This window comes from Telopea speciosissima, chromosome 8 (assembly GCF_018873765.1).
Source record: "Telopea speciosissima isolate NSW1024214 ecotype Mountain lineage chromosome 8, Tspe_v1, whole genome shotgun sequence".
Taxonomy (NCBI): domain Eukaryota; kingdom Viridiplantae; phylum Streptophyta; class Magnoliopsida; order Proteales; family Proteaceae; genus Telopea; species Telopea speciosissima.
The window spans coordinates 35,109,931-35,182,019 of record NC_057923.1 but is presented as its reverse complement, the minus strand read 5'-3'; the positions used below and the strand labels follow the sequence as shown (position 1 = coordinate 35,182,019).

General features: G+C 41.0%; 1 protein-coding gene across 1 annotated transcript; it reads left to right on the top strand.

Moving 5' to 3' along the window:
- Positions 1 to 19,479: 19,479 nt before the first annotated feature.
- On the top strand, positions 19,480 to 39,183 carry LOC122671659 (methyl-CpG-binding domain-containing protein 11-like). Its single transcript, XM_043869015.1, has 2 exons — positions 19,480 to 19,629; positions 37,903 to 39,183. The coding sequence occupies exons 1-2, from the start codon at positions 19,537 to 19,539 to the stop codon at positions 38,890 to 38,892; spliced, it is 1,083 nt and encodes a 360-aa protein (XP_043724950.1). The 5' UTR covers positions 19,480 to 19,536; the 3' UTR covers positions 38,893 to 39,183.
- The last annotated feature ends 32,906 nt before the right edge of the window (positions 39,184 to 72,089 follow it).

The following is a 72,089-nucleotide window of genomic DNA, read 5'->3' as shown; positions in this document are numbered from 1 at the left end:
TAAGCCGTGATCCATGACTCAGGAATGAGTTTGAGCAGGGCTGCTCTGTCGATTTGGCGAGGGACATAAGTGATAGTAGGGATTCGGTCCTCTCCAATCTGAACGAACAGGGCTGCATCATTACTGGAGAATCCAGTATTAAGGTTCATGGCATGATTTTGGAGTCTGTAGCAGACCTGGTAGTGAAGAGTGGCTGCTATAGCTGTCTCTTTCTGAGGCGCTCCTGTCAACTGTATCAGAAACTGCCAAGCATCAGGCAGGTTCGGATCTTGCAGAGAGATGTTGTAGTTGGGATACACCGTGTAGAAAACAGTGCCATCGTTCAGGGTGGTCTGAACGTCCGTGATAGTTGCATGCGGGAAATTCTTGAACCTGGTGTCCAGAAGATTTAGGCGCATGGCTACTGGGAGACCCTTACGGCCGTGGAAGGTAACGGCTATTTTGACTGCACCAAGATGGAGATGGGTGTACCCTAACTGGATCCATTGCCGGATCAGCTCAGAACTGATGTTCACAGGGAAATACTGCTCTTTTCCACTAGCAGTGATCTGGTTCTGGGAAAAAGGAGGAGCCTGGACATATTCCTTTAGACCCTGAGTCTTTTTAGGAGATATGATTGTCCGGATCTTCCTGGTAACCGAGGTAGAAGTTTGGAGGAAAACATCATAAGGGTTTATGATGGGGAAGTTGGTTGGGTGAATTTGCTGTTCAGCCGGGGTATAATTAAGTTCATAGAGGTAGTCTACCTTAGAGGCATGGGAAGATTTAAGTGTCACCGGAGCAGAAGGGGGTTGTAAACTCATGATAGGAGGTAAGAGGGACGTCTTCCGTTCTTCAAAGATGCACCTGACTCTTATCTGTCATGGGATGAGAATAGTAAGCATAGTGTATAGTGTATAGTGTCCTTTTCTGACCAGACCGGAGGTAACCCGAGTGTGCCAGGATTTAGAGCGATCTCTGTCTGCAGACCCACACCTTACTCAAGGGACGTTACCAACCTGGTCGGAGAAGACCACCGTACACCACACACACCTATTTCTGATGCAGAGGATCCGTCAAAGACGGCAACTGCAGAGCATACTTAGGCTGCATAAAGAGATATCATCATCATCTCAGATAAGGGGCAAGGAGCAGAGCTCCATCGAACAGAAGGCAAAGGGATTACTCACAAGGCTCTGATACCATATTCAGAGTATTCATTAATATTGCGGAACTTGTTTACAAACAGAGCAGACGAGCTGCTTAAATAGAAAAACTTCTAAATACAAACAAACTAAACCAAGGTTACTTAACCAAGGTTAATTAAAGACTTTTCAACAGACCATAGTTACATGAAGACTTTAAGACAAACCACGGTTACATGAAGACTTTAAAGACAAACCACGGTTACATGAAGACTTTAAGACAAACCACGGTTACATGAAGACTTTAAGACAAACCACGGTTACATGAAGACTTTAATACAAACCACTTCTGTTGACTATTATAATACGGGACAAACTAGAAAAAGACAAACACTAGTCTGTGTCGAAGTCGGTGTCACTGGTGTAAGGGATGAACATGTCCAATGCATTATCCACTTCGAACTCCAGGTGTTCACTCATAATTCGCTGAATGACTGGGTGCTGTAATTCGTTGTTGACGTCCCAAGCTGTACGGGTGCTGCGGAGAAGGCAAGCTGGCAGGGTTGTAGGATCAACATGGTTGTAGGAGCACATGGTGGTCATGAAGGTGTACCATCGTTCTTTGTGAGTAATCCCTTTGCCTTCTGTTCGACGGAGCTCTGCTCCTTGCCCCTTATCTGAGATGATGATGATATCTCTTTATGCAGCCTAAGTATGCTCTGCAGTTGCCGTCTTTGACGGATCCTCTGCATCAGAAATAGGTGTGTGTGGTGTACGGTGGTCTTCTCCGACCAGGTTGGTAACGTCCCTTGAGTAAGGTGTGGGTCTGCAGACAGAGATCGCTCTAAATCCCGGCACACTCGGGTTACCTCCGGTCTGGTCAGAAAAGGACACTATACACTATACACTATGCTTACTATTCTCATCCCATGACAGATAAGAGTCAGGTGCATCTTTGAAGAACGGAAGACGTCCCTCTTACCTCCTATCATGAGTTTACAACCCCCTTCTGCTCCGGTGACACTTAAATCTTCCCATGCCTCTAAGGTAGACTACCTCTATGAACTTAATTATACCCCGGCTGAACAGCAAATTCACCCAACCAACTTCCCCATCATAAACCCTTATGATGTTTTCCCCCAAACTTCTACCTCGGTCACCAGGAAGATCCGGACAATCATATCTCCTAAAAAGACTCAGGGTCTAAAGGAATATGTCCAGGCTCCTCCTTTTTCCCAGAACCAGATCACTGCTAGTGGAAAAGAGCAGTATTTCCCTGTGAACATCAGTTCTGAGCTGATCCGGCAATGGATCCAGTTAGGGTACACCCATCTCCATCTTGGTGCAGTCAAAATAGCCGTTACCTTCCACGGCCGTAAGGGTCTCCCAGTAGCCATGCGCCTAAATCTTCTGGACACCAGGTTCAAGAATTTCCCGCATGCAACTATCACGGACGTTCAGACCACCCTGAACGATGGCACTGTTTTCTACACGGTGTATCCCAACTACAACATCTCTCTGCAAGATCCAAACCTCGCCCGATGCTTGGCGCTTCGACATACAGCTTGACAGAGCGCCTCGTAAAGAGACAATATAGCGGCCACTTTTCACTACCAGGTCTGCTACAGACTCCAAAATCATGCCATGAACCTTAATACTGGATTCTCCAGTAATGATGCAGCCCTGTTCGTTCAGATTGGAGAGGACCGAATCCCTACTATCACTTATGTCCCTCGCCAAATCGACAGAGCAGCCCTGCTCAAACTCATTCCTGAGTCATGGATCACGGCTTACGAGTCTACTCATAACATCCCAGATGCTATTCCACCTCTAACGGCTACAAATCCTGTCTACAAGCCTCTTGAAGATGGCCGCACACTTGTCACATATCCAAAGCCTGCGGACATGTGCTCTATGATTCCTACGGTGTTCCCAGCCTGGATGGACGACGTCGATGATCTTGAAGAAGATCCTCCACCTCCTCCACCTTCGATGCCAAAGAAGAAAAAGCGCCAGCCAGATTCTCTATGGCTCCGCTACCAAGCCGGCTGTCCTAATGTCGGACCACTTGGAGAAGATCGTGGCAGATACCAATTTATAGTGGACTATGGCAACAACAAACCCTGTTCTTTGGGTTGCTGTTCTCCGCCACCAGCTCAATCTCCTCCACCAGTCACGCCCTACTATAAACCAGCGTTACCTCCGGCTCCGCCTTCCCCTCCAACGAATCCCCCGTTGATGTTGTGGCAGACTCAAGTTCAGCAGCCTATTCCCTGTTTTATGGCTTCTAGTTCAGAAGGAATCAGCAGGAATTTCCCTCCCACTGCTGACTATGAAGATGCTGATCGTCGCCGCCACAAATGGAAAGCCACTCCCCCTAATGTCCTTGACAACATGGGCCAGATGGCTGCCAATTCCACAGTTGAAGCACAGCTTAACTGGCAGGCAGAAAATGCTTTGGTCCAGAACCAGTATTTGAACAAGCTTCTTTCCTACCAAGAGCACCATACTCTTGCACTCCGGCAGAATGAATCTGACATCCGTTATCTCAAAACACGGATTGAATCTCTCCACCAGGAGCTGATGACTATAGCTATGACGGTGAAAGATTCCTCTTATGCCTCCTTTCTCATCTCTGGCCGAGAAAAGGAAAAGAAATTGTTGGAAGAACAGCTCAGGATGGCTCAAACTCAACCATTCCCATCCAGCCCTTCTCTCTTCCCTGATTCTTTCACAACCCCATCCTACCATGAGTATGCCGCTCCACATAGTTTTCCCACTGCTATATTTAAGGAGTTACAGGACCAACAGAGACATCTAGCTTCTCTCAAAGCCAGATCCCCGAAACCGAAGAGATCCCATACATCTTACCCTGTCCCTTCTCAACCTGTTTTCCAACCTACTCCTATTTCTTTGCAAAAACCTATGGTTCAACCTACTTTCCAGCCTTTACCTGACCAACATTCAGGACCCCCTGGTTTTGTTCCTTGGGTTCCTCCCAGATCAAAACCCGATATCCCTGATTCAGCTTGTCCTGTTATTCCTCTCCCAGAGAGTAACACCCTCAGTACATTTCTCACTCAGTTGACCTTGACTCCACCCAAGACCATACCGGTTTTATCCATCGCCAAAGTTGCCTCTGTCACCTCCTTTTTGGACACAGACTCGTCCACTACCCAGAGTCCTCTACCTGCTTACCAAACCCATCCCCCGGCGCCAGATGCCTCCCAGGCTCCCACTGAACCCATTATCTATAGCACTGACAGTGAAGTTGATACTGCCCCACAGCAGCACCAGCCCAGAGCCGCCCCTGCAGCTCCTCATATTCCCCCTCCGACATCACATCCCAGTCCCTTTACCAATCAGGACCCGAAGCAGCTATTCACCTTTGATGGTCTCCCTTTTCATAAATGGCCTGAGCGGATTTCGGAGTTTCATGCTTGGCTCACTGCTGAAATGTTAGTTGCTGGAGCCACAGACGGTACTGTTATCACCAAGTTCTTGGCCCGTACCCATGGAACCCTCAGAGAATGGTTTATGGCCCTTGGTGGTTATCGCCAGCTCCAGTGGACTCAGATTCCTATTGATGTCTTCATCGCACAATTATACAATGAGATGATTGGACCCATTGAGAACAACAGACTCAAAGCCCGAGAAGAGTACTTCCAGATGAAGTGTTGCTCTTTTCAGAAGAATGATCTTGCTAAGCACTATACACGGATGTTGGACCGATTTTACATCCTTGGAGGATTGGATGACCCAAATATGAAGCAAGTGTTCCTCAATTCTTTCCTCGAACCCTTGGGCAAAGAAGCCCTCAAATCATTGCACCATTTTGGTCTCCAAATTGATCAAGCTCCTATCGGTCGTCTCTACCAAGAAATCCTTAGTGCTCTGCGAAGTTGTGTGATCGCAAGTCTTCTTCAAGCAATGGGAAAAGACCACTCATAGACTCACTGATGCGTGTGACACATCTCATCTTAAGATCAAGTGCAAAGACAAAGACTGTTCTTGTCCATCCAAGAAGAAGTCCCACTTCAAGATCAATTCTCGCCCAGAAAGGTTTTCCAAGAAAAATGAAATGCACAGATCTCATCGGTTCAAACGTAAGCATCAGCATCAGCATAGGCAGCAGCCCTATAAGTTCTTCAAACGAAAGAAATTTCGGCAGAAGACCTCCACCAAATGTTTTGCGTGTGGAAAAATTGGCCACTTTGCTCGAAATTGCCCTGACAAAACTAAGCAGGCCAAACTCATGCATATGCTTGCCCCCTTTTCCATCAATGATGATCCAGATGCAGATGTTGAATCCCTCTACTCTGTAGATGATGACTTCTCCCCGGACCTACTATTTGTCCTTCAAAATGAAGAAGAAGAAGTCTTGGATACCTCTTCCTCACCCGACTCCGAGTCCGATGGATTTGACCCCATCTACCCGATAGCCTCTCCTTTGTCCCCTCCTAACCCTTCTAAGTCACCAGCTTTTGCTATCACCAAGACCCCACTTCCTCAAGCTAGCCTCTCCATATCTCCTACCACATGGGACCGTCCTATCAAAGTTATTGGTTACTTTGATATAGGTTGTTCCACAACCATATTAGCTCCCCATATCCTTCCTTCTGACTGTTGGAAACCTCATAGGCAGTTCTTCACTGCAGCCGATGGTCAAACCTTTTCGGTCAACCTCATCTCCAAACACCCTATCCGTTTCCAAATATTTCCCTCTCTTACCTTATGTCATACAGTCCTAGGATCCTCTCTTCCCGGTCGTGATGCTCTTATTGGTTTTGACATCCTTTGTCAGTTACCCCACCTCCGATGGAGTATACATAGTCTCAGCCACAAGAAGCATTTCATCCCATGGACAACTGTTCCTAATTTGCTACTAATCACTCCTATTGCAGATATTAAAGCACAATTGTTTCTCCGATGTGGTGCTGAGAATCATACAGATTTCCTTACCAAGTGTGATCATCCCTCTCGGCGAACCGAAATTCTTCATCCGGCTCCCTTTTAAAAAGAATGAGGATGCAAATCCTACCAAAGCCGTCCACTGATGAAGCTCGAACATCTCACCAAGGCACGACAGAAGTTGCCCTGCTAGAAGCACAAGGTCTTATTGAGAAGACATCTTCCCCTTGGGGTTGTGAAGCCTTCTATGTGAACAAAAGAGCTGAACAGAAGCGTGGCAAACTTAGGCTTGTGATCAACTATCAGCCCCTCAATGCATTTTTGGCTGACGACAAATTCCCGTTACCTACAAGGCCTGCCCTTCTACTTCAACTCTCTAAGGCGAAGATATTCAGCAAGTTTGATCTCAAAGCAGGATTTTGGCAGCTCGGAATTCATCCAGATGACAGGTCCAAAACCGGATTCTGTATTCCCGGTGGACACTTCCAGTGGACAGTTCTTCCCTTTGGTCTTAAGGTGGCTCCTTCCCTGTTCCAACAAGCTATGCTACAGGTCTATGCTCCCATTCAAGAACATGCTTTGATCTATATAGACGACATACTCCTCTTCTCCAGTACAGAAGAAGATCATGCTCTTCTACTTCAGCAGTTCTTAGACATCACCATGGCCCATGGTATAATGCTCTCACCCACAAAGATGGAAGTTGCAGTCGACACTATTGACTTTCTCGGTGTTACTATATCCAAAGGTCAATTTCAGTTACAGCCACATATTGGCCTCTCCCTCCTCGACTTCTCAGATGGCCCCTTCACTCGGCAAGAGTTGCAGCAGTTCCTCGGCATCATCAATTATATGACCGAGTTCTTACCACACCAGGTCCGATTCACGCATCATCTTCACCGACTCCTCAGAAAGGATGCACCACCCTGGTCCTCTGTTCATACCCAGGCAGTCAAAGATTTGAAAGCCCTGGCCCAGTCATTACCAACTCTACAGATCCCATCCATAGGACTTCGTATTCTACAATCCGATGCCAGTGATACCCAATGGGGTGCAGTTCTACTTGAAGAATCTCCAGACAACAAGTTACGATGTGTATGCGGATACCGTAGTGGCATGTTCAAACCATCTGAACAACACTACCACTCCACATTCAAAGAAATACTTGCAGTTCGTCGTGGAATCGAGAAATTCCAGTTCTTCCTTATTGGCCATGCGTTCCAGATCGAGATGGACATGACCGCTTTCCCAAAGATGTTGCAGTTCAAGCAGAAACAGCTCCCTGAATCTCAGCTACTTCGATGGGCACAGTGGTTCTCACAGTGGTCTTTCACGGTTCGTCACATCAAAGGCAAAGATAATGTCCTTGCTGATTTCCTCTCTAGGACTAAGAAGAAGTTACCATTATCTTCTTCCATCCCTGCACTTTGCATGCCCCTTACCCCTGGAGCTTCCCCATCTTCTTCAGCTCCACCACAACCTGACCCACCTGACCCACTCCTTGACCTCTTACCAGATCTACCAGCATCCCTCTTCAGTAATATTTCCCTTCGTACCCTCAGGGCCAATAGCATCTCTACCTACCAGTCCGTTCTTATCTCTATAGTCCATAATAGTGGTCTTCAGTTTGATTGGGTAGTCTGTCACCCAGATTTCCCTTTCCTTACTCCTTTCACCATCAACCCGGCCCTCTTCGATAAAGAATGTGTCGTATTCTTCTGGCACCTTCTTGCTGTTCACACAGTTGCTCTCACCTTCAATCGTCATACTCTCTATCACTATCTGAGTACAGTCTCCACCATCTTCTCCAATCCCATTGGCTCTGTGTACTTTCGTCTCCAACGACCTCAGTGCCTAGCCCGTTTTCTCCGTCTCTTTGCTCCCATACCTCAATGGCTTCTGTCACTCTCTGCTCTTGATGATGACCCCTTCGTCACTTATATTTTCCATCGACCACCTGATTTCATCCATCATCACCTGGTCACACCTCCCATCCTGGATCACAATCTTATTGCCTATGATCCGACTTTCTCTCTCCATGGTACCAGTACCGAAGATCTCTTTGTTCACCATGATGATTCCGAAGCTCACAAAGAACGATGGTACACCTTCATGACCACCATGTGCTCCTACAACCATGTTGATCCTACAACCCTGCCAGCTTGCCTTCTCCGTAGCACCCGTACAGCCTTGGGACGTCAACAACGAATTACAAGACCTACCATTCAATAATTATGAGTGAACACCGAGTTCGAAGTGGATAATGCATTGGACATGTTCATCCCTTACACCATGACACCGACTTCGACACAGACTAGTGTTTGTCTTTTTCTAGTTTGTCCCGTATTGTAATAGTCAACAGAAGTGGTTTGTATTAAAGTCTTCATGTAACCGTGGTTTGTCTTAAAGTCTTCATGTAACCGTGGTTTGTCTTAAAGTCTTCATGTAACCGTGGTTTGTCTTTAAAGTCTTCATGTAACCATGGTTTGTCTTAAAGTCTTCATGTAACTATGGTCTGTTGAAAAGTCTTTAATTAACCTTGGTTAAGTAACCTTGGTTTAGTTTGTTTGTATTTAGAAGTTTTTCTATTTAAGCAGCTCGTCTGCTCTGTTTGTAAACAAGTTCCGTAATATTAATGAATACTCTGAATATGGTATCAGAGCCCAGAGCCGCCCCTGCAGCTCCTCATATTCCCCCTCCGACGTCACATCCCAGTCCCTTTACCAATCAGGACCCGAAGCAGCTATTCACCTTTGATGGTCTCCCTTTTCATAAATGGCCTGAGCGGATTTCGGAGTTTCATGCTTGGCTCACTGCTGAAATGTTAGTTGTTGGAGCCACAGACGGATCATTATCACCAAGTTCTTGGCCCGTACCCATGGAACCCTCGAGAATGGTTTATGGCCCTTGGTGGTTATCACCAGCTCCAGTGGACTCAGATTCCTATTAATGTCTTCATCGCACAATTATACAATGAGATGATTGGACCCATTGAGAACAACAGACTCAAAGCCCGAGAAGAGTACTTCCAGATGAAGTGTTGCTCTTTTCAGAAGAATGATCTTGCTAAGCACTATACACGGATGTTGGACTGATTTTACATCCTTGGAGGATTGGATGACCCAAATATGAAGCAAGTGTTCCTCAATTCTTTCCCTGAACCCTTGGGCAAAGAAGCCCTCAAATCATTGCACCATTTTGGTCTCCAAATTGATCAAGCTCCTATCGGTCGTCTCTACCAAGAAATCCTTAGTGCTCTGCAGAAGTTGTGTGATCAGCAAGTCTTCTTCAAGCAATGGGAAAAGACCACTCATAGACTCACTGATGCGTGTGACACATCTCATCTTAAGATCAAGTGCAAAGACAAAGACTGTTCTTGTCCATCCAAGAAGAAGTCCCACTTCAAGATCAATTCTCGCCCAGAAAGGTTTTCCATGAAAAATAAAATGCACAGATCTCATCGGTTCAAATGTAAGCATCAGCATCAGCATAGGCAGCAGCCCTTTAAGTTCTTCAAACAAAAGAAATTTCGGCAGAAGACCTCCACCAAATGTTTTGCGTGTGGAAAAATTGGCCACTTTGCTCGAAATTGCCCTGACAAAACTAAGCAGGCCAAACTCATGCATATGCTTGCCCCCTTTTCCATCAATGATGATCCAGATGCAGATGTTGAATCCCTCTACTCTGTAGATGATGACTTCTCCCCGGACCTACTATTTATCCTTCAAAATGAAGAAGAAGAAGTCTTGGATACCTCTTCCTCACCCGACTCCGAGTCCGATGGATTTGACCCCATCTACCCGATAGCCTCTCCTTTGTCCCCTTCTAACCCTTCTAAGTCACCAGCTTTTGCTATCACCAAGACCCCACTTCCTCAAGCTAGCCTCTCCATATCTCCTACCACATGGGACCGTCCTATCAAAGTTATTGGTTACTTTGATACAGGTTGTTCCACAACCATATTAGCTCCCCATATCCTTCCTTCTGACTGTTGGAAACCTCATAGGCAGTTCTTCACTGCAGCCAATGGTCAAACCTTTTCGGTCAACCTCATCTCTTAACACCCTATCCGTTTCCAAATATTTCCCTCTCTTACCTTATGTCATACAGTCCTAGGATCCTCTCTTCCCAGTCGTGATGCTCTTATTGGTTTTGACATCCTTTGTCAGTTACCCCACCTCCGATGGAGTATACATGGTCTCAGCCACAAGAAGCATTTCATCCCATGGACAACTGTTCCTAATTTGCTACTAATCACTCCTATTGCAGATATTAAAGCACAATTGTTTCTCCGATGCGGTGCTGAGAATCATGCAGATTTCCTTGCCAAGTGTGATCATCCCCTCTGGCAGAACCAGAAGTTCTTCATCCGCCTCCCTTTTAAAAAGAATGAGGATGCAAATCCTACCAAAGCCAGTCACTCTGGTATGAAGCCTGAACATCTCACCAGTGCATGACAAGAAGTTGCCCTGCTAGAAGCACAAGGTCTTATTGAGAAGACATCTTCCCCTTGGGCTTGTGAAGCCTTCTATGTGAACAAAAGAGCTGAACAGAAGCGTGGCAAACTTAGGCTTGTGATCAACTATCAGCCCCTCAATGCATTTTTGGCTGACGACAAATTCCCGTTACCTACAAGGCCTGCCCTTCTACTTCAACTCTCTAAGGCGAAGATATTCAGCAAGTTTGATCTCAAAGCAGGATTTTGGCGCTGAATTCATCCAGGATGACAGTCCAAAACCGGATTCTCGTATTCCCGTGGACACTTCCAAAGGGGCAGTTCTTCCCTTTGGTCTTAAGGTGGCTCCTTCCCTGTTCCAACAAGCTATGCTACAGGTCTATGCTCCCATTCAAGAACATGCTTTGATCTATATAGACGACATACTCCTCTTCTCCAGTACAAAAGAAGATCATGCTCTTCTACTTCAGCAGTTCTTAGACATCACCATGGCCCATGGTATAATGCTCTCACCCACAAAGATGGAAGTTGCAGTCGACACTATTGACTTTCTCGGTGTTACTATATCCAAAGGTCAATTTCCGTTCCACCACATATTGGCCTCTCCCTCCTCGACTTCTCAGATGGCCCCTTCACTCGGCAAGAGTTGCAGCAGTTCCTCGGCATCATCAATTATATGACCGAGTTCTTACCACACCAGGTCCGATTCACGCATCATCTTCACCGACTCCTCAGAAAGGATGCACCACCCTGGTCCTCTGTTCATACCCAGGCAGTCAAAGATTTGAAAGCCCTGGCCCAGTCATTACCAACTCTACAGATCCCATCCACAGGACTTCGTATTCTACAATCCGATGCCAGTGATACCCAATGGGGTGCAGTTCTACTTGAAGAATCTCCAGACAACAAGTTACGACGTGTATGCGGATACCGTAGTGGCATGTTCAAACCATCTGAACAACACTACCACTCCACATTCAAAGAAATACTTGCAGTTCGTCGTGGAATCGAGAAATTCCAGTTCTTCCTTATTGGCCATGCGTTCGGATCGAGATGGACATGGCCGCTTTCCCAAAGATGTTGCAGTTCAAGCGAGCAGCTCACTGAATCTCGGCTACTTCGATGGGCACAGTGGTTCTCACAGTGGTCTTTCACGGTTCGTCACATCAAAGGCAAAGATAATGTCCTTGCTGATTTCCTCTCTAGGACTAAGAAGAAGTTACCATTATCTTCTTCCATCCCTGCACTTTGCATGCCCCTTACCCCTGGAGCTTCCCCATCTTCTTCAGCTCCACCACAACCTGACCCACCTGACCCACTCCTTGACCTCTTACCAGATCTACCAGCATCCCTCTTCAGTAATATTTCCCTTCGTACCCTCAGGGCCAATAGCATCTCTACCTACCAGTCCGTTCTTATCTCTATAGTCCATAATAGTGGTCTTCAGTTTGATTGGGTAGTCTGTCACCCAGATTTCCCTTTCCTTACTCCTTTCACCATCAACCCGGCCCTCTTCGATAAAGAATGTGTCGTATTCTTCTGGCACCTTCTTGCTGTTCACACAGTTGCTCTCACCTTCAATCGTCATACTCTCTGATACCAAGTACAGAGTCGCGCCTACGCACCTGAGAAAACTAAGCAGGCCAAACTCATACATCTGCATCTGGATCATCATTGATGGAAAAGGGGGCAAGCATATGCATGAGTTTGGCCTGCTTAGTTTTCTCAGGTGCGTAGGCGCGACTCTGTACTTGGTATCAGAGAGTATGACGATTGAAGGTGAGAGCAACTGTGTGAACAGCAAGAAGGTGCCAGAAGAATACGACACATTCTTTATCGAAGAGGGCCGGGTTGATGGTGAAAGGAGTAAGGAAAGGGAAATCTGGGTGACAGACTACCCAATCAAACTGAAGACCACTATTATGAACTATAGAGATAAGAACGGACTGGTAGGTAGAGATGCTATTGGCCCTGAGGGTACGAAGGAAAATATTACTGAAGAGGGATGCTGGTAGATCTGGTAAGAGGTCAAGGAGTGGGTCAGGTGGGTCAGGTTGTGGTGGAGCTGAAGAAGATGGGGAAGCTCCAGGGGTAAGGGGCATGCAAAGTGCAGGGATGGAAGAAGATAATGGTAACTTCTTCTTAGTCCTAGAGAGGAAATCAGCAAGGACATTATCTTTGCCTTTGATGTGACGAACCGTGAAAGACCACTGTGAGAACCACTGTGCCCATCGAAGTAGCTGAGATTCAAGGAGCTATTTCTGCTTGAACTGCAACATCTTTGGGAAAGCGGTCATGTCCATCTCGATCTGGAACGCATGGCCAATAAGGAAGAACTGGAATTTCTCGATTCCACGACGAACTGCAAGTATTTCTTTGAATGTGGAGTGGTAGTGTTGTTTGCACTGTTCATGTGGGACCTGCTGATGACGTCAGGGATGACGTTAGTCTGATCCGAGATTAATGTCATCTTCGTCGTGACCGGCAAAGAGAGGATTGGGCTCGTTGAGGAGAGCATCAGCGGCGGCTTCTTGAGCAGCAAGTTCTGCGGCGTCGGCTGCAGCCATGGTTTCAACGGCTTCGGCAACATCGGCGAGGAGAGTGCCAGGGATGTCGAGGACTGGTGAGAGTGTCTGGAGCTGTTCGATCATTTGGAATGTCTCGGCAGCAACTTCATCAGGGATTTCGCCCAGTGCATCACCCAGAGAATGCAGCAAAGCTGTAATTTCTTTGTGCTTGCACAGGGGCTTGACCCAGGGCTTGGGCCTTGCACCAAAATCACACTCAGGGCTTAACACACATCTTTCCAGGTGTGGGCCCCACATTTATGGGTAGGAGAGAGAATACCTGGAGTTTATGCAGTACATTATGCTATGAGCAGTGCAACTGCATGGGTCTGCAATCCATCTTCTGACAGGTATGTAGGAGGTCATCCTCGGGGGTTCTCCATTAAATTTAATCACTGGAGTGATACTCCACAGTGTGTTTGGATGTCTTGTCAGGGGTCCTTGTCCTTCATTCAAAATTTCTAGCCAGTTAGGGGTAGGCTTGACCAAGTGTCTCTCAAGTACAGAGAAAATAACTACTGGAGATTCCCGTTGCAACTACAACTTGACGGTGAATAATTCGGGAATCCCCGTGGATCATGTTCAATACGAAATGTGCCTATATTTACATTTTAGTCCAATCACTATTGTACGAATGTAAAATATAGAAACCATAGAATAGATTGCCTAAATCTATCCGTAGTTGTGAATAAAACAGTTTGAATTGGGCAGATGCAATATACAATTATGACAAGCACATAATTAAATAAAACTAAATTAATTAATTTAATCAAATTAAATTGGGTTTGATGGACACATAAACGTTACATCCAACAGGATTTGTCTAGGAGCCTATCTACCATTTTAACAGGACACATCTACCATTTTTATTCTACCAAGAAACGGTAGATAAAAATGGTAGATACAGTGCTAGAATGCATCTACCATTTTTGATAGAACATACCTACCATTTTTTCAACCCTTGCTCACTGTTTTGACTATAACTTGGTCAATACATACTCAATTTATGAAATTCAAATTGCGATGTAAACTAGACTTAAAGGTCTACATTTCATATGAAGATATATTTGGCCAAATTTGAGGGGAAGGCCCTCGAAATTGGATTCAAATATGACTAATGTGCATTGATAACTTTACCAGAATCGAATTTGCACAAGTGACCTCGCCTACTTTGACAATGTTTAAGTAGGGGTTTTGAGGGATTTTATTAAGGGTTGTCTACAACTGTTAATACCATCTAAAACATATTAAATTAGGTAACTACAATTGTCCGGAGTAGCCATACAGGTACACGTTTGAATCAGAATTTTGGTTAGAATCATCAGTTCGAAGAACAAGGTGAGGAAATCGGATACCTGACCCTATTTTGAAATGCTTTATACCTTATTGTGTGATTGCCATACATGTACTATTTGTTTAATGGCCAAGATTGTATAATTAATAATGCTTATTCATTAGAGATAAATTGGTAGAAATTCATCAATGTTGAATGTAAATGTTAGGATGTATTTTACTTCGAATTATTGTTGTGATGAGATTTTTAATGAGAACCTAGTTATGTGATGAGAATGAGAATGCGTATGTGATTGAATGATGAGATAGACATATGTGATGAGAATGGTTATGATTATATGTGTTGAGATTGAATATGGTTATGTGCGTCGAGAACGGATATGGTTATGTGTTGGAATACAGAAACAGTTGATGGTTGTGTGATGTGCGAGAATGATGGGATTCAAGTGCCGTAAGTGTGCGCTGGACTTGGGATCAGTAATTTAACTAATTGTATGTGCATGTGTAAGCTAGAGGGAGTGAGAAGCTGGCGAGCCCGACATGGAGGGACTATGGACTCGACCTCTAGCCTACGCGTGTACATACCCTAATATACATTTAGATGCATGTGGTTAGGATCATACTTCCCCAGTGCTACACCCCTTACCAATAGGGGGTAAGGTGTTGGGTAAATAGTGGTGACTTTCGACGGACTAGGGTGCCATTCTCAACAGATTGGTTTTGTAAGTGAGCGTCGGAACTGGGTGAGAGCTAGGGTTATATCGGGGGTTTGCCATACATGACGTACAAGTGTTTGGCAAGCTCCCAACCGCAACTCGGGTTTGACATCGTCGGATAGGCCATCCGTGTGTGAGGTGGAGGGCTGGGGATGCTACCTAGGGTGTTGCAGTAGCACTATACCTGACTTATATGTACCCTAATATATGTTTAGATGTATGTTGGTTATGATGACACTGTATTCGGTGCTACGACCCTTGCCTACAGGGGTTTATGTGCTGGATAATCCCCCATGGGGAAACCAGTGAGACCGACGTGAGGTACTGGGAGTGGTGATTTAGACGTGTGGACCGGAACTGTGGTACTGGGATTAACTTCGGGGGTTTACCGTACAGGACGTACACATGTATGACAAGCTCCCAACTGTAACTCGGGTTTGACATCACCAGATAGGCCATCCGTGTGTGAGAGGTCTGTCGGGGATGCTATCTAAGGTGTTGTAGTAGCACTAGACCAGACTTAGGCATTTGTTCGTTAGGTGGATAATAATAAGGAAAAATTACACTGTCACTCCCTGAGGTTTGTACTAAATACAAAGCAACCCCTGCGTTTCTAAATTATACAGCTGCACCCCTTGAATTCCTACTCTTTTAGTTAGATGTTACGGTCTTGGTTAAGTTTGTCCTCAAATGACTAATATAACCCTTTCAGGGTTTCTATCCATTTCCCCTTAGATTGTTGACACATGGCAGAAAAATCTGACGGTCAAATTTGAGTCATGACTTTCACCTATCCAACCCTAACCTAACCCTAGTTACCCATCCTCTCTCCTCCCTCTCTCTCTACTGTAAGTCCTTTCGGAGAGACAATTTGAACGGAGGCCAAGAACTCAGAGCTGTGAAAGCCAGCCAAGGTATTATATGGGATCTGACCAACGAGGCCAACACCTGGGAGACGAAGAGTAGAGACGTAAGTACGATTGTCTTCGTATTCGACTCCGACCCAATTGCAGACGGAAACTGACTGGTTCCATTCTGGTCGATTCATGTGAAGAATTCCGGAGATGAAATCTAAGAGAGCTTGCTTGTCTGCAGTTGGTTCCGAATTGACTTGCCGACCCAAGAGCAGTAGTATGGAGACCCAAAGTGCAGAGAAACCAGAAATAAACGACAATGCCGTTAGAGGGATTCCAAGAAGAGTGAGACACTACCTTTAGTACTTTGTCCTCAGTGGTGGTTTATGATGGTGGTTTTGGATCATGAAAAAAGAAGTGTTTCGGTGAGAAGCCATGGAATCGACCACACAGGAGACTGCAATAGGAGAGAGAGAGAGAGAGAGAGAGAGAGAGAGAGTTACAGAGTATTGCTTTGGAAATAAGAGACAAAAGAGAGTCAACTGTATCATTCATTTCTGTTCACCTCACATGTTCTCAAGGATTAACAAGAAAAAATAGAAAAAAAATGGATATGATCATAGAACCCTCTTCTTCTTCTTCTCTTCAACTCATTCTATGATTTTTTTTTCTTCTCTGTTCTCTCTACATTGTACTATATGTTCTATAGACAAATGTAAAATGCTTCTTCACAAAATCAAAAACTTAGGTGTGAGAGAGGCCTTAAAGATCGATCTTACAGTCATGTATATACTCGATCTACTCCACAAATTCAAAAGGAGCACCACTCAGGACACGAGCCAACCACTCGCCGTCAATCTCCCCAACCTCAAACTCACAGCCCTTGTTCATCCCTTCCTTTGAAACGGTAGAAACAGAGACCTCCCCGATTTTCAGTCATCGCCTGCATTAGCGTCTCTTCTTCCATAGAAACCCCAGCCAACAACATCTCTTCCTCGTCCTCACCCTTTGCCTTAGACAGCGCCGACGTTCGTGGACGTTTTTCGACGGCTTCGAAGGGTCCTTCATACTCAGGCCTTTCCTAGATTTGTTTCATCCTCTTCTTTTTTTTTTGTTCAGAGAAAGAGAGAGAATACGTCGTCGGCTCCGAGAGGAGTTGCAGTAGAGAGAGAGAGGGAGGAGAGTGGATGGGTAACTAGGGTTAGGTTAGGGTTGGATGGGTGGAAGTCATGACTAAAATTTGACCGTCGGATTTTTCTGCCATGTGTCTACAATCTAAGGGGACAGACACCCTGAAAGGGGTATATTAGTCATTTGAAGGCAAACTTAACCAAGACAGTAACATCTAACTAACGGCGTGGGAACTCAGGGGGTGCAACTATATAATTTAGAAACACAGGGGGTCGTTCTGTATTTAGTACAAACCTCAGGGTGTGACAGTGTAATTTTTTCTAATAATAAAATTGAACTCATGTGGCATGACTGTAAATCAGACCTGATATACGAATTGTCCTGGTGGTATGGGACGTTGTGGGATTCGTTTATCATGTTTGATTTGCGTCCTTGTGATTGCATTTATAAATGTTGTAGTCATTTGCATAATTCGATTTGCTTATTGGGCTCAATGGAGCTCCTTCCTCGTGGAAACCTTTTTATAGATGATGGTGCAGGTGTGGTGGAGCCAAGTGGCTCGAAGTACGTGGCCCCTGAGGGCGACATTGGTGGTGACTGGTGGACTCCTGAGATAGAGGAGCATGGACCAGATTGTTATTATGAGGCATGCTACTAGGGAGGGGTAGCGATGTTGGGCCAGTGGCCAAATTTTTATACTCTAATATTTTGATATTTTGATATTTTGATTCTTGTCATATGAGATGTATTATTTAGATATTATATAATACATAAATCTTGATGCGAATGATCGATAATTGTTGACATTTTGCTGTGATGAAATGATAACTTTGGATAAACTGTTATAGTTAATGTATTTATGTTATCACATAGTTTCCGTTACTCTGATTATGATTATTTATATTTTATCTGGTCCTTTAGATTATCACGTGTGGTGTGGATGAGTTAGTTTAAATACTGCATCAGTGATCCTGGTGGGAGTGTGGAGCGTGTATGTATGCTCCAGTCACATAATCCAGTGGTACAGGGATCCGGGCGTGACACGAGCGGCGGCTGTGGTGGTAGCGGCCGTGGTGGTAGCGGCAGTGGCCTTCAAAATCTTTGACTGGTTGCAAGTGTTGGTCATCATGGGATCTTCGCAGGTTTCTTGTTCTTCGTTCCCACAGACGGCGCCAAAAATGTTGCACAAAGAAAGATGCTTTCCTAGCTATGATGTTTCCCTCTTTGCAACACAGAAACTAATAATGGAAGTGAAGAACTCTCTTGAAACAGTCTTGATTATTTAATTGAATTGATCTCCCTTAATTGGGGCTCAATGGCCTCTATTTATACAAGTTTTCTCCCCAATCCCTTTTACAAAGATCTTCCCCACTAGGTTTTCTTTTTGTCAAGAGATTGAGTTGTTCTCGGTTAGGAATCTTCTCATAAGTGGATTACGATTACCATTCATAACACCTTTAGAATTTTCCTTAAATGCCTATGCTGACGTGGCTATACCAGTTTAACCGCCCTACATGTGATACGCGAATCTTGGACGGAACGTGCTTCTTCGGGTTCAAGCTTCCAGGTGTCACCCTGAGATTGGGTGGATGAAATAGGGTATATGAGTTTCTATTCGTCATCAATCCCCCATAAATTTCCATCCTAAAAGAGAAAACAAAAGATGAAAGGAATGGCAGTGAGAGATACAACAGCTACAAAAGTTGCTCGATTTGGAAAAAGTGAAAGCTTGACACTAGTGCTTGGGAGGAGAGAGAGAGAGAGAGAGGTTTGTTTAGGTTCCATGCGAGGAGAATCGACCCTGAAAGAAGAGGCATTTACAGAAAAAGAAGACCTTGGAAGAATCGGGAAAACCAAGTGCGCCACGTGAGATTAGGGCTACTAAAAAATAACAAGGTAAGGAGGTGGGCAGTATGGAACCGAATTACCGAACTGAACTGTACTAGTCATGTGTACTGAGTGATGAAGACATTGGTGGGGAAACAGGAAACTTATGGTAAAGTGCTCAAAACGGATACGAAAGCGGTAATTCCAATGTAGTTGAGTAAGACAGTGGAGGAACATGATCCAAACCGTTCTCGCAGGCTGGTAGCGGACCAGGTGTCCACCTGATATTCCCAATTGCGTTGCGAGTTACACGCAAAGCCAGAGAGCGTGTGTGTGGCGTCAGGAAATTGTCTCTTTACGAGGCCGTTTGTACGTTTGAGAGAGTTGAGAGTTGTGACTTGAGACTTGAGAGACTTGAGAGACTTGAGAGCCAAATCCTACACTTCCCCAACTTTCGGCAACGTGGCTTCAGAGGGCTGTCCTCACTTGTCATCTTTGTTCTTACAGGGTATCAAAAGAAGATTAGACTGAATTAGTTTACAGAGGAAGTTTGGGAAAGAGAGGGAGAAACGAGAGGGAAAGAAGTGAAGCAGAGCTCTAGTCTCCTTTTGTTTTGTTTTCACTTCTTCTTATTGGACTTGTTTTAAATCCCTCATAATGGAAAGCACAGTCGACAAGGAAACTCAGACGGGAGGCAAGGACGAAGTCGTCTCAGTAGAACTCCCAGCTCCTCCTGGTTGGACTAAAAAGGTTTTAACTCTGCATAATTATGAACTATTTGTAATTTTGCCTTTTCTCTTCCACTCTTGCACGTTTGGTTGAATAATTAGCTTCTGTTGTTTCAATTTTTGCCTTATTTATATGTGAAATTCTTTCTGGATATTCGAAATTTGTTAATATTCTCTACTTTTTAAGTACAATTCTGGGCGAGTATTGAGAATTTACTTGCTAGGGTTTGTACAGGGATACCCTATTTTTAATAAGTGATGAGTATTGAGAATTTACTTGCTAGGGTATAATTTCTGCTACAATTTTCTTTTTCTTGTTTTGAAAATTTCTGGTTTTTCATTCATGTTTTATTTTTTTTGGCTGAATTTATGGTTGAACTTCGTAAATTCATAGGTTGCTAGCTGTTAGGGTTTATCTAAGCGTCAAACTTTTTCGGGGGAAAGTTTAATTACTTTTGATTTCCCTCCGTGAAGTTTCTTGGGGCTGATTATCTTCTCTATTAGCTGAATTTTATTAAATTTTGCTTTATTTTCGGTGAAGGAAGTGCTGTTTGAAATGTGATTCTGTGTAGCAAACCACATAATTACATTTCTTTCTTCTTCTGCTTACTATGTTATAGTAATAAATTTATTCCCAAAATTCAGTATCCCGTGGACCTCTTGTAAAATTTGCATTTATGTCATGTAGCAGTTGATAGTTTTTATTGAAATTCCCTGCGTCTTTAGTGTTTTACTGTGTGAGTATAGCTTGGTACTTTCATGCTGTGATGAAAAATAGTGATGTCCATATCTGTCCGCCATCTAATTGTGGTTGAATTTTAGCAGAAGTGTAGTGACTGGTTTCAGTCAAATCTATTTAAGATTTTGCATTGGTCTTTTGTGTTCTATTAATTTTGAAATTTTGTAGCCTAGGTGGTTAGGCATAAAAGCACATACCAGTTCTTCCTTGGGCACCACTTGGTGAAGGGATATATTCTTAGAAACACGATAAAAAGTTCATATTGTCCAGTTCACATTACGTCTATTAGTGTGTGGATATATCAGTACAAATCTATCCTTAAAAATTCCCCTTTTGATGTTCTTTAGTTTCTAAGAGTATGATGGCAACCATTCTGTTTCAAAAAATTGATTCTGAGTCAGAATTGATTTTTCTATTTCTGGATTTTTGGAGCAATTCTGTACCAACAAATGTTGTATGGTAAAAAATTGTTTCTGCTATTACAGAGAAACAGATACATGTATGGATTTATGGTTTCCTCCTCCATGAGGATGCTCCATTGGATTCATGGCAAGAAAAAAATTGTTGGAAGGATTTACCAGAAACTAAAGCAAAACCGTGGGAGAAACCCTAACACGATGTGGGTTGCCTATTGAGGTTTCAGAAAAATAGAAGAAGAGGTCGGTTCGGTTAGAGATGTGGAATGGAGAGTGAAATTTCAGAAAAAAAAAGGAAAATAAATCGGATAAAGAAAGGGTTGAGGGTTAGATTTCAGTGGATGGAGAAGAGAGATAGTGTGGTTTTGATTATGAGATTGGGGTAATCAAAGAGAAAATGGAAAAGGGGTTTCAGATGTTGGATTCGGGGTTATAGGAATAAAAGGGAAAGAGGAACACCGTTAATCTTGAATGGTCCAGTAACGAGAAGTAATCCAGATGGAAGTTGCTTCAGGAAAACATCTCTTTCCCCCTTACATCTCCCAGTGAGGATGATCAGAACAGTTCCAGGAGTGATGCTCGCCCTGAGCTTAGTAGGCTTAGGCTTACGCTTGTTAACAAGGGGCTTTTTAACATCATCAGCAGGATAGAACTTCGGAGGCTTTTCTTCTACTTTTGATGCCACCTGCTTAGCATCGTGTCGGGGGAAGACACTACCGTTCTTAGCCTTGATAGCCCAGAGACCACACTTATAGTACATCTTCGATCGCGAGTGCTTGCCCACACCACGTAACAGATCTGGGTTTCTGGTAACCCTAGGCTTCCTCCCTTTCGGCGCCATTGATGAAGCTTGGAAGTCCCTCCTGAATGTGTAAGCTCAAACCCTAAGTTGAGCGAAATGACTAGCAATCGAGAGGAGAGCCTACGGCAGTTGCCTACTCAAACGCGGACGAAGAAGAAAGAAACGAGAGAGAAGTTGAGTTGCAGGGAGGTCTTGTTATGTTTTGATGGTAAATTCCATCAATGCCCCTGATTCACTTAAGTCCACTTATTTCACTGAAAAATTGGTAGAATGGATTCTAAATGTGAGAAACACCAAATCTCAAAAGCTTGCCAGATTCAATTATATCACCCTGTCCATTTCAAAAAATCACAAAAATGGACCGGACAACCCATACATAATCTGTTTCAATGTTGCCCCCTAGAATCAGGAAATACACCAGAATCCATTTTTTGGAAGGTTACCATACATATCCTTAACATCTCTCTCAAATTTAGAATTTTTTTTATTTTTTATCTCATCAACTTATGAAAAGCTATGCCTATGGATGACCAACCATTCTGTTGACTGGTTGAGATCAACACACGCCTTCCTTTACATGTGCAATTGGTTAAAGATTATCTTTGACATTTTTTTTTTTTCTGGTGGAGAAATGCTTGTGAAATTGATGTGATTCCGGGTTCAATAACTTGATTAATATGGGCCCACATGACTGATAGATAATTCAAATTAAGTTAGTGGCAAAACTGTAAATAAATGGAAAAGAAAACATAATCTGGATCTATTGGAAAATAAATTTTGAAGAGGACTGTTCTGGAAATTTAAACAAATATAGGAAAGAACAGAATTGACTTATGAAAGCAAAGGGACTTTTAACAAATATCAAAGAATCTGGTCATCCTTTTAATTTTAAAGAATGTACCTTCTTCTTTATCCCACGGTAGAGCAGTGAACCAACATAGACCTATGCTTGTTTCGAGTGAGAGAACTCACTCAACTTTGTTCAACCTAAAATTTCAGGCACTAATTCGTAACACCTAGGGCTTTTAGAAGCACCCCATGCCAGATACAAGAATCAGGTAGTGTATTGATAGTTAATGGCTGAAACAGATCTCGGTGGTGGTTCATGAACCAGATTTGATTATGGTTTTGATTCTCAGTGGGGGAAACATTTGGGGCCAAGGTTCTAGTTTTTTGGTCACCCCCAAGTTTTGATTCAAACCCTTGAGTTTGAGGCTAATAGTAAAAACCAGAGGCAGATCGAGCTCTCTTGTTGAACCAGCAGTAACGCCTGAATAAGGTATTGGAAAGATGATGATGCAGATTCATCACCGAAATGGGCTTTATTTCTTTAGAAATAAGTCTAGGGTTGAGCTATATGTATGTTGGGCCTTTGTTCCCAAGGGTATTTTTATGTAATAGGCCACTTTAATGAGCCTAAACTAGGGGTATTTAGGTTGCATACGGGATTAGCTCAATATTTAGTTATTTTTATGTTTTTAGATTGAACCGGTTTAGAATTGGTTACATCCAATTGGTTCAATTGGTCTAATTTAAGTGAAGTATTCCTATTGGTCAATAGGTCCTTATATCCTATTGGCTAACATGGAATCTTCTTTAAATTAGTTGTTTTAAGTAGATTCTTTTATTTTAAATTAGTAATTTTATTTCAATTAGGGCCCTTCCACAATTTTAAGTGAGGAGGTAGTTAGATTGTATTAGGAATTGGCCTTTGGCCTTTATTATAAATAAAACAGATCGTGGGAGGCTCCCACACAGAATTTTGAATTTTAAAAAAGACAGATATCGTGGCTGCTTGCTGCTGTTCCTTGCTTCCTTGTGAGTGTATGCATCCTTGTGGATTTCAAGGTAGAAGGGTGGGTGGATTCCTGCGACTCTTTACGCCGTGACGGCTGGGAGGATCTCTCTTCAAAGGTGGTTTCATCCTTCAAACATTCAAGCTATTACCGGTAGATTCCAATGTGAGTTTGAATTTTAATTTTCTGTTTTTATCTTTCCTTCCCTTCCCCATTCGATCCCCTTTTTTTTCTTTCTGTTTTATTTTCATAAACCCTAGGAGGATCTCAGTTCTGTCCAGATCTGTTTACCCATCAGAAATCATCCAAACTTTGACCACAGCCTCCCCTCACCATTGTCTATACTTGATCCTGACTGCTGCCCCCATCCCTAGTTAAAACCCTAATTTCTGTAAAAACTCCATTAACCATTAAACCCTAAAAATTACAGATTCCACACTTCTAACCATCAAAACCCTCCCATATTTGGATCGAACCTCCCTCTCACAGTCCCCTAAACTCAATCCCAAACCCAGCCCTATCCATCCATCTAAACCCTAGCTTTAGTGATTTCCCTAATTTCTAAAACCCGAAACCCAAACCCTAACTCTGGAGGAATTTTAAACTGATTCAAATTCCAATATTTTTATGCTAAAATAATCCCCTAGACCTGCTGATCATTACCATATATTATTTTCATCCTTCACCCTAGCCTAAACCCTAGATTTGACCTAAACAGCCCCAAATCTGACCCAAACAGCAGGCTTAGCCAGAACCTGATTCTACTTGGCTCCTAGTAGGATTATTTCCTATTCTAGGACTACATTAACTTGGTATCAGAGCCATGGATCAGCATGGTAATCAAGTAGTAAATCCATCAGTAGATCCTATGGCTGCTATGTTGGAATTGTTCCAGAAATTTGCTGCTGAACAAAGGGCTGCATATGAAGCCATCTTGGATAGGTTGCAACGATTGGGAGAACATAGAGTCACCCCTACCAGAGATCACAGGGATAGACTCAGAGGTTACAGAGAAGACACAGACAGGTATAGAGAATACATATTTTCATTGCCAAAGGAAGTTGAAAATAAATCTGAAGTGACAATAAATTGTGATGGAAAGAAAGAGACCACTCATATAGCTTCAAAGATGGAAAATCAACATGTAGAAGATCCTACTAAAGTGGTCTATGTCGAAGAAACCATTGTAGATAAGGCTGATACAGTAAAAGATGAAGAGGTGGACCTGGTGTCTAAGAAGGTTATTAACATTGAAGACTCTATGGATAGGGCATTCACGGGTGATTCAGAGATCAAACACATAGAGTTTGTTATGCCACCATGGTTCTTCGAAGAGAAACCTCCACGCCTTGAAGACTTCATCCCTAATGTTCCTGCATCACCAGAATTTTGTTTGGGAACGGTTGAAGCTGCTACTCATATGTTGTTTCCCCCTCATCACTGCAAAATTCGAGGACGAAATTTTTCAAGTTGGGGAGAGTTTATGCAGATTCATCACCGAAATGGGCTTATTTATTTAGAAATAAGTCTAGGGTTGGGTTATATGTATGTTGGGCCTTTGTTCCCAAGGATTTTTTATGTAATAGGCCACTTTAATGAGCCTAAACTAGGGGTATTTAGGTTGTATACGGGATTAGCCCAATATTTAGTTATTTTTATGTTTTTAGATTGAACCGGTTTAGAATTGGTTACATCCAATTGGTTCAATTGGTCTAATTTAAGTGAAGTATTCCTATTGGTCAATAGGTCCTTATATCCTATTGGCTAACATGGAATCTTCTTTAAATTAGTTGTTTTAAGTAGATTCTTTTATTTTAAATTAGTAATTTTATTTCAATTAGGGCCCTTCCACAATTTTAAGTGAGGAGGTAGTTAGATTGTATTAGGAATTGGCCTTTGGCCTTTATTATAAATAAAACAGATCGTGGGAGGCTCCCACACAGAATTTTGAATTTTAAAAAAGACAGATATCGTGGCTGCTTGCTGCTGTTCCTTGCTCCCTTGTGAGTGTATGCATCCTTGTGGATTTCAAGGTAGAAGGGTGGGTGGATTCCTGCGACTCTTTACGCCGTGACGGCTGGGAGGATCTCTCTTCAAAGGTGGTTTCATCCTTCAAACATTCAAGCTATTACCGGTAGATTCCAATGTGAGTTTGAATTTTAATTTTCTGTTTTTATCTTTCCTTCCCTTCCCCATTCGATCCCCTTTTTTTTCTTTCTGTTTTATTTTCATACACCCTAGGAGGATCTCAGTTCTGTCCAGATCTGTTTACCCATCAGAAATCATCCAAACTTTGACCACAGCCTCCCCTCACCATTGTCTATACTTGATCCTGACTGCTGCCCCCATCCCTAGTTAAAACCCTAATTTCTGTAAAAACTCCATTAACCATTAAACCCTAAAAATTACAGATTCCACACTTCTAACCATCAAAACCCTCCCATATTTGGATCGAACCTCCCTCTCACAGTCCCCTAAACTCAATCCCAAACCCAGCCCTATCCATCATCTAAACCCTAGCTTTAGTGATTTCCCTAATTTCTAAAACCCGAAACCCAAACCCTAACTCTGGAGGAATTTTAAACTGATTCAAATTCCAATATTTTTATGCTAAAATAATCCCCTAGACCTGCTGATCATTACCATATATTATTTTCATCCTTCACCCTAGCCTAAACCCTAGATTTGACCTAAACAGCCCCAAATCGACCCAAACAGCAAGCTTAGCCAGAACCTGATTCTACTTGGCTCCTAGTAGGATTATTTCCTATTCTAGGACTACATTAACTTGGTATCAGAGCCATGGATCAGCATGGTAATCAAGTAGTAAATCCATCAGTAGATCCTATGGCTGCTATGTTGGAATTGTTCCAGAAATTTGCTGCTGAACAAAGGGCTGCATATGAAGCCATCTTGGATAGGTTGCAACGATTGGGAGAACAAAGAGTCACCCCTGCCAGAGATCACAGGGATAGACTCAGAGGTTACAGAGAAGACACAGACAGGTATAGAGAATACATATTTTCATTGCCAAAGGAAGTTGAAAATAAATCTGAAGTGACAATAAATTGTGATGGAAAGAAAGAGACCACTCATATAGCTTCAAAGATGGAAAATCAACATGTAGAAGATCCTACTAAAGTGGTCTATGTCGAAGAAACCATTGTAGATAAGGCTGATACAGTAAAAGATGAAGAGGTGGACCTGGTGTCTAAGAAGGTTATTAACATTGAAGACTCTATGGATAGGGCATTCACGGGTGATTCAGAGATCAAACACATAGAGTTTGTTATGCCACCATGGTTCTTCGAAGAGAAACCTCCACGCCTTGAAGACTTCATCCCTAATGTTCCTGCATCACCAGAATTTTGTTTGGGAACGGTTGAAGCTGCTACTCATATGTTGTTTCCCCCTCATCACTGCAAAATTCGAGGACGAAATTTTTCAAGTTGGGGAGAGTTGATGCAGATTCATCACCGAAATGGGCTTATTTATTTAGAAATAAGTCTAGGGTTGGGTTATATGTATGTTGGGCCTTTGTTCCCAAGGATTTTTTATGTAATAGGCCACTTTAATGAGCCTAAACTAGGGGTATTTAGGTTGTATACGGGATTAGCCCAATATTTAGTTATTTTTATGTTTTTAGATTGAACCGGTTTAGAATTGGTTGCATGCAATGGTTCAATTGGTCTAATTTAAGTGAAGTGTTCCTATTGGTCAATAGGTCCTTATATCCTATTGGCTAACATGGAATCTTCTTTAAATTAGTTGTTTTAAGTAGATTCTTTTATTTTAAATTAGTAATTTTATTTCAATTAGGACCCTTCCACAATTTTAAGTGAGGAGGTAGTTAGATTGTATTAGGAATTGGCCTTTGGCCTTTATTATAAATAAAACAGATCGTGGGAGGCTCCCACACAGAATTTTGAGTTTAAAAAAAGACAGATATCGTGGTTGCTTGCTCCTGTTCCTTGCTCCCTTGTGAGTGTATGCATCCTTGTGGATTTCAAGGTAGAAGGGTGGGTGGATTCCTGCGACTCTTTACGTCGTGACGGCTGGGAGGATCTCTCTTCGAAGGTGGTTTCATCCTTCAAACATTCAAGCTATTGCCGGTGGATTCCAGTGTGAGTTTGAATTTTAATTTTCTGTTTTTATTTTTCCCTCCCTTCCCCATTCGATCCCCTTTTTTTTTTTTTCTGTTTTATTTTCATAAACCCTAGGAGGATCTCAGTTCTGTCCAGATCTGTTTACCCATCAGAAATCATCCAAACTTTGACCACAGCCTCCCCTCACCATTGTCTATACTCGATCGACTGCTGCCCCAATCCCTAGTTAAAACCTTAATTTCTATAAAAACTCCATTAACCATTAAACCCTAAAAATTATAGATTCCACACTTCTAACCTTCAAAACCCTCCCATATTTGGATCGAACCTCCCTCTCATAGTCCCCTAAACTCGATCCCAAGCCCAGCCGTATCCATCCATCTAAACCCTAGCTTTAGTGATTTCCCTAATTTCTAAAAACCCGAAACCCTAACCCTAATTCTGCAGGAATTTTAAACTGATCCAAATTCCAATATTTTTATACTAAAATAATCCCCTAGACCTGCTGATCATTACCATATATTATTTTCATCCTTAACCCTAGCCTAAACCCTAGATTTGACCTAAACAACCCAAAATCTGACCCAAGCAGCAAGCTTAGCCAGAACCTGATTCTACTTGGCTCCTAGTAGGATTATTTCCTATTCTAGGACTACATTAGATGAAGAATGAGAATCAAGAAGAATAAGGGAGAAGAATGGGAATCAAGAAAGAATAAGGGAGAAAAGGGTATGGAAGATCACACCTTAAGAGAGGAGAAGGGATGGTCCTACGCACATAGCTCTTGGCAGTAACACAGTAAAACTTTCATTCAATCTCCAATGCTCAATCGTAGGTTACATACCAGTTTATAAAGAAAATAAAGTGTCCTAATTGAAGTCTAAAACCGAAAGCAAGTTCGAATGCAACTAAAACTCTTATCTCCTATTTTCTATTTATGAATCTTAACAGATAAAGACAAAGAAGGCGTATCCAGTGCCCGAGGCTCCTGCTACTGCGGGATCTGAGGAGGGTCATAATGTACGCAGCCTTACCCGGAGAGGCTGTTTCCTGACTTGGACTCGCGATCACTTAGTTGCAATGGAGTAACCTTATTGTTGCGCCGAGGTCCGTCCTCTACAAATTACAAATAAATAACAAATTACATAAATATCTGTAATTATCCCTATGCCTAACTGCATCAACTCTCCCGTTATTAAAAGAATTCGACAATGTTGAGTTTGGCTATGAACCTAAGATGCCTCTATAATTATCTTGATGTTGGGGTGGCATGTATCTTAGGGAAGACGATTGAACTACAACTCCATGAGTGGGGAGGATAGAGTGATCCATAACTGGAGGAGGATACTATCGACGACAAGGCATATCTGATAACGCCTGTGGCGACATCAAGTACGTTCAGCCTCCTTGCTTAAATTTGATAGTGTTCCATACACTCATACAAATTACCAACATATCGTTACCAAGGTCGCCCTAGAAGAATGTCACAATGCATGAACAAGGTGACTAAGCAAGGCACATGGTACTATAATGGTACAAACCGCAGATGTACTCGAGCTATTTCATTGGCCTTTTCTCGAGCTATAAATCCAAAACCTCGCACATAATATTTTTGAAGAGCTTCTATGGAAAATTGAGTGCTTGAATAAATCAACAGGGATAAATTTGCTTCTACCCCAGTATCAACAATTGTATGGACGTTGTGAAACCAACACTGTGCAGAAAAGTACCCTTCTATCTGAAGAGGGAAGCTTTTTCAACTAGTCTATTTTAGAATGATGTAAGACTAGTGGAGTGTGCTTCAACTTTATCATCACCAGGACCATCATCCTCTAAAGGATAACCATATAAATTATGTGCATCATATTCGTCATCCTTCTTTACGAATTGCTTCTTTGCTACCTTCACAGGACAGGACTTGTTGGGACATTTGTTGTGAAAGTGATCATTCTCATTTCTCGCCCCAATTACGACAAACAATGTTCTGCAACCAATCATTGCTTCTGATAACCTCTGCTTCCTTTCTTCCACTCTACGAGACTAGAGCTTCTTGTCTTTGATCTGGGGTGGAGGTCTGTAAGCTGTAGAAGTCGTGAGCATGTTCTTTAAATAATTGTACTTCTCTTCTGTTGCCTTGGCATAAGGAGCTGCCACATCAAGGGACCTGAAATCACTGTTGGTCTACTCTAATTGAATCTCAGTGTTCAACCCATTGATATATCTCAGAACTGGTTGCTAATTAGTCTCCAGAAGTTGGTACCTCGAAGACAATTTGTGGAATTCTATCATGTAGGAATACACATCCTTGTTTCCTTTCCGAAAATTAACTAGTTTGTGAAATATTACTTTCACATAATTAGGAGGGACGAACTTCTTGTTCAGGATCTGTTTCATGGCCTCCCAATTAGTAACAGTTCCAAGTTGTTGATAAGCCTCGAATGTAATATGTCTTCCCAAAGTGAACATGTATATCTAATAAACTTGGTGAAGATGAGCTCATACTTCTTCTCATCCAAAAGGATTTATAGGCAAAAATATTTTCAACTTTAGTTAGCCAATCAAGGAAATCCTCTGGCCCCTTTTCTCCACTGAACTCTGGAACCTCAATCGTGATGCCGTAGTTTGTGTCTTAAAATTACCCTGTAACATCATGAGGTACAGCTGGATCAGGTTGCTGCCTCTAAAGAGGGAGTGTAGATGGTCTTGCTTCAACTTGCTTTTTGGTTCTCTTCATAGAAGCAAGAGTTTCATTGAGAGTGCTCTTAGTTTCTTCTATGAATGTCATAATTTGCTTCACTTCTCTGTTGATTTTCATGTAACTTCTTGTACATCTTGTAGAGCTTAGGTTTGGTGACATGAGAGGGACCTATCATGGTTAGAAACTGCCAGAAATTCCATCTCATACCAATTGATGCGATCTTGTGTTCAATACCTTGATTACGGGTTCACACTATGGGCCCACAAGACTGATAGATACTTCAAATTAAGGGTTTAGTTGCAAAATTGTAAATAAATGGAAGTATTGCCCTTGAATATGAAGAAAACAGAATCTGGACCTAATAGGAAATAAATTTTGAAGAGGAGGGCTGTTCTAGAAATTTTAAACAAATATAGGAAAAAACAGAATCGACTAATGAAAGCAAAGGGACTTTTATCAAATATTAAAGAATCTGGACATAATAGGAAATAAATTTTCAAGAGGAGGGTTGTTCTAGAAATTTATACAAATATAAGGGAAAAACAGAATTGACTAATGAAAGCAAAGGGTCCTTGAACAAATATCAAAGAATCTGGCCTTCCGTTGAAATTGGGTGGAGTGGTATGGTGTGGTGTAGCATGATGCCAGATGGAAACTGCTATAGGCATTAACATGGATTGTGGGTATTGAAGTACTGTTCATGTGAACAGTGATTTGGTTGATATATGTATCTTCTATTTTCCTAGTCCTAGTTAGAGTCCTAGTTTCTAATTATGTCAAGTCCTAATTCTACTGTGTGTTGTTAGTCTTAGTTTCAGTTTGAGTTGTTAGTTCTAGTTCTAGTTTTATTTCATGGTTCTTTTCCTATTGTAACTTGGAATTCTATCATGATTAGGAATTCCTAATCTGATTAGGAGTTCCCCTTTCTATTGTAATTTGAGATTATAAATACAAACATTATGAGGGAGACTGATGAATTTAACAGTTCTCTCCTCTTCCTCAGCTTCTTCTCTTTCTCTCTTCTTCCTCCATTCTCGGTTCTGGTTTTCTTCATCTATACTCTGTAACAGTGGGAAAGAACAATCATTCTGCAAAGCTGCACCTTTGCAATTGCTTGCGCATACCCTGGTCGACAGGGTCTCCACATTCCTGTTACATCAAAATCCAGTTTCCTCTTTGTTGAGCCCACAAATAAGGCCTATCTAATGCAGACATATGTTTGGAAAGAGTTTTTGCCGACATATTTGCTACACTCGCATTTCTTCTTCTGTCTGTAAAATCTACAACTACAAATGCAATCCTTTTTTTTTTTTTTTTTTTTTGTGATGAACACACTAACAATCCTTCAACAGTCCGTATCTCTGATAAATAATGGATTATCTATAGACCATTAAGTCTCTTGAGGGATTTCCCTTTGGCCACACGGCTCAATGTGACCCTCTTGTTAATGGTGGGGGGGGGGGGGGTAAGAGTAATGTAGTACTAGATTTGATTACTCAAACTAGTAACCAAAACAGAATCTTTTCTCAGAGAAAAAGTTCAGATTAGGAGATTTCAAATAACATAAAATCAGATGGTTAGAATGATCCCAAATTCCAAAAGAATTTACCAAGTAGGGACTGGAACAATTGCTGAAAATCTGAAATTGATCTAATGGTTAGGTCAGCTAATATGGGGGAATCCTAGTACTACTAGGAATAGGGCAAAACAGTAATTTAACTAGGAAATTCATAGATCAGAAATTAGGGTTATGTTCAGTAATCAAATATAAATTTAGTCTATAAGAATCAGCACTAACAAATCAGCAGAGTAGGTATATTAATTATGACCTCAAAAGAACAATATAACAATTAGGGCAGAATTGGAAATTCACAGCAGGAACAGATCTGCAGGTCAGAATTGCTCCAAACTGAAATCAAGTTCATGAATTAGGTTCAAGAACATTAGGTCAAAACTTGAGATGATTCTAACAATTAGATTGCCCTAGTCAGAATTTATGCAAAAAAAAGCCTTGCATATGAATCTGAACTAGAACCAGGAATTTACAGAAATTTCAGAAAAAGTAGAACTGTACTTGTTTAATGGAAGAAAAGAAATGATGGAATAATAAGAACAGAAAATAACACCCGGGCTTCATACCACAAGGGGTTTCTTGATCAAACACAAGAGATTCTTCAATGGAGAAGACAGCAATTTCATTAATCAAATTCGTGTACAATGCTAGGTCTCCTTACAAACTTATATAGAATACTCAAAAATAGACTCCTACACTGAAAAGGAAAGGCCTAGCCCAATCTTTAACCTATTAGGTAACTTAAATTGACTAGGAAACTGAAATACTAAAGGAAATAGGCTCAAAACATGGTTGGACTTATAGAATCTTAATCCATCTCAATTAAAACACTTAATAACAATAACTTGCGACTTAAATTGACCACATAGAACTGGTTCAATTGAACTAACCCAAAACAACTTCAAAAATAAACTAAGTAAAGAAACAAACTAACTAATCCCGAATGCAACCTTATTACCCGTAGTTTAGGTCCATAAAAGTGGTCTATTACATTGAAAACCCATGGGATCAAAGGCCCAAGATGTATACAACCTAACCCTAGACTTATTCCGAATAAAACGAGCCCATTTCGGTGATGAATCTGCATCAGTAGGTAGGATGAACCCGAGATTCAGACTAAACACCTCTTAACAGGATCCCAAGCACCTTATCATTAAAATTTTCATTTATCCGTGATCTAAGCATAGTTGCAATCCATAAATCCAATCCCAAACTAACAGAAAAGTCAACCTTCTCAGATGAAGGTTAGACTCGGACAATCAATCAAAAATAAATATATGAAGGTTAGACTTGGACAATCAATCAAAAATAAATATTAGAGATGTCCTTCAGAAGATAGTAATGATTGAACGGTTTGATTAAAATTAATTGAAGATTTAGTCAAATCTGAAATTCAATTACAGCAAGTATAATGGTGAGTTGACTGAAGAATTTCAGAGATCAGAGACGGACAGAATGTGAAAAATCAATATAACAGAACCAACAAGAAACAGAATCTCACTGCTCCTCCAAGGATCTCACACCCTCGAATTCCTCTTCGGTTTCATTTCTCATATTTTTCTATATATAATTTTTTTTAGTTTCCAAATATATTAGTTCTCTTTTGAAAGTATAATTACTTAAAAGACAGACTATATCTGGAAATAGGCGTGGAAGTTTATAAATGATTGGAAAAGGTTCTTCTTTCAGTCAAGGTATCAATTCTTCTTTCAGCTCTTTAGATGATATTCTAGGCATTGCATTCTTTCTTTCAAGTAATCTGTTGTTCCTTCCTGCATTACAACCCTCTCCTAAGCTTTCATCCTCACCATATGTTTGACAGTATCCATCAAACCCTGGCCTCTTTTTTTTATTTTTTTCTTTTTCCTTTTCAGAATTTATGTAAATCTTAGCAGTTGGATACTACTGCCTTGGATGAATCTTAAACTCTATCCTTTAGGGTTAGCATTTCTTTTTTAACTGTGTATCATAAAGTGATTCATACAAAGGGATATTTCCAACTTTCAAGGTGAATCGTCAAAGGGATACATGGATTTTCAAGCTAGGAGTTATAAATATAGTCTCAAAGGTGTACTTTTTTGGTTCGAGTCTTGACTGTTGCGAAACAGAATCACAAATTGGTCTTTTGGTGTGCCATTTAGAAGGGATTATCAAGAGGATTTAAGGGGTTTAGGAGAAGAATACATTTGCATGGTAAACATGGTCATTTCTTCTAAGGATTGAATGGGTTAGGTGATTATGAAGAATTACTTTCAATTTTATTTAACTGGTGGCAGTGTAGCATTTTGATCCTTGGAGAAGGTGCTTTGGGATGACTATTGTTGGTATGACACTCTTGAGTGTTTTTTGTCAAAGTTTGGCTGATTTCATTGAAGAATCTGTCTCACCTCATAGCATTTTTTTATTTTTTTATTTTTTTGGATGAATGAAAATTTAAATTATGAAGAAAAAGGGAGGAATAAACAAGCCCAAGGGCCAAAGAACAAAAGCCTAATGCGGGTTAGGCTGTAGAAGGGAAATACCTGAGGCTCATGGTTGCCATCGAATTCCTTTAATTCCAGCATGATCTTCTGCACATCATGATATCTTTGACGAGGAGCACCATTATCAGCATTAAAGTAAGACCTGATATGGTCTTCGAAGCTCATACGGTTCTCTGGGGTTCTCTGTCGACCTCTGTCTACTTTGTCGTCTTTATATCTGCCTTCTTAGTATTTGTCTTCTCTATGCCTGTCTTTGTCATCCCTATACCTGTCCCAGTCATCCCTGTCTCTGCAATGAGGTCGGTGGACTTGGGATTGAACCTAGTACCTGTCTTCTTCCATGGACAGATTGTTGTCCCTAACAGGAGTGACCTGTCGTTGCTCAATCAGTTGCAACCTTTCAGTGATAGTCCTCTGTTCAGCTTCTATCTCTTCAGATATGGCCTTCTGTTCAGTAGTGAACTTCTGGAACAACTCTAACATTGCAGCCATAGAATCGGTTGCTGCTTGTAAAGGTCTGCCATGCTCATCCGTGCCTCTACCAATCATCTTCTTCGTTGTAAGGTCCTGAAAAACATAAGAATCAGGATAAAATGTTATGGAACAAGTATAGACACGTGTAAGCTTGCTTACAAATAAGAGATTAAAGGGAAATTGCGGTAAATGAAGGACAGATGATAATGACAAAGTAGTAGGATGAACAGCACCAGTGACCTTGCTAAAGAACCATTGGCCAAAGTGACACAAGAAGATTCACGAAAAGAGGAAAAAATGCATGAAACACCAGACATGTGATCCAAAGCATCTGAATTAATGATCTAGGAACGAGAAGTGGAGAGACATGTAGTGGCAGTACCTGTCTGGACAAAAGTAGTGGTGGAAGGCTGAGCAAACTGAGAAATCTAAAATTAATTTTACCGTGTAAATTCTTCATCGGTCATCATGGCCATCTTACTCTTAGATTGTCCAGGCTGGGTGGAAGTCTCAGTACTTGCTGTCGATAGAAACGTAGGATATGTCTTGGTTTGCCACAGTGGTGGCATGTCCGTACTGGTCTTGAACCATCTGAAGAAGTGGAGTTACCAGTAGAGTGCCCTTTGCCAGTCCAACTGCCAGTGCTACTTGCATTACCACGATTAGTATTCTGAGAAACAAGAGCAGAGTTGTCCGCTGGTGTAGGATCATGAGAATTCTCTCTAGAGAACGTAAGACATGGGAAAAGGTATCTGCAAGGGAGGCTACCTTGTCGCCTCCAAGAATCTGAGAACGAACAAGATTCTGCATAACCGCGAGCTGTTTGTGTTGATTCTGCATTTTCTGCACATCACTACTAATAGGAAGTGGAGAATTTAATTCTTCATACTTCCTCTTAGAATCTGCAAAGTACCAAGTCAGAGTGCGACCCTTCCGATCAACCCGATAAAACTCCTGGGACAACTCGTAGATACGTTAAAGATGACTTTGGCCAGTATAAAGGACATGCAAATATTCCCACAACTCCTTGACCGTGTCGATGTGGGTAACAATATCAGGAATAGATCGAATTCAGAAGTTTCCCGAGAATTCGGGCATCAACAGTATCCCATGTAGCATCTTCAGCAGGTTTCACCTTGGTTTCTTGTTGTTCACGACCAGTCAAAACCAACTGCACAATTTTCTTCCATTGTTGAAAGTGGCAGCCCCTACAAGTTTCTTCTCAGTGATCCTATAAGAGGATGAGGACACAACCTCAGCCACCACATTCTTTGGCTCGGCCATTGAAATAAGGAAATCAGCAACCAAGCAACAAATCTGACCAAAATCGATCCACACCCTGACAAAGAATCGACTTTCCAAAACCTGATGAAAATTGACTTCTTGCAAAACCCTGATAATATCGATTGTAAAACCCTAACAAAGGGAAATCGATACATAGTTGATGATCCAAACAGCAGCACCTTCCCCAAAAAAAAGATACCAATCCAAAAAGCCCTGATGGAATTCAAAAACCTGATCGATTGAAGCAAAAAATCAATCTCCCACCTTCAAAAAATCAATCTAATCGATCTCCAAACTTCAAAACAGAAAACCGATCGATCAATGGCAATGTCTTGAATTGATCTCTCCAAAAAACTGATTGATTATCTTGAATTGATCAATCAATCCTTCATTGCATTCGAACAAAAAACCAGCAAACCAAGGGGTGAAACCGCCCCCTCTAAGTGTAGGCGCGACCTCTGAGTGAAACCAGTAACAGCCAATGAAGAGGAAGGGTTGTTACACTGAGAGAAGTGAAATCAAATTCGATTCGGTGTTCAAGGATCGAGCTCTGATACCATGTAAATAATAAAAAAGAGAAAAGGAGGAGGAGGAGAAACAGAATAAGGAAGAGAAGAGAGGTCGCTGTAACTTTGGGAATCACAACATTGTGTTGAGACTGCTCACTTCGTTCAATATATATAGAACTAACCAATACAATGACTAAGAAAGAACTAACCAACAAAATAAATAAAAAAGGACAGAACAGTCCCTGGGGGAAATCATTACTTAGCTTAGCGCTAGCCACGATTTCCCTCCCCCTTATTCTATTACTTCTAACAAGTACTAGCAGTTTTGCTGGGCTTTGACGGATCACATGCTAGCTGTAGCAGCATCTGCTTTAATCACCTGGATTTCAATCTCTAATTCTTTATATTTCAGCTTTTTTTCTTCTAGCAGTTAGCCTTAGCTAGTGCATTATGGATATGGATGTCCACTTGTTCGAGAACCATGATTCATCATGTTGGTAGCAGCCTCTTTTATCCAGATCTTTTATCCAGATCTTGTTCTAGTCTTATTTATTGGAAACTAAAATCATGATTTTAATTTTTTTGGGTGACCATATGTTTATATAAATTTTGTAATGGGCAATGATGATAGTATATTAGTATCTATATACAGAATATTCATCAGGTCTACTGTTGTGACAAGGCAACATTCAAGCTTGAAGCCTTGAACCCCTGATTGCTCTTCATGGGCTTCTACTTGGCCTAGCTTCCTCCTTATGATCCTGTTTATGATCTCTTTTACTTCTCTTTTTTGCACAGACCAAAAGGAGATAACTCAAGGATTAGGAAACTTTATTTATTTAGATATTAATTGCTTTCTTGGCTCTTAACTGCTAAGCAAAAAATCAGATCTATTTAATAGTAAGGGTAGCAATATTTTTTTAAGGTTTAGCAAAGAGTTTATTGTAGGAAGAGAAGGGAGGACATGAGCAGCCAGCCAAACAAACTGAACATACTGATGGAGGATATCAGAGTATTTAACAGTATTGGGTTACTGAATAATGACACATAAATTTTACTAGGTTTTTTTTTTTTGGGTAAACAATTTTTCTAGTTCAACTCATGTAAAAATGTCCCTGATGACTTGAAATTATTTCCAATTTATATCTGAAATTTCCTCTTTTCCGTCATTATTTATTGGCAAAAGGTTTTGTGCACAGCTGTGCAAGTGCACGGTCGCACACATGGCCTTTGCATGAGGACAATAGGGGGGTCGAAATGACCAACCCCGGCCCCCCCCTTCATATTTTACAAATAGTCGATGCCCCGTGCACGACCATGGATGAATACCTTCCCCATATTTATTTTAGCAAACTGCATTTTTTCCTTATCTAAATTTTGAGGCATCTATCTTGCTCATATGTGTTCCTTTGCAGTTTATGCCCAGGAGAGGAGGGACACCAAGGAAGAATGAGATCATTTTCATTTCTCCAACCGGGGTGGAGGTCAGTAATAGAAAACAGCTGGAACAATACCTCAAGTCACACCCTGGTGGTCCTGCATTATCCGAGTTTGATTGGGGGACTGGTGAAACGCCAAGGAGATCTGCAAGAATCAGCGAGAGGGCCAAGACAGCTCCTGCGCCAGAACCTGAACCTCCAAAGAAACGGAGCAGGAAATCATCTGCAGGGTCGAAGAAAGAAACTAAAGAGACAGAAGTTGCTCCTGAAGACACAGAAGAGAACAAAGAAGATAACAAAGAAGTTAACACACAAGATGCTGAAATGGCTGAAAAGAACAATACTGAAACAAAGAAAGAGGATGCTATTGCCAAGGAAAATCAAGGTGTGAATGAAGACAAAACAAATGAGGATAAAGACCCAACCAAAACAGAAGGAGCTGCATCGGTACGAGCCCCAGTTGAGAAAATGGAAATTGAAAATGACACTGAGGTAACCAATATGGATAATACAGGAACAGAAGCTGAGTCCGCCAAAAGGGTCCATGAAAGGAAGGAAGTTAAATTGTCAGATGCACAGTTGACTGTCATGGATGATGCTAAAAGAGAAGTTAAAATGGAGGAAAAGGCAGAAGCTGAGAAAAATGATGGACCGAATCACGAGGAGCAAGAGAAACCAGAGACGGTTGTTTCCAATGAATTGAGCAGTGTAGAGATGGGAGATAAAGAGAAACTCAGCAGAAGTGCAGCTGAAACCATGGAAGAGACAAGGGAGAAACAAGCAGCAAACGGAAACAATGAGGAACATACTTCGACAGTTGAAGAGAAAGGCAAGAAAATGGAGGGGGAAGTGAAGAAGAATGGCAGCCGCAATGGTGATGCTGGTGAGTCCAAGCCTCGAGAGGTTAATCAAATGGGGCGAGTTGATGCCCCGCAGCCTCCTGCCCCCTCTGCAGTGAGCTGTTGAATGTATTCTCCCTTTATTCTCTTATAGCCTCTTACAATGCCCTTATCTTGGGTTATTTGGGTGACTGTAATATTAAATGTTTGTCGCCAGATCTGATTTATACTTTGTAGCTTGGTAGAGTAGGACTTTGATGCAGGAAGTACTATTGCATTTAGCTGATGTTGATTGTACCTTGTAGTGATCTCTGTAGCAGTAATCTTATAGTCTCTTGACACTGCTGAGATGTTCTATTATTATTGTGTATCCAGTTAATCGCATGGCCCCTTGTAGCCTTATGTCTTCAGGTGGTTTTGACACACATTGATTACATCAACAGTTTATGCAATTAAATAGTCCTAGTTTCAGATCAGAAATGCAAACTATAACCCACTTCACCTCTAGCAGCCGTTGCCTAAACAATGGAATAACAATCTCCTTTGTTTCGTAGAACAACCTTAGGCTCTGTTTGATTGCAGGGGGAATTAAAGGGAAGGGAAGGGAAGTGAAATTTTCATACTTAAAAAAGGGATTTTTTTTAATCATTACCCCATGTGACACCATGTGACAATATATCTAACTCCAAATCATTCCATATTTGGTTATTAAATTTCACTTTACTTTGCGTCCATTTTTCTTTGGTTTAAAATGTAAAATAAATAGTACATGTAAAATGTATTTTTACTAGATATGGTAAGAAATTTAAGTAGTTTATACAATCACATGGGATAATGATTACAAAAGTTTTTTTTTAGGTTTGAAAAATTTCCCTTCCCTTTCCTTTAATTCCCCTTGCAACCAAACGGAACCTTAGGTATTTTTTTGGTTAGAACTTAGAAGCACCATCTCATTTGTTATTGAAGAGCATTAGAGTGCTTTGCTGACAAGGCAGTGAAGCAGTTAGTCTTTTTCTTGATGTGAAGCGAGTCTTCATGAGTTCACTAAGCATTTCTCGGACAAACTGCCATAGTTGAGAAGTTTTAACAAACCTGATAGTCATGCTTTTAGTGTATTGTATCGGACCGGGTATCGGTCACCTCCAAATAGTCATGCTTTTAGTGTATTGTATCGGACCGGGTATCGGTCACCTCCAAAACTGATACAATACTGATACCCAGATCAAAACTGATTCAATACTGATACCCAGATCGGCTGTATCGGATAAATTTACCCTTGAATTTTTTTTAAAAAATAGGATTTTTTTTTACTAGTTTAACCCTTGTCAATACCGTTTCTCCAATACGGTATCGATTAGGTAGCGGTATCGGTCACCTTAAAAAACATGCAATATCAACCTTGTTGAGCAATCTAATAGCGATAACCACGCTGACAGTCAATATACTCCATAAAACTTCAGGGAAAATTCCATGTACCTCCCTTGAGGTATCGATTAATTGCCGATATATCCATCTTTCTTCACTATTTACATGTTTCTCCCCTTTCTTTTCAAAATATTTAATGTTACACTCATTTAATAAGACTAACTCGCATTTAATTTAGTGTGATCAGGTGCCAGCTAACACGCCAACAACCATCAGGATCACTAACACAGTACTACAACTCACGAATCATCGCAATACAGAAATCAATTGCAGCGGAAAATGAATTTAGTAACATATTAACAGGCCTATACCAGAATTCTAAGTGATACGTGTGAGGATCTGTTCCCGCGAAACCGTGCCCCGCGGCGTTCCCTCTTTTTGGGGCGCTTTGTTGTTCGGATGGGAGTTTAGGGTTTGATCCTCGGTTGGAGAGAGAAGGAATACGTCTTCTCAAATGGTTATTATTTATCGGGGGATGGGGGTCATACAATTAAATGAAATGGAGTCGCCACCTAAGATTAGGGCCTAGGATCCATTGGTGTAGCCCTGTGAAGGGTTACGGGACTTCCTTTCGTTTGGCCAGAGATTCGGGGTAAGCGGTCAGGTTATGAGAGTGGGAAGGTAGAAAACACCCACTTCGTCCGGGTAAACCGATCTTTCTACTAGATGCTGGTTTTCGAATATTCTTCCTTCATAAATGTCCAATTTCCACATGTATAGCTAAAATAATGCACAAATTGCCTAATTAAATTAAATACTGTATACTACACAAGCACAATGTAAAAGTCTATATCGTTATAGAATTAAAATATGATGAAAGGATTAAATACCTGTATGCGTTAAACCAATGCAGTTATACGGGACAAATCGCGTCCCTTAGCTCAGGTGGAGGCAAAAGACTGGCTTTGTCCTTCGTCAGACAGAGTAACGGCGTCGAAAAGTAATTACCTGGATATTAGGTAGAATACCAACGTCGGAAAAATCTTTGGAGAGACATTACCCGAATGTTGGGAGCGTAACAGCGTATGGGTGTCGGATACTGAGACCTTAGATAGAATGACGGCATCAAAAAGCTTCGGAAACTAGGCTTCTCGGATATCGGGTAGAATAATGGCGCACGAGTGTTGGGTACTGGGACCTCGGATAGAATAACGGCGTCGAAAAAGGCCTCGGAACTAGGGATTAAGACATCGGGCAGGATGACTAGGCCATGGGTGGCTTCGGGGTTTTGGGCAGAAACGGGTTAGGAAAAGGCAGGGCCGGGGGACCCGGACTCCGAACAGAGGGACGAGGCTTGAAAGCTAGAAATCTGGCTAGGGTAGGGCCCCGAAACTAGGAAAAAAGTGAAAACTGGAGCTCTGGGGTTCTCCCCTCTCCTCAACTTGGAACTTGTTGAAATGAGGGGGGTTATTTATAGCCAAAAAATCCGTTTGGCGGCATCGTGGGAAATCTTACGGTGCCATTGGAAATAAAAAAAATTTGCTTCCGGTACCTGGCGGTGCCGCGGCTCGGGGCGCGGTGCTACCATATGGTGGTGCGGCCTGGGTCGACGCTTTCGTACGGTGCCTCGGCCGGGAGCTGTGCTACAGTGCGGCGCCGCTGCCAGGTGCGGTGCTGCCACGCAGCGTCGTAGCCAAGCGGGGTGCTACCGTGCAGGGACGCCGCCAAGTGCAATGTCGCTGTGTCAGGGCTTCAGGCAAGGGCATCGTGCGGGGTCATTCCAGGGATGCGGGGACCGGGGTGGAAACAAGGTGGAACAGGGGGTGTCCGAGTCACTCTGAAAGGAAAGAGTATTCAAAAGGACATTGCCAGTCTTTCGCGTCCGATTGTCGTCATTGCTGGGGGGTGGCAAAATTCAACATCTATAATTTGCCCCTCTTTGGCCGAGACCTGTGCCAACAGTCGAAGGGCAAAGATAAAAGACCGCTTGATTTTGTCACCAAGAGCATGCATCACCGCCACTTTGCTCATAGGTGGCAGAGTTGAACGATAAAACTACGTCTCGGTAAACCATTCGACAAATCTTTTGAGCAACCACTACCGTCGCTTTGCTTATAGGCGATGGTGTTCCCTTAGCAAACTTTTCAATGAGCCTCCTTGGGTCGAGCAACTACTCTATTACTTTGCTTAAAGGTAATGGAGGTCCCTTAGTAAACCTTTTGGTAAACTTCCTTAGGTTGAGCAACTACTATTGCCACTTTGCTCATAGGTGACAGTGTTTTGAACGATAAACCTAATTCGGCGAATCGCTCAGTGAAGCCTTTTGTTTTAAACGATAAAACCTATCTCGGCAAACCGTCCAATGAAATATTTTGTCTTGAATGGTAAAACCTATCTCGACAAACCATCCGATGAAATCTTTTGTTTTGAACAGTAAAACCTATCTCGGTAAACCATCCGATGAAATCTTTTATTTTGAACGATAAAACCTATCTCGGCAAATTGTCTAGTAGCAACTGGTGCTCAATTAGTAGATCTAGAGGATCAGGTGTCAATGGGAGATCAAAGATCCGATGGCAGTGGGTGATCAACAGATCGGATGACAGCGGATAATCACAAAGTCAAATGGCAACGGGCTATCCAGGGATCGGATGGCAACAAGTGATCAACAGATCAAATGACGACGGGCGATCCGAGGATCGGAAGACGATGGGTGATCAACGAATCGAATGGCAATGGACGATCCAAGGATTAGATGACAATGGGTGGTCAATAGATCAAATGGCAAAGGCCGATCAAAAAGCCAAATGGCGACGGGTGATCCAAGGACAGGATGGCAACGGGTGATCAATAGATCAAAAAGGGTAATGGTTTTGAGCGATGCTCCGTTGGATTCTGATTTGTGAGCAGCGCTCGGTAGGAAATCTGACTTTGAGCAACGCTCGGCATAATTTTGAGTTTGAGCATCGCTCAATTGGAAATCTGATTTTGAGCAACGCTCAGCAAAGTTTTGAGCATCGCTCGATCGGAAATTTGATTTTGAGCAACGCTCAGCAAAATTTTTTTATTTTGAGCAACGCTCGACTGGGAAGGCATTGTGACTGAATTTCTCTTGGAAATGTACGATGAGATCGCATCGCGATCGAATTTTTGAAAAGTGTAATGATGAGAAGGCATCATGACCAAATTTTGAAACGCGTAACGATGAGACGGCATCGCGACCAAATTTTTGAAATGTGTAACGATGAAACGGCATCATGATCGAAATTTTGAAATGTGTAATGATGAGACGGCATCGCAACTAAGAGTGTCAGTTTGGGACCGGAATCGGGAACCGTCCCAATACTGTCCCATTAAAACCCGATACCGGACCGTCCCATTAGTAAATGGGATGGTACTGGTATCTGATTTTGGTACTAAATGATAAATGGGACAGGACGGATCTGGGACGGGATTCCCAATGGTACCACTATCGAAATACCAATTAGGTACCGGATGGTACCGACACTACTAGTACCGATTAAAAAGAAAGAGTATATAATATCATTTAAAAAAAAAAAATGGTATAAGAATTACGACTCATTCGGGTTTCACTAATTGCCTTTTGAATACGAAGAGGAACAACAGGTCAACAGCCATAGCTTGAAGAAGTCTCTCCTCACAGAACCTGTTACAGTGCTACTCCCTCCTCCCTCCTCCCTCCTCCCTCCTCCCTCAACCAACTACATCTACTAGATTCTTCCTTTTTGCACTTGGTACTTCGTACCATACTACCAAGTGACATGTGTGATAAATAGAGTTTTGTTTGGGAAAATCAAAGAGCAAACACAATGGGATTCTTCCCTTTTGTAGGACTTCTCTAGATTTAAAAAAATGAGAGCTTATTACATGTGATCTTAGGGAGTTTGAAGAAGTAAAACTATGATTTCATAATTTTTTTTTGGTACAAACTATGATTTCATAATTTAAGTTGCTTTATAAAAAGCAGTAGACAACTTAGATTTCATGATAGTGAAAAAATTCCACAACACTAATAAACCCGCCTTGTTAGAAACAATTAAACTTCTTTTCCCTTTTTCTACCGTGCCTAGAACCGTTTAAGAACCGGTTACGTCCCACTAGTAATCGGGACTAGGATCTAGGTTTGGTCCCGTTAACTAAATGGGACGGTACTGCGATTGGTACTTTTGGTACCGGTACCGGTACCATCTCGTCCCAAATACCGGGAACAGTCCCAATTGACACCCTTAATCGCGATCGAGTTTTTGAAATGTGGAGCGATGAGACGGCATGGCAACCAAAATTTTGAAATGTGTAACGATGAGACGGCATCGAGACCGAATTTTGAAATGTGTAACGATGAGACGGCATCGAGACCGAATTTTGAAATGTGTAATGATGAGACGGCATCGTGACCGGATTTTGAAATGTTTAACGATGAGATGGCATTGCGATCGAATTTTGAAATGGGTAACGATCAGACGGCATCGTGACTGGATTTTGAAATGTGTAACGATGAGATGACATCGCGACCGAAATTTGAAATACATGCGATGAGATGGCATCGCGGCCAAATTTTGAAATGTATACGATGAGATGGCATCACGATCGAATTTTGAAATGCGTAATGATAAGACGGCATCGTGATCGAATTTTGAAATGTGTGACGATGAGATGGCATCGCGACCAAATTTTGAAATGCACGCGATGAGATAGCATTGCAGAGTGTATGGTGAGGTGGCATCGCATCCCCCAAAAATTTTTTTGGCTGTGGGGCCGTCGATTCTGAGCGACGGTGCCACGTGGGGCCGCAGCCGAGGCCGCGGTGCTGCCATGCGTGTGTCCACGGTCCCGCGGTGCCACCGGTGAGGAATTTCTACAAAAAGGGGGGGGTGGCCCTCATTTCTCACCTTCCCCTCCCCTTGGCTTGATTCTTTCCTCTTGGAGCTCTGCCCTCTCTCTTCTTTGCTTTTTCTCATTTTTTCCTTATTAGACATTTGCTATGTCTTCATCAAGATAGGGTTGGCCATCATCTTCTTCTTCTGAGGTGACAGGTGACTTGAAGGCGGAGTGGTACCCGGGCAATATTTTGGTGGACACTGCGCTCCACAAGTGTTGCACCATATGGGGTCAGGCTCTCAAGAAGGTAAGTGATGCTTGCCTTCTCTTCTTTTTCATGCAACACATGTCTTGTTCAATATTTGATTCCTACCCATTTTCTTGTAGGAGTTTTATTCCCCTAGTTATAAGAAGTATTATCATACCAATGACGTCTTGTCATGGTACCTGCACCTCCATCCTGCTGTGAGGGAGAGGGTGGACTTGACAGGCTTGGGTTGTACTGCTCAGGTAGTTTCACCCAATCTGGATACTCCTGTAGTTCACGCTCTTACGGACTGTTGGTGGCTGTCGACCCACATGTTCCATCTACCTGCTAGGGTGGTAACCATCACCCCTTTGGACTTCTTTATGATTACAAGGACCCCCTTCACTAGGAGACCCATTTCTTTGACTCCTTCCCTTGAGACAAAACCCCTTGAGGTTATTGGTAATCTCCTGGGTTTCAAAGTGACCTCTCGCGTGATTCTCTTGTCCACCTTGAAGAAGGAGTGGGACAACCGTGTGATCGATGATAACTACCCTAGGGAGTTATTGGACCAAGCTGCTTGGAGTTTTCTTCTTTATCTTGTCTCCAATGTCCTTTTCTGTGACGGACGAGGCCACACATATACTCTTCTTGCTTATTTCTTTGAGGATTTCAAGGAGGTAGCGTCCTTCGACTGGGGTGGGTCTGCCTATGTCCATTTCTTGAAGATGTTAGATTGCCTTGCTTTCGGTGCTCCTGGCTTGATCGACTGCGCCTAAGTTCTTTGGGTATGCTTCGCTCCCCTGGCCTCTTTTTTAGCCTTCAATCTTTGTTTGGTTCTTGATATTGCTCTCTTATTTTCTTGATAGGTATAGTGTTATGAGGTTCTAGGGATCCATGCCCCTGGTCTCCTTGATGAAGCGGCTCCCTACATCCCCCGAGTGACTTGTTGGGGGAAGACCGGGTGTTCTCTTATCGATGAGCTGCAAGTACATCTTTAGCTCAATGATTTGGCAGTTAACCGGGTAATCATCGAAGAAACTTCTCTAAGTATTTTGTTCTTTCTGAACTGATTTCTCTTTGATTGTTTAACTGAAATGATTCTATCGGCAGATCCGATGGCAACCCTATGACGAGGGGCAGATTGAATATCCTGATGATCAGGAGGAAAAATGGATAAGCTTGCTAAATTGTTCAACAGCGATCTGATATATGAGCATTGCGACGTAGTGAGTCAGATCCATAATTGCAAAATGTCCCAAGGGACTCCAGTTATAGACCATGTCATGAAAATGATTACTTTATTTGAAAAACTGGAATCCATGGGGACCAAGTTTGATCTATGGTACAAGACTAATGTGATCTTGTCATACTTACTTCTGCCTATGCACCCTTTAAGATGTCTTACAAGATGTCAGATAAGGAGCTGGAGCTCACCAAGCTTGCTAATGCACTGGTAGAGGCAGAAACTACCTTGAAAAAGGATAAGGTAGAGGTCAATGTAATTGATGTGAAACCTTCTTCAAATGAGAAGAAGAAGAAAAAGGCAAATAAGGATAAAGCCCTGAAACCCAAGGGTGGGAAGTCTGGTAATTAGAAAGCTAAAGGCAAGTGCTTCTATTGGAAGAAGGAGGGTCACTGAAAAAGAAACTGTCGTGCATTCCTGGTCACTGTGAAAAATAAGAAGCCGGATGATTCAGAGCCTACTAAAGAAGGTACATGTGATGTAAACATTCTTTATGAGTCTAATTTGTCCTTTGAACTGACCAATTCTTGGTTGGTGGATAGTGGTTCCACTATTCATATTTGCAATATATTATAGGGGTTCAAGGAGACAAAGAAACTGGAAAGAAATGAGATGCGTATTTGGGTGGGGCACTGGAACTGAAGCCATGGCATTGACTATTGGAATATTTTATTTATAATTTGATTCCATTAATTTAGTTTTAAAGGATTGTTATTATGTTCCCTCTTTTAAGAGGAAGATACTCTCTGTTTCTAAACTAATTATGGATGGGCATAGTTTTTTCTTTAATTCTAAATTAGTTATTCATTTTAAAAATTCCTTTATAGCATCTGAATATTTGCAAAATGGATTGTATTTCTTAGATTGTCCTATTAGAATGATTGTTGTTTCGAATGTTGATTTGAAATGTAAAGCAGCTCCAGTGAACTCACCATAACTGTGGCATCTAAGATTAGGTCACATTAATTTGGTCTGTATCACTAGATTGGTTAGGGATGGGCCTGTAGAGAGTCTAAGGGTCAAACCATTTCCTACCTGCGAGTCATGCCTTCAAGGCAAGATGACCAAGAAACCCTTTAGCAATAAAGGTGCTAGAGCCACAGATCTATTAGAGTTGATACATACTGATGTGTGTGGACCCATAACTATACAAGAAAGATATGGATTTGAATATTTCATAACATTCACCGATGATTACTCTAGATATGGTTATATTTACTTGATACATAGAAAATCGGAAGCCTTTGATAAATTTAAAGAATTCTAAGCCGAGATCGAAAGACAGCTCGATAAGCGTATCAAGTCCTTAGGATCGGATCATGGAGGGGAGTATCTGTCGGATGAATTTAGGGAATACCTCACTTCATAGGAGATAGTTAAACAATTAACTAATCCAAGCACACCATAACAAAATGGTGTATCCAAACGATAAAATTGGACTTTATTGGATATGGTCCGTACGATACTCACTTATAGTGAACTGCCTCTTTCTTTCTGGGGGTTCTTCTTAGAAACAACTATCTATATCTTAAATAGGGTTCCAATAAAGTCTGTAGCTAAGACACCCTTTGAGTTGTGGAAAGGGCGTAAGCCTAGCACACAACACCTTAGGGTATGGGATTACATAGCAAACGTGCGAAAGCAACAGACAAACAAATTGGAATCCAGGACTTCAAGGTGCTATTTCTTAGGCAATCCCAAAGGTACGATTGGTTACAATTTCTATAACCCGGTTGACCGAAAGGTCATCGTTAGCAAACATGTTACTTTTTTAAAGGAAGAGATGTTGACCAAGAAATCTAAACCTGTAGTTATTGAGGAGTTATTGGATAACTCAGAAACTTCACTTCCATCTGTTGGATGAATTTAGGAAATTCTTCACTTCACAGGGGATAGTTAAACAATTAACTAATCCAAGCACACCATAACAAAATGGTGTATCCAAACGATAAAATCGGACTTTATTGGATATGATCCGTATGATGCTCACTTATAGTGAACTGCCTCTTTCTTTCTGGGGGTTCATCTTAGGAACAACTATCTATATCTTGAATAGGGTTCCAACAAAGTCTGTAGCTAAGATACCCTTTGAGTTGTGGAAAGGGCGTAAGCCTAGCACAGAACACCTTAGGGTATGGGGTTGCATAGTAAAAGTGCGAAAGCAACAGACAAACAAATTGGAATCTAGGACTTCAAGATGCTATTTCTTAGGCTATCCCAAAGGCACGATTGGTTATAATTTCTATGACTTGGTTGACCAAAAGGTCATGTTAGCAAACATGTTACTTTTTTAAAGGAAGGGATGTTGACCAAGAAATCTAAACATGTAGTTATTGAGGAGTTATTGGATAACTCAGAAACTTCACTTCCATCTGTCGGATGAATTTAGGGAATACCTCACTTCACAGGGAATAGTTAAACAATTAACTAATCCAAGCACACCATAACAAAATGGTGTATCCAAATGATAAAATCGGACTTTATTGGATATGGTTCATATGATGCTCACTTATAGTGAACTGCCTCTTTCTTTCTGGGGGTTCATCTTAGGAACAACTATCTATATCTTGAATAGGGTTCCAACAAAGTCTATAGCTAAGACATCCTTTGAGTTGTGGAAAGGGCGTAAGCCTAGCACACAACACCTTAGGGTATGGGGTTGCATAGCAAAAGTGCAAAAGCAACAGACAAACAAATTAGAATCTAGGACTTCAAGATGCTATTTCTTAGGCTATCCCAAAGGCACGATTGGTTATAATTTCTATGACTCGGTTGACCAAAAGGTCATCGGTAGCAAACATATTACTTTTTTAGAGGAAGAGATGTTGACCAAGAAATTTAAACCTGTAGTTATTGAGGAGTTATTGGATAACTCAGAAACTTCACTTCCATAAGTGAGACCAATCAACGTACCCATTGAAAATCTAACACCTCAAGAACCTTGACGCAGTGGGAGGACTATTAGACCACCCACCAGGTTTACTCTTCTCATCAAAGAAGAGAAAATAGTGGAAGAGTTCCACCTGGTGTCAATTGAATCAGATGATGATCCGATAACATACTCAGAGGCTTTAAGGATGTTGATGCCAGTAGGTGGCTAGAAGCAATGTGCTTTGGAACCGATTCAATGCATTCCAACAAGGTCTGGACTCTAGTTGATCCACCACTTGGGGTTTAGACCATTGGATGTAAGTAGATCTTCAAGAGGAAGAAGGGCATCGATGGAAAGATTGAACGATTCAAAGCGAGACTGGTGGAAAAAGGGTATACCCAGCAAGAGAGTATAGATTATGAGGAAACCTTTTCCTCAGTAGCGATGATGAAATCCATCAGGATTTTATTGGCAATCACAACATACTATGATTATGAGATCTGGCAAATGGATGTGCAGACAGCATTCCTAAATGGATTTCTTCAAGAAAAAATTTACATGCAACAGCTAGAGGGGTTCTCTTCCTTAGAGGAAGAAAGAAAAGTACGTAAATTATAGTGGTCTATCTATGGACTGAAGCAGGCTTCCAGAAGCTGGAACATCAGATTTGATCAATCAATCAAGTCATTTGGTTTTGATCAAAATATGGATGAGCCATTCATTTACATGAAGATTAGTGGGAGTGCAGTTTGTTATCTTGTTTTATACGTAGATGACATATTGCTCATTGGTAACGATGTAGGGTTTCTTTCAATAGTTAAGTAGTGGTTGTCCACTACTTTTTCAATGAAAGACCTTAGTGAAGCTAGTTATATCCTTGGGATCAAACTTGTAAGAGATTGCCAGAAATGGATATTAGGCTTATCATAGGCTACCTATATAGACAAAGTCCCGGCCAGATATAATATGGAGAACTCTAAACGGGGAAGTATTCCTTTTCAACATGGAGTCATTCTTTCCAAATCTTAATGTCCTCGGTCTCAGACAAACATTGATATGAGGAAGATTCCATATGCTTTTGCAGTATGGAGTCTTATGTATGCTATGTTGTGTACGAGATCAAAATTTGCTATGTAGTAGGTATTGAGAGTCGTTACCAGTCTAATCTAGGACGAGAGCATTGGGCTGTTGTTAAAAATATCCTCAAGTACCTGAGAAGAACTAAGGATTATTTCTTGGTTTTTAGATCTGATCAATTATTAGTTCTGGGTTATACAGACTCAGATTTCCAAACTGACAAGGATGATAGAAAATCCATATCTGGGAAGGTATATTTAATGGGTGGAGGTGCCATTGTGTGATGGAGTGCAAAATAGAAGTCTATAGTCAATTCCACTACCGAAGCAGAATACCTTGCAGCTTGTGATGTAGCAAAAGAAGGTGTTTGGCTGAGGAAGTTCATATCATATTTGGAGGTAGTTCCTGACCTTATCAAGGGCCCCATTCCCCTGTTATGTGACAACAGAGAGGCCATTGCATAAGCTAAGGAGCCTAGGGTTCATAAGAGGAACAAGCACGTGCAGCGAAAGTATCATCTCATTAGAGAGATTATCCAACAGAGCGACATGAGTATCTCCAAAGTGGACACTACTGGAATTGTGTCTGATGCCATGACAAAGGGTTTGTCTCCTAGAGTGTTTGAAAAACACGTGGTGGGCATGGTTTAAAATGTATGGGAAATTGGCTTTGATGTACAAGTGGGAGATTGTTGGATTTATGTGTCCATCAAACCTGGTTTGGTCTAGTTCGATCTGGTTTACTTTGTATTAAACCTTTTATACATTTTGGTTTAATATTATCACATACGATATTAACTTTTTGAGCATTATGTGTCCATAAGTTTTACTTAAAATGGTAGTCACAACTAGGGTTTGGGCGGCGCACCCTTATTATATGGTTGTCGCATTGGGTATGCGTAGACATGTTGATGTCGGGGTACAAATGTGAGTGCACATTATGATCTACATTGGCAAAGAATCTACTTTGTTGAATCCCTCATGTATTACTGCCAGATGTAGTATGGGATAGACATGTGTCACTGATACCCTGTACCTGACAGGACCTTATCACTGCGAAATGTGACCGCGTCCATTGGATCATCAATAAGAGAGTCAAAGCCGGTATTCTGAGAATGCGTGAACATTTTATGAGTGATCAGAGAGTTACTCAACATGGTCACCATTGCCCGATTGGGGAACATGGAGATAGAGATTGTCTGTGGATGATCGGATTAGAATCTGGATCTAGTGTTGTTTTAGAAATGGTTTTTACAAAATCTATTTTACATAAAATGATAGATTATATATAGTTTTTATTTAAAATATTTTATCATGTTTTGCGGGATCCGATCACATACACAGACGCTCTCGCATGGACGTGTTCTATGGAATGGGGTTTGGCAGTACATGTGTACATGCCCTAGATTCCATAATGATGATGTTGATTAGTGGTGGGTTGGTACATAATAATTGATTATTATGTGAGCGTATAAATGGAATGTGATAAACAATTCCCTATTAGATTCTGCTTCTTCACTAATTAGAAGCCCATTAGGTTTAAACAGGTTCAAGTAAAAGAGGAGAGAGAGAAACACTCTCACTGGGATTTTTTCCAAAAAGAAGCCCCATCTATTTAAATATCCAAAAATGTGGAGGGGAGCCCCACGTTTCCAGCCTTGTGTGTTTTGGGTACTCCCCCTCTCTTCCACGATTTTGGCTCTCTCACTCTCTCTCTCTCTTGATCTCTTCCCTCTCTCATTCTTCTTGCTCTCTAGTTTTCGAGAGTTAGGGTTTTGAAAACCTAGGATTGCTCTTGAAGATTTAAAGAAGAAATCTGGTTTGACTTGGAGAACCTTGGCTGTACCATTGGAGGTTCAGATCTGTTTACCTGGTGTGCTCGTTGGAGGAAGAACCACTGTCTATTGGAGGAGCAACACTTGAGGCTCATCAGGTTAGCAAGTTTCTATTAATTCCTCTTGTTTTAATTATATGATTATTCATGTGATGTGAAAGAAACCCAAATCGATCTCTTTCCGCTGCACATTCGGGTATGAGATGGATCCCTCTTTCCATGGGATGGAAAAGAGATGAATTTTCTCTCTCTTAGGGATCCCATAATTTTATGGAACAAGAAAGAGAAAGATTGGGTTACACCGGGGTTCCCATGGGCAACCATAAATTTAAATAGGGTCACAGTGGGGCACCCATGGGAAACCCTAGAATTTAAATAGGGTGCCCTAGGGCAACCTAGACTTTCCAATTCTTGTGAACCCAAGATGATGCTTCTTATTGGTTTCTCAGGGGAACCATCGAGATGATCCCATGGACTGCTATTTGACTCACATTATTCACTCGATTACCTCCAATTCAAATAAGTTTGTTCCACACCAAATGCCTTCGTGATCGATTCGAGTCACCAACACACAGGATAGAAAAAAGGAATTGTCATGAATTTTCACCTCAGCGTCAATAATTTTACTATCTGAATAATGGATAGAAATGTTGACATTAGCACACCAGATGAGGGCAAGCCCACCAGAAGCACTCTTAGAATCATCACACATATTATTGAATGCATTTGCAGTCTTCTACGGATAGAGTTCACCTTTTCCAACTTGGATTTGGTTTCAATGAGGAAAATAATATCGGGATGTTCAGACTTGAGAGATTGATCAGGAAATGTGCGATCAAAGCTCTCCCCAGGCCTTGGTAGTTCCAACTGACCAGTTTCATGATGTCCCGTGGGACTAGAAATCCCCAACCTCCACAATAGTAGGGATTAAAAAATGTTCTTGCAAGTTTTCTTCCATCAAATTATCTATTGCATCCCTGCTAACGTAATGGGAGTTATGACGAGCCCTCTTAGCTTTAGAGACATTCTAAGATGAGTCCGAGATTGTAACTGTTAAACCTGCCCCAATCTGACCAAGACTTTGCTTAAAGAACAAGAATTTGCAGTCACCCACATTAATGATCTATGGTGTGTCAGCCTAGTGGTTACAATCAGTAGGGAGGCCCCGCAAATGATATCCACCATACCTGTAAGAAGGTGGGTTGCAACACCTTGCTACTACTCAGCCCATCGCCTACTGTACAACACAGAGTACATATATTTTCTCTCTCCTGGGTACCAAGAGGTCATGCCCTTAAATATGTTCATTTTGTATTTGGTAGTAGGGTGTAGGAAAGGTACCATGTGGAACAACCAACCCCTGTGGAAGCCACAACAAAGACTCAGTAGAGCTGCATTCTCTGGACGATGCACTGGACAATTGGCCCAAAGGTCCAGTGCAAGCTCTAAAGAAGCTAAAACCTGTATTTTCCATTCCAAACTTGTGGGAACTGAGTACATTGCTTGCAGACACTCCTTATATAAACTTTTGAATTTTAGGAACCATCCCTTACCTTCGGGTCAATGTGGGCCCCACCCATATGGCTAAAATGGGCAAGAATCTAACAAAAAATGCATTTTGAGTTGGAGGACTGCCAAGCCAAATAGACCTTAGTACCATAAGATCTATAAATAGGGGGCCTAACTTTAGTATTAGAATTCCTACTGTTCCTAACATTGGAGAGTAAGAGAGAAATAAAGAAAGAGAAGGAGAAGAAGAGAAGAAGTAAAGAGCAGGAGGAGAAAAGTTGGATTTGGGTTTGTGAGCCTTGATCAGACCTAACCTGTCAAACCCTGCTCTTGACTGACTTGAATTTTGATTGAAGGACAGGAACCCCTAATCAGGCAACCAAGAACACTGTGGAGTATGACTCTAGTGATTTGGATTGATGAGGAAACCCTGTGTGGATCATCCTACATGCTTCTCAGTAGGTGGATAGCAGACCCTTGCAAATGCACATCTCATAGCATGATGTATGGCTTGAACTCCAGGTAATCTCTCTCCCCCCCATAATTGTGGGACCCACCTCTGGAAAGGTGTGTAAAAAACCTCTAAATGGAAAGTGGGGACAATGCCCTGACCAAGGGTCAAACCCCTGTGCAAGCCCCACTGAGATTCAGCTTTGTTGCAATCTCTGGGCGATGGCATTGGGCGATGCAGACAAGGCCCAAAGACATCGCCCAGTGAGTGAAACAGCATATTTTAATGGATTTTAATTATGGGGACCACCCAATATGGACATGGGCACCCTCCATAGATAGAGGGGAGTCTAAGGGACCACCTCATACCCCTAGTTCAGCGTGGACCCCACCACAGAGCCTAGAATGGCTGTGAATTGGGTTAAAAATACATTTTTGAAGAAGGGACTTAATGACCAAACAAACCCTAGTTGGGCTTGGCCTATAAATAGGTGGCCTTGGGCTCATTTTAGAACCCTTGGTCACTGTTCAATTCGTGGGAGAGAAGAGAGGAAAGAAAGAAGAGAGAAAGAAGAGAAAGAAGAAGAAGAAGGAGGAAGCAGGAGAGGCTGCCACCTCACCCAAGCCTGGAACCGAGCTCTCTCAGCCTTGTGCAGGTATAAAACACATATACATACCTGCTGCTTCCATCTTATCTCTGTGTTTGTTGATGTTCCTGCTTCCTAGGCAGCCCAAAACAGCTAGGGTTTGCCCTGAACAGCTCTAGATCTGCCATGCAAGCACAGAGCAAGGGAGATCTGTGATTTTTACTAAATTTTATAATTCTGGTTTGCTGTTTATGAGAGCCGAATCTTGCTGTGCACAGCTGCACTGCCCAGATTCACTTCTGGCTGACTGTTTGGAACCCTGGGTGTAAACCATGGCTACACAGGCCTAGCCCTGGGAATTTTCAGCCATGAATCCCTATATCACATCTGTTTCCAGCCTTGCATGTGGCTGAAACTGAGATTCATGTTTGGAGAAAACCCTGTGACACTATTCACTAGATTGTCTGGGCAGCCTTTGGCAGCCCAATGGTGGTCCCAATGGAAAATCCACTTGGATCAAATGGTAGATCACCCCAAGGGCTACCTAACCCCCTAACATGCATGGGGTGAAGATTTGACACTGCCTATGAAGCCCAACCTTGGAATCTCAGCCCATTGTCGATTTGCAGACTCTAGGCGATGCACCCAACGCCCAGAGCCATCACCCAGTGAAGGTTTTACTGTAGTTTTTGCAATCTGATCTGGGGAACCTCACCCATTGACCATGTGACAATGTGGGAAGATGGGAAATGACCTAAAAGCCCTTTTCCACATTTGTCCTTAAGAAGAATTGGCTTTGGAACCCAAGTGGGTCCCGCAGGTAATGGAAACCCTACCTGTGTTTGGTCCTACAACACAAACAAGTTGTGGACAGCATTGTGAACCTAATCTGACCTAGGGTCAGGTAAAATTATTGAAAATGACCATTTTACCCCTAGACCACTAATCTGGATGATGCACCGGGACATGAGCCTAAGGCCCAGTACAAGACCCAGAGGATTCTAGGTGAGAACCAACTGAACAACCGGGTCAACTCAATAAGCTTAGGGTAACCCTAGGACTACCAGAGATAGATTGAAAACCTACTATGACATATTTTGATTTATATTTAGGATTTGATCCCACGCTCGAGGTCAACAACCAAACTGCTATTGGAACTGAGTTTGCGACCGAGGTCTTAGAACTAAACTTAGGTGAGTGAAATATTATCATATATGTACATATAATCTGTGATGCTGTGCTGACAATTAAATTCAAATATTAATGCCGTGTTTATTAAATTCAATTCAATTATTCAAACTGTTACACAATGATTGTCTATTGATCAACACTCTGAATTTTATCTGATAAATGTGAATCTTAGACTAGATGCCGTAGTCGGCTTGGAAATGAGGCCTGTGGTAGCCCGTAGTATGGGATGCGGTTGACACCACTTGACTCATACGATGCCATATAGACATGGGGTTAGAGTTTCATCACCCGTGCTACGCACCCTTGCCAACAGGGGTTTAGGTGTTGGATGCCTGTGAGGGTGACCATATGTGTATATGAGAAAAGAAAAGAAATGAAATGAAAAGAAATGTGTTTGCACCGGAATGGTGATTTTGAGCTATATGCCAGAAAAGAAAAGAAATGAGAAACGTGATGGATTGCCCCACAGGTTAATCACAGAGGGCTGGTCGGGCTGACCTTGGTGAACCAATGCGGGAGTTGACTGGTCCTCTCCGATAACTCAATGGGTGTATCACAGAAAGGGGTTAGAAGCCCGCACCAGGGATACATGTATTGGGGATTGTAGTAGCATAGACCTGACTTAGTTATATTGCTAGGTGGCTAATAATTAATCTGGACTTGCATATCATGTAGGATCATGTGGATTGTGGTTGCATGTGCATGCATGATGATATGTTTTGCTCACAAGCTCAGTGGGGGCTCACACTCTGTTATACATTGTTTTCTTAGATGATTTTGTAGATCGATGCCACTGTGGTATGGAGGCTCATTACGAGGAGGCGAGCCCTAATTATTATGATATTGGTGTGGACCTCGACGGAGGTCATACCGATGATGCGTGCTTTCTCGGTGGTCCTTGATGAAGGACGTTGAGGAATGCATCTAATGCTTTTTATCTTGGGGACTACTTTTTGTTTTTGTTAGGAGTTTTTCCCCATACTGCTTGTGGTTCTGTTGTAGTTTTCTTTCTTTTCCTTTTTGAGGTTGAGTCTACTCACCCTGTATATATATATGTATGTAGTAACTTTAGTTTTGTTCTTATCAGCTTTGTTTCTTAACTTGTGGGTTATTGGGAAATGTATCAGGGCAAACTTATCTATGTATATATTATTATCATTTTCCGTATCACTACGCTTTCTATTTGTATTCGCAATTGTAGTTTATTCTGCAGCACTCTGATCTTGCTTATGGTAAAGTGATGAATGTGGTTCCATGAATGTATTATCTGCTTCTAGATCCGTGGGATTTGGCGGATTGCCATTACGCAATTTGGGTCACCTACCCAATCCTCCCAAGGGGTGGTTTGGGGTGTGACAGAGCTTGGTATCAGAGCATGAGGCTCTTCTTACATTCATGGAATGTAGATTAGGGTTAATAAATTATTAGCATTAAAATATGTAACAACTAAAAGCTATAGGGGAGGTAATTGCAATTAAATAAAAAATGCATAAATTCCACCAAATTTAAAGGATAACTGTGGCGGAGCCACTACATATGTTCGATTGAAAGTACTTCAATACTTACATAAGCTAGAAAAAAAAAACTAAACTAAAACTAAATACATCCCGAACAAAGAAAAGTACATAATCATAAAAAAAGGAAAGATATATATGAATCACGTAAGCATAAACATCTGAGCTGGCTAGAAGAACTACTTTGGGTGATTATAGATGGACTAACGAAGGTGGCACACTTCATACCAATCAAGATAAGTTACACAATGGAGAAGCTTGCCCAGATATACATTGAAAACATAGTCTACTTACATGGCGTGCCTGTCAGTATTGTGTCTGACAGAGATCCTCGGTTCACCTCAAGGTTTTGGAGAAGTTTACAGAAGGCATTGGGATCTCAACTAAATCTTAGCACAGCTTTCCATCTGCAGACGGACGGATAGTCAGAAAGAACTATTCAGACTCTGGAGGACATGCTCCGAGCCTGTGTTTTGGAAATGAATGACAGTTGGGATGCTCACATACCTCTGGTGGAATTTGCATACAATAATAGCTATCACTCCACCATTGGCATGGCACCATTTGAAGCATTGTATGGACGAAAATGTAGAACTCCGTTATATTGGGATGAAGTTGGTGAACCAAAATATCTCAAGCCTGAGATGATACAAGCGACCTGCGACAAGGTAGATATTATAAGAGAAAAGATCAAAGCAGCCTAGTCAAGACAGAAAAGTTATGCGGATAATAGAAGGAAGAACATTGAATTTGATGTCGGAGAAAAAGTATTCTTTCGAGTATCTCCAACTAAAGGATTGCTACGATTTAACAAGAAGGGCAAGTTGAGCCCAAGATTCATTGGTCCATATGAAATACTCAACAAAGTGGGACCCATAGCGTAACGACTGGCACTACCACCATCTTTGTCAGGCATCCATGATGTTTTCCATGTATCAATGCTGAGGAAGTACATTATTAACCCGACACATGTACTATCAACTGAACCTGAACAATTGGATGTGGATATGACCTACGAAGAGCAACCTACGGAGATATTGGACAGAAAGGAGCATAACCTCTGTAATCGCACTATCGCCTTTATAAAGGTTCATTGGCGAAACAACCTAGTGGAAAAAGCTTCATGGGAACGAGAAGAAGAAATGAAGGAGAAATATCCCCAGCACTTCGAATTGCAAGGTAAACAAATTTCGAGGACAAAATTTTTGTAAGATGGGGAGAAATGTCAAACCCTGCTCCTGACTGACTGAAATTTTGATTGAAGGACAGGAACCCCTGATCAGGCAACCAAGAACACTATGGAGTATCACTCTAGTGATTTGGATTGATGAGGAAACCCTATGTGGATCATCCTACATGCCTATCAATAGGTGGATAGCAGACCCCTACAAATGCATAGCTCATAGCATGATGTATGGCTTGAACTCCAGGTGATCTCTCTCCTCCCCATAATTGTGGGACCCACCTTTGAAAAGGTGTGTAAAAAACCTCTAAATGGCAAGTGGGGAAAATGCCCTGACCAAGGGTCAAACCCCTGTGCAAGCCCCACTGAGATTTAGCATTGCTGCAATCTCTGGGTGATGCAGACAAGGCCCAAAGACATTGCCCAGTGAGTGAAACAACATATTTTAATGGATTTTAATTATGGGGACCACCCAACATGGACATGGGCACCCTCTATAGATAGAGGGGAGTCTGAGGGACCACCTCAAACCCCTAGTTTAGTGTGGACCCCACCACAGAGCCCAGAATGGCTGTGAATTGGGTAAAAATGCATTTCTGAAGAAGGGACTTAATGGCCAAACAGACCCTAGTTGGGCTTGGCCTATAAATAGGTGGCCTTGGGCTCATTTTAGAACCCTTGGTCCCTATTCAATTCATGGGAGAGAAGAGAGGAAAGAAAGGAGAGAAAGAAGAGAGAAAGAACAGAAAGAAGAAGAAGAAGGAGGAAGAAGGAGAGGCTGCCACCTCACCCAAGCCTGGAACTAAGTTCTCTCAGCCTTGTGCAGGTATAAAACACATATACATACCTGCTGCCTCCATCTTATCTCTATGTTTGTTGATGTTCCTGCTTCCTGGGCAGCCCAAAACAGCTAGGGTTTGCCCTGAATAGCTCCAGATCTGCCATGCAAGCATAGAGCATGGGAGATCTGTGATTTTTACTAAATTTTATAATTCTGGTTTGCTATCTATGAGAGCCGAATCTGGCTGTGCACAGCTGCACTGCCCAGATTCACTTCTGGCTGACTGTTTGGAACCCTGGGTGTAAACCATGGCTACACAGACCTAGATCTAGGAATTTTCAGCCATGAATCCCTATATCACATCTGTTTCCAGCCTTGCATGTGTCTAAAACTAAGATTCATGTTTGGAGAAAACCTATGACACTATTCACTAGGTTGTCTGGGCAGCCTTTGGCAGCCCAATGGTGGGCCCAATAGAAAATCCACTTGGATCAAATGGTAGATCACCCCAGGAGCTACCTAACCCCCTAACATGCATGGGGTGAAGATTTGAGCACTGCCTATGAAGCCCAACCTTGGAATCTCAACCCATTGTCGATTTGCAGACTCTGGGCGATGCACCCAATGCCTAGAGCCATCACCCAATGAAGGTTTTGCTACAGTTTTTGCAATCTGATCTGGGGAACCTCACCCATTGAACATGTGACAATGTGGGAAGATGGGAAATGACCTAAAAGCCCTTTTCCACATCTGTCCTTAAGAAGAATTGGCTTTGGAACCCAAGTGGGCCCCGCAGGTGATGGAAACCCTGCCTGTGTTTGGTCCTATAGCATAGACAAGCTGTGGACAGCATTGTGAACCTAATCTGACCTAGGGTCAGGTACAATTACTAAAAATGACCATTTTACCCCTAGACCACTAACTCTGGATGATGCACCGGGACATGAGCCTAAGGCCCAGTGCAAGACCCAGAGGATTCCAGGTGAGAACCAACTGAGCAACCGGGTCAACCCAGTAAGCTTAGGGTAACACTAGGACTACCAGAGATAGATTGAAAACCTAATATGACACCTTCTGATTTATATTTAGGATTTGATCCCGCGCTCGAGGTCAACAACCAAACTGCTACTGGAACTGAGTTTGCGACCAAGGTCTTAGAACCAAACTCAGGTGAGTGAAATATTATCATATATGTACATGTAATCTGTGATGCTGTGCTAGTAATTAAATTCAAATATTAATGTTGTGTTTATTAAATTCAATTCAATTATTCAAACTGTTACACAATGATTGTCTGTTGATCAACACTGTGAATTTTATTTGATGACTGTGAATGTTAGACTAGATGCCGTAGTCGGCTTGGAAATGAGGCCTGTCGTAGCCCGTAGTATGGGATGCGGTTGACACTACCTGACTCATACGATGCCATATAGGCATGGGGTTAGAGTTTCATCACCCATGCTGTGCACCCTTGCCAACAGGGGTTTAGGTGTTGAATGCCTGTGAGGGTGACCATATGTGTATATGAGAAAAGAAAAGAAATGAAATGAAAAGAAATGTGTTTGCACCGGAATGGTGATTTTGAGCTATATGCTGGGCTATATGCCAGAAAAGAAAAGAAATGAGAAATGTGATGCATTGCCCCACAGGTTAATCACAGAGGGCTGGTCGGGCTAACCTTGGTGAACGAATGCGGGAGCTGACTGGTCCTCTCTGATAACTCAATGGGTGTATCACGGGAAGGGGTTAGAAGCCCTCACCAGGGATACATGTATTGGGGATTGTAGTAGCACAGACCTGACTTAATTGTATTGCTAGGTGGCTAATAATTAATCTGGACTTGCATATCATGTAAGATCATGTGGATTGTGGTTGCACGTGCATGCATGATGACATGTTTTGCTCACAAGCTCAGTGGGGGCTCACACTCTGTTATACATTATTTTCTTAGATGATTTTGTAGATCGATGTCGCTGTGGCATGGAGGCTCATTACGAGGAGGCGAGCCCTAATTATTATGATGATATTGGTGTGGACCCCGAAGGAGGTCATGCCGATGTGGTCCTTGATGAATGACGTTGAGGAGTGCACCTGATGCTTTTTGTCTTAGGGACTCCTTTTTGTTTTTGTTAGGAGTTTTTCCCCGTACTGCCTGTGGTTCTGTTGTAGTTTTCTTTCTTTTACTTTTTGGGGTTGAGTCTACTCACCCTGTATATATATATGTATGTACTAACTTTAGTTTTGTTCTTATCAGCTTTGTTTCTTAAGTTGTGGGTTGTTGGGAAATGTATTAAGGCAAACTTATCTATGTATATATTATCATCATTTCCCGTATCACTATGCTTTCTATTTGTATTCGTAATTGTAGTTTATTTTGCAGTACTCTGATGTTGCTTATGGTAAAGTGATGAATGTGGTTCCATGAACTGCTTCTAGATCCGTGGGATTTGGCGGATTGCCGTTACGCAATTCGGGTCACCTATCCAATCCTCCCAGGGGGTGGTTTGGGGTGTGACATAACCAATGCTTTAAGGTAATCGATCAAAACCTATGCAACCTTCCTCACCTTAGTTGTATACTATTCTTGGTGTTTGAGTTCAGTCTATAAGTCATATGGTTGTGTTTTTGCCTTTAAATTATAAAATCATCATCTAGAAGCCTAGGATAGCTTTAGATCATCCATGCATGTTTGTTTGGACATGATCTACTTGATTTTAATATTGTTTATAACTTGTCAAATCTTATAAATTAGCTTACAGTCATGTTGTGTAGATAATCAACACTAGGACCATATGCATGCTACTTGAATCATGTTCTAAACTATGTATCTTAACATGCATGAGTTGTTTCATGTAAATCAGCCTAGGTACACTACTGTAATAGGTTAGAATGCTCCAATTTCATACTGATGCCATGCATACTTGCTGTTTTAAGACTGACCATAGCCTTGGATGCTTAACCATGGTTGATTTGAACCCAAACCAACACCCACATGGATAACCATGTTTAAAACCCCCTAATCCCATCTCATTTGTCTCGATTTTTGAGTTACAACCCTTTAGGATTCATCCCTAGTCGAATTGAGGCCAACCCAGAAGCCAAAACTAGATTTTAAATCCAAAATCCCATGTTTAGTAGGGACTGGACGATGCACTGGGTGTTACACCAAAATGTCCAGTGAAACGCCTAGTGAGGCTGTTTGGGGTTTGATTTGATTCCAGCACTTTGGATCATCACCATAGGCCTAGGGTAATCTGAGGAACCTTTTCACTGTCTCCAAAGTTTGTGGGGACCCTACATGTATAAGCCATGTGGTGGAATTCATGAGATATAATGTTTTATATCTCTGGGTGATACACTGGGCGTTTGACCCAAAGACCCAGTGCAAGTCCCAGAGAATTACAACTCAATGTTGGGTACTTAGATCTATTTCCAATCAAACCTTGACCAACCTTAGGACCTTAACCCATTCTAAACCATATTTGACATGTTAATGGTCCGGTTAACATAGGTTATAACCCCAAACAAGAGATGCAGTGTCAGATACCGACTGGGACTGAGCTGACTGAAGAGCAAGCTGGACTAGTACAAGGTGAGTGGAATTACACCATGGGTGTAGGTGTTGTGAGATAACCTAGAAGGGGGTGAATAGGTTATTACTAGTGAATTTTTAATCATTTTTTATTTATCTTTCAATTAAGTGTATAATGCAAAATAGTAAACAAAAATAATACGAAAATAGGAAGACACAAGATTTATAGTGGTTCAGCTAAACCAAGCCTACATCCACTCCTCTCAACCTTGAGAGAATTCCACTAGTAGCTTCCTTTCAGTACAGTAGGTGGGAAGAACACCTTCTAACTCTTTTTCATAGGATAAGAGGATCCTAAATCTTTTTCACAGGATAAGAGGATCCTACACACTAATCTAAGTACAGTCTAGATTAATGTAAAAATGCTTTCTCAACTCAAAAGCATAAACAATTGAAAGATAAAAGGTAAGGATTACCTAGGCAATGAATGTGATATGTATTCTTTGTAAGTGAAGAATGATGTGTACATGGATGCTCAATATAGTGCCTTTAAGATTATAATGCTTGAAACATAAATGTTGAGAAGGTCTTTGATGAGTTGAAGTTCTCTTTGAATGGACTTGTAAGAGATGGGTTAACTTCAACAAAAAGGGCTTGAGATTAATGCTTGAATATAGCTCTCACTTGATTTGAAACTCACACAAACGAGTCTTTAATTGCTAGTACTTGAGGGGTTTCAAGTGTTGTGTATAGAGCTAAGAAGATGTTTTATTTATATAAAAAATGGCATTTTTAGTCAAATCGGTCGACCACTTTGTGTGCCGGTCGACCTCTTTAAGAGAGCCGTTGTAAAATATAGCCGTTGGAGTCAAATTGCACCAATCGGTCGATCACCGGTCGATCGGTTATGGAACCGATTAGTGTTGGGCGACCGGTTCCCCAACTGGTACGTCCACTTCAGCTTCTATGACCAGTGGTCGATTTGTGTAAAGATCAACCAATCGACCGATTCTAAAACCGGTTCATAGATAGGGTATTTTTGGCAATGGTTCTTGTGGGTACTTGCACATATTAAACCCTATTAATGCTAAGGCCATTATGATATATAATTTAGCCTCCTAAGGTCTCTAAAATGCATGATGTATGCAATTGCAAATTTCATTAAAAATATCATGCAATACATTGTGTGTAAGTGGTGTGTGCCTAAAGGTTTAAGTCTTCGGTCTTTGAGCTTCATCTTAACATCTTCAAAGATGTTCTTCAATCTTCAAAAGATCTTGTTTAAATCTTTCTATTGATGAAGCTTCACATGACTTTTCAGCATCCTTAACCATCCAAGTTCTTTGAGTTCTTTGATTCTGATCTTCTTAGCTTCTTGACTTTTTGGCTTGATGTCCATTTTCAAACATGTTTGTTTGTTATCATCAAAACCAATGATTGGGGAGGGAAGTGATTACCCAACAATCTCCCCCTTTTTATGATGATAAGTCTTATGATTTAACAATAAAGTAATGGTATATAATTTTGAAAATTTCAAGACATACATCATCATAGGTATTATGTATGTAATATAAGTAAGAATCAATAAATTGCCATCAGTCATTATTTTTAAATCATCCACTTTTCTCCCCCTTTTGTCAACAGCAAAAAAGTAAGGAATGAAAAGAGCAATAAGCTCCCCCTGCAGAAAATATTAGTAGCCAAGTATGAGCATACGCAAGTAGGCTCCCCCTACAAATATGCATCAAAGAAATAATAAAGCATATGTACCAATATTTAAACCATAAGTATATTAAGACAACAACATATAAAGGTTTAAAAGTAGGAGTGCAGGAATAGAAAGCAGTGCATAGTCTAAGCTATTACAACCCAAAAGTTCCAAAGTCAACTTGTCAGAAAATCAAAGTTTTAAAGACTGAAAATAAAAGATAGGCTACGCATCAAGAGCATCAGTAGTATCATCAACATCAAGAGCAGCAGGATTGTTAAAGTCCTAGGTGATGCGAGAAATCTGCTGAGTCATGGAGTCAATCTTCCTATCCATGGAGTCAAGGCGACCAGTAGTAGTTCTCATGTAGTCTATTATTATCTGGGGGTCAGAAGCGGAGGAGGATCCTTCTGGAGGATTGTAGTCTTCATCATCACTCTCATCATAGTCTTCTTCCTCAGTGCCAAATGCATTAGATTTCCTTTTACGATTCTCAGGAACAGGAGCAACAGGAAGAACAATGGACAAGTTCATCTTCTTGATGGTTGTAGCATCAATGTCACATGGCTTGTCTTTAGGAATTTCATTTGAGCAATCAATTTGAAAATAGCAGAATATAGTAGTGAGAGTCCTACCATATGGAAGACTATCCTTGGAAACTCTTTTGGAAGCAGTTTCCATCACTCTCATCATGAGATATGGAAGACTGATTTGGTTCCCAGTAACCAAACACCAGGCAAGATATGCCTCAAAGGGTTTGACTGCATCCCTATGGCCTCCTTTGGGTAGAAGATTATAGGAGTTGATGAGACACATCACCCTAGGAATGACATGGAGTTGGACAGCTTTGACATTTTGGGAGTTTCCATCATAGTTTTGCATAATCTTTCCATAAACCTCAACTTCATTCATGAATTCATCATAATTCTATTTGGTCTTGAGATACTTGTACTCACCATATGCCCTAATATTCAAAATATCCTCCAAATCTTCCATATTGAAAGAAATGGGTATGCCATTGACAAAAGATTTGATTCTTAAGCCTTCATCTTGGCCTTCAACTTCAAGATTGCAGTAAAAATACTTTACCAATGCAGGATAACAGAAATTGTTATGGTAAAGTGTAGAATCCCAACCAAGAAAGGTGTATAATTCAGAGATATTACCAGTTTGAAGTTCACCAGTCCTCACATGCCATTCTTGAATCACTTTCCTTTCCAAATACTTTGGCCAAAACACTGAAACTTCAAGAGATGAGAAGAGAGAATCATTGTAAGCCCTAGTTTTCCCTTTGTTTGTAGTGGTCTTCCTCTTCTTGCTTGGAGCACCATCCTTTGGAGCCATTGATGGAGAAAAAGAGGGTTTTGAGGGAAGGAGATGAGATTGAAGTGAAATGGGGCAAAGATTCAAGGGGTTTTGTAGGATTTTAGGCCTAGAAGGTTCGTGCAAGGGTTTTAAAGTGAAGAAGTAAAAAGAAATGAAGAGAAGTGAAGAAATGACTTCTCAAAATCCCTTAAAAATGAAATTTTTAGCGATCCGATCGACCGGCAAGATAGAAGCGGTCGACCGGTTGGGGCAGAAATCCTGTATTTTTGAATTTTTAGAACAGAAACTAATTTTTCAATTAAATAAGAGTATTTTTAAATAGAAATATATGATCTATTCAAAAGGATTGCAGATGCCCAACTCACGTCGAAGCGTGCAAAAATGCTCTTCAGATAGGGGTTTTGTGAAAATATCCGCGACTTGCCTAGCAGTATCGATATGTTCAAGGACAATTTTGCTCTTTTGAGCAGTGTCATGAAGGAAATGGTGACGGATGTCGATGTGCTTAGCTTGGGAATGAAGGATTGGATTTTTGAGAGATTTATATCACTTGTGCTATCACACATGATTTTTGAGGTTTCAAAAGAAATACCATAAACAGTGAGAGTTTGGCGCATTCAGAGAATTTGAGCACAACACCTACCTGCTATAATATATTTAGCTTCAATAGTGGAAAGTGCGACGTAATTTTTTTTCTTACTGAACTAAGAAACAAGACATGATCCAAGGAAGTGGCAAGTTCCACTTGTCCTCTTGCGATCAAGATGATAACCAGCAAAATCAACATCAGAAAAGCTAAGTAATTCAAAGTTATTGTTCATAGGATACCATAATCCTACATTAATAGTGTTTTTCAAATATTTGAATATTCTTTTGACTGCATTAGCATGAGATTGCATAGGGCTAGCTTGGAATCTAGCACAGGCACAAATACTAAACATAATGTCAGGTCTACTTGCGGTTAAGTAGAGCAAACTGTCAATCATACCTCAATATCGAGTGGGATCAAAAGGAGTTCCATTCTCATCTTTTGAGAAACTTAGTGAGGTACTCATAGGAGTGCAAGAGGCTTTCTTAGCATTTATATCAAATTTCTTCAATAATTCTTTAATATATTTAGACTGATTAATGAAAATCTCATTTTCAGTTTGTTTAATCTGAAGTCCTAAAGAAATTCAATTTTTCCATTAAACTCGTTTCAAATTTATTTTTCATGCAATTACTAAATTCAATGCATAGAGATTCATTAATAGCATCGAAAATGATATCATCAACATATATTTGAACAATGATCAAATGTGAACCTTTGTGCTTAACAAACAAGGTAGTGTCTACTTTACCAATAATATAATCATGCTCAATAAGAAATTTCCTTAATCTATCATACCAGGCTCTAGGTGCTTGCTTAAGTCCATATAAAGTATTTTTGAGTTTATAAACATGATTAGATAAAGTAGAGTTTTCAAATCCAGGTGGTTGTGAAACAAACACTTCTTCAGTTATAAAACCATTCAAGAATACACTTTTTACATCCATCTGATAAAGTTTGAAGTTCTTACGACAAGCAAATGCTAGCAACATTCTTATAGCTTCTAATCTAGCTATAGGAGCATAAGTTTCATCAAAGTCAATTCCTTCCTATTGATTATACCCTTGAGCAACTAGTCTTGCCTTGTTTCTCACAACAATTCCATTTTCATCAAGTTTATTTATGAAAATCCATCTTGTTCCAATGATGGTTTTATTTTTAGGTTTTGAAATAAGTTCCCAAACATCATTTCTTTCGAATTGATGTAATTCTTCTTGCATAGCCAGAATCCAATCATTATCCAGCAATGCTTCTTTTATGTTTTTAGGTTTAATCATAGATAAGAAAGCAGCAAAATCATAAATATTTTGAATTTTAGATCTAGTTTGAATACCTTTCTCAATATTTCCAATTATTTATTCTGAGGGATGATGCCTTACAGGTCTTATATCTTTAGGAAGTCCAGTTGACTATTCTAAAGGGGTTTCTTTGATGGAATCATCTAGAGAGATGGTCTCAACTCACTTTTTGATTTCGGATAATATATCCTCATCGTCATCAATCGATGGTTTATATCTGTCTTTGGGAAGTGAAACATCAAATTTGACATTCATGGATTCTTCCACAGTTAAGGTCTTTTTTATTAAATACTCTATAGGCTCTACAATTGCCAGAGTATCCAAGAAAAATACCTTCATCAGATTTTTCTTCAAATTTCTCTTTGGAATCTTTGGTATTCAAGATAAAGCATTTACATTCAAATATTTGAAAGTAGTCAACCTTAGGTCTCTTTTCAAAGTATAATTCATATGGTGTTTTAGACAAAATCCTTCGGATTAAAACGCGATTCAAAATATAGCAAGCAGTGTTTACTGCTTCAGCCCAAAAATATTTTTGTAAAGAATATTCACTAAGCATGGTCCGGATAGTCTCTTGAAGAGATCTATTTTTCCTTTCAACAACCCCATTAGATTGAGGAGTTCAAGGAGCTGAGAAGTTATGTGTGATACCTTCATCATCACAAAATTTTCTGAATTAGTTTGAGTTGTCAAACTCACCACCATGATCACTTCTTATAGTAGTAACCAAATAGCCCTTTTGGTTTTGTATTTTCTTGCATAGTGTTGCAAATTCATTGAAAGCATCATTTTTGTGTCTAAGAAACAAAGTCCAAGTATATCTAGAATAGTCATCAACAATCACAAATGTATATACTTTACCACTCAAGCTTGGAGTAGGTATTGGATCAAACAAGTCTAAATGAAGTAATTCAAGAGGTCTAATTGTAGATACAATATTCTTAGATTTATGAGAAACTCTTGCTTGTTTACCTTTTTGACAAGCATCAAAAAAATAGTTTTTGTCAAATTTCAAGTTTGGCAAGTTTCTAACAAGATCTTTAGATGCAATAGATTCAATTAGTTTAATATTTATATGACCAAGCTTTCTATGCCAAATATTTGATTCTTCATGTGAAATCAAGTACGTAATATTAGAACTAGCTTCATCAATAATACAAGTATATATATTATTATTTCTAGTTCCTTTCAATATGATTTCATCATTAGCATCCATAACTAAGCAATGTGAAACATAAAAATTTACTTTAAATCCAGTACTACAAAGTTGACTTACACTTAGTAGATTGTAAGCAAGTTTGTTTACTAAACAAACGTTTGAAATAGTAGTACCTCCAATATTTATGTTTTCGATGCCAATAATTTTTTCTTTGCCATTATCTCCAAAAGTTATCCATCCACCATCATATTTTCTTAGTTTTGTAAAAAGCTTTTCATTTGATGTCATATGCTTGGAGCATCCACTATCAATGTACCATTCAATTTGATCTTTACTCTTCAAGCATACCTACAAAACAAGATTTAAATATATATTGGCTCCCACATTCTTATGGGTCCATTGTGGTTAGGATCAAGGGTTCCTTTGGGTACCCATACTCTTTTAGTAGAATAGTTCATAAAATAAAGGTTCCTTGGAGATTGACCATAGCTACTTGAGGATGATTTGGATTGTGTTGTAAATTTTTGGGTCTTTGGTTTTTGATATCTAGCATAGATATTCAAAGGAGATGGTGTCCTCTTTTGACTATCAAAAGAGTTTTGAGATCTCCTTTTTCTTTGAGGAGTATATGATTCATAATGTCTTGGGTAGTAAGGCTTGTATGACCTATGATTTGGGTGAAGTCTATAGTTTCTTTCCATAAAGTATGGAGCTTGTGGTCTATAGTATTGCCTAAGGGGTTTTTGAGGTTCAAATTCCCTTTGGGATCTATACCTTTTGTGATAGGTATATTGGAAAGCATGATTCTTTGGTCTTCTATGATTTTATTTTCTTCTTTGGTTTCTAGAAGAGGGTACTTGAGAATTTGAAGTTTGACCTTGGTTTGCTTCTCTTGGATATACCATCTTATTCTTTCCTTTGGCTTGTTGTGGGATTCTCCCACTATAGCCTAGACCTTCCTTATTAAGAGGGGCCTTTTGTGGTGCACCAAGAAGAACATCTAAGGACTTTTGTCCTTTAGTAAAGGTGAGCAAAGCCGACTTTAAATTTTCCTTTTCTTCTTCAAGCTTAGCAATATAATCATATAGACTATCTACCTTATTGTGAAGATTAATAACTTCTTTCTCTAATGTAGAGTTGGAAGCCTCAAGCTTTTGGCTTGCCTCATAGAGAACTTCAAAGCCTCTTTCTATATCATCTTCATCTATATCATTTGTATCAATATCATCAATTGAATTACTATTTATAGAGTTTGAATTAAAAAAGTCATAGTTTACATCTAATTCATTTTCTCTTTCATAAGCCATTAGTGCTAGGTTTGTGGTTTCTTCTTCGGATTGATCTTCTTGTTCTTCATCCAAATCCCATGATATTTCCGTGATATAGGCTTTCTTCTTATCTTAACACTTTGGACACTTAGTTTTGAAGTGATCAGGCTTTCTGCATTCATAACAAACTATTTCTTTTCTGTTAGAAAATGAAGGTTTTTCCTTAGAGATGTATTTACCTTTGTTCTCTCTCGATGTCTGTCCCTTGTTGAAGAACTTTCTTCCTTTCCTTTTAAGAAATTTTTGGAAGTTCTTGGTGATTAGAGACATCTCATTTTCTGATATACTCAGATTTTCATCTTCATCACTTTCATCATCAGAAGAGTTTGCAGCTTTAAGTGCAATAGTCTTTCTCCTTGGTTCTTTCGTCTCTGCCTACTTATCATCTTCATTTAATTCAACTTCATGAGTTAGGAGAGATCCCATAAGCTCATTCATGCTGACCATGTTTAGATTCTTTGATTCTTTTATAGCTGTAACCTTTGGTCTCCATTTGGGAGGAAGTGACCTGAGAATCTTTCACACATTTTTTGACTTGGTGTAGGTCTTCCCTAAGCCCTTCAGCTTGTTTATGATGTCAGTAAATCTTAAAAACATATCAGCAATAGTTTTATTTTTTAACATTTTAAATAATTCATATTCAGTTACAAGCTTATCAATTTTTGATTCTTTTACTTGTGTTGTTCCTTCATAGGAAACGACAAGAGTATCCCAAATCTCTTTGGCAGACTCACACATGGCTATTTTATCAAATTCAGATTCGCTTAATACGTATTGTAAAAAGGTAATAGCTTTAAAGTTGTGTTGAATTTTCTCCTTTTCAACTGGAGATAATTCGTCAGTGATTTTGGGCACATTTTCATCATCAACCTCCTTGGTGAAGGTATATATATGATCCATTTTCAATAACATGCCAAATATCTAAGTTGTGTGCACATGTAAAGTTCTTAAATCTAATTCTCCAATATGCAAAGTTATCACCATTAAACAGTGGAGGTCTTAAGACATTTAGTCCTTCGAGTGTATTGTGGTGTGCTGCCATGGATTTTTAGTCTCTGTGTATTGAGCTCCCGCTCTGATACCAATTGTGAGATAACCTAGAGGGGGGTGAATAGGTTATCACTAGTGAATTTTTTTTATTTTTTTATTTGTCTTCCAATTAAGTGTATACTGCAAAATAGTAAACAAAAGTAATGTAGAAATAGGAAGACACAAGATTTATAGTGGTTCGACTAAACCAAGCCTACATCCACTCCTCTCAACCTTGAGAGAATTTCACTAGTAGCTTCCTTTCAGTATAGTAGATGGAAAGAACACCTTTACAATCTTTTTCACAGGATAAGAGGATCCTACACACTAATCTAAGTATAGTCTAGATTAATGTAAATGTAAAACCTTACCCCTGACTGGCTGAAATTTTGATTGAAGGACAGGAACCCCTGACATGGCATCCAAGCACCCTGTGGAGTATCACCCCAGTGATTGAATTTAATGGAGAACCCCCGAGGATGTCCTCCCACATACTTGTCAGAAGATGGATTGCAGATCCCTGCAGTTGCATAGCCCATAACATAATGTATTGCTTGGACTCCAGGTACTCTCTCTCCTCTCCATAATGTGGGTCCCACCCCTGGGAATAAGTGTAAAGATCATGGATGACATGTGGGTACAAGGCCCTGACCCTGGGTCA

Excerpts from the sequence above, each read along its gene's own strand:
- LOC122671659 (XM_043869015.1), top strand. The coding sequence starts at position 19,537 with ATGGAAAGCACAGTCGACAAGGAAACTCAGACGGGAGGCAAGGACGAA. Across the intron at positions 19,630-37,902 it reads CTCCTGGTTGGACTAAAAAG|TTTATGCCCAGGAGAGGAGG; the intron begins GTTTTAACTCTG and ends GTTCCTTTGCAG.